The following is a 72,089-nucleotide window of genomic DNA, read 5'->3' on the forward strand; positions in this document are numbered from 1 at the left end:
CTAAACAAGCAATGGAGTTGTGACGAATGCCTATCGGTTAAATCCCAAATGGACCCCAACTTGAATTCTATCCAATATCTTATGCTTCCAACTGAAATTATTGTTTATGATCCTGAAACCGTCCATTTCCTATATGCACAAACTGTTTTAAAAATAAATAAAAAAATTATGTACTCTGAAAGCTCAGCTTTGGCGCAAAAGGTTACTTCAATGGCCTTTACATCTGCTAACACCTGGAAATGTAGTTGGGGGGGGGAGGGGGATTGTGCAGCCAGATTTATTCATTGAAGAATTTCATTTATTTCATTTACAACCTCTGCTTCCCTTTATGCGCTATCTCCAAGGAATCCAGAACGACATCTATGGCAGGGCTCATAGGCGGTGTCTGGCAGCCGGCAGGAGGGTTGGGGGAGGGGGGGCACAGCATCATGAGAGTTTTTTCTTTTCTCTTTTTTTAAATACAGCTTTTGGTACTTCTCAAAATCTGATATGGGAAGTGGAAATGGTTGCTGTAGGAAGCTATGGTAAAACCATAGAGTTTCTGGCAGTCCCTAGAGCTACTGCAGCCATTTCCAGTATCAATACACAAGGCTGCCTTTCTTTTTCTTAATTTTTTATCCCACTGTTACTCTGAGTGGCAGCAGAAAAGAGGTTCCTTGGTTGGGGGGGAGGCATGGCAACCATAATATATGGGGTTAACAATTCATTCATCAATTTATTTTGCCTCGAGTTTCCGTGAACTGAAAGATAACTATGGAAATATAAATTAATACACAGCACAAAATAAAACACAGTTTTAAAGCCATGACAAAACATAATGGCTGCCACATGGGGGAAGATATTTTGTGTTTAGAAGTCTTACTAGGCATGTTCCCAGGAAAGATGAGGGCTTGTGCAGTGATTACCTAAGATGGATGCCTGTATTAGCCCTCAGTGAGAGCCCCGTGGCGCAGAGTGGTAAAGCTGCAGTACTGCAGTCGGAGCCCTCTGCTCACGACCTGAGATCGATCCCAGCGGAAGCTGGTTCAGGTAGCCGGCTCGGGGTTGACTCAGCCTTCCATCCTTCCGAGGTCGATAAAATGAGTACCCAGCCTGCTGGGGGGAAAGTGTAGATGACTGGGGAAGGCAATGGCAAACCACCCCGTAAAAAAGCGGAAGCTGGGTTCAGGTAGCCGGCTCAGGTTAACTCAGCCTTCCATCCTTCTGAGGTCAGTAAAATGAGTACCCAGCCTGCTGGGGGGAAAGTGTAGATGACTGGGGAAGGCAGTGGCAAACCACCCCGTAAAACGCTGTGAAAGCAACGTCACCCCAGAGTCGAAAACGACTGGTGCTTGCACAGGGGACTACCTTTTTTTACCTTTTTTTGGTTAGCCCTTATCTAGAATAGCTCAAGTAAAACCCCGGCTGTCCCCTTGACTTGGCCATGTGGCCTCCCAACATGACACTCAATTTTTTAAATCCTCACTAGGACAACACTCAAATATATGTTTACATTTCATTACTTATCTTCCGGAGACTATAATATAACAAGGACTTCAGTGGTTTTGCTTTCCAGAAGCTATTAAAATAGCACACAAGAAACTTAACCTATCAGCTTGCTGAACTTCTACTTGCTGCCTTACCCAGGAATCCCTGTATGCATTTGCGAAAGACTATACTTGTTAAGAGATTATCAAAGCAGTCCTAAAGGGGGGGCTGAAAGTGCTCAGGGGGCCAACTGACCTCTGCATTTTTGTATGCCCAAGTTATGCCCGCATAAGGGCCGCATACGATGGCACAGGCGCCCAGCACCGCTGTGTCGCTTGCCAGCTCCAGCAGCAGGGCATGGCTGCCTCCCGTTGGTGCAACTGAGGTGTAGGTCCCTGCACTGGCAGGGTGTTGGGGGCATGAGTAGAGTTACTTGGCTCCCTGAGCACATTCAGCCTGGGAATGTCCCCTGCAACCCCTGCGGGAAATTCACAAATACCTACCCACTCACCGTCAGTAACACCTGCTCCACTCCCAGAAGATGTGTGGGGGGGAGAGAGACTTGCCTGGAGTAAAATTGCTGCCTGACCCCAAACTGGTGAACAGCTTTCCCTGAACACGTAAGAAAGGGCCCCCAGAACGAAGCTCTGATGCACCCCTCCCTGCCCTCCTTCTCATGATCTGCTGAAGTTCACAGAATCGGCACTGCCATCAAATGGCCATCTAGCCTCTGTTTAAAAACCTCCAAAGAAGAGCTCACCACTTCCCAAGGAAGACCGTCGCACTGAGGAACTGCTCTAAGGGTCCATTCGCACTATGCTAAATAATGAGCGTTTTCCCACATTGCTTACCTCGGAGCGACGTCCCTCTTCACCGCGCAGCGTCTGCGCAGATTTCGCATCGACTGCTCCACATAACCAGGAAGATCCGCGGCTTTTGTGTCGCAAATGTAAACCGCTAAAAACCAGTTTACATCTGCGACGCAAAAGCCGCGGCTCTTCCTGGTTATGCGGAGCAGTTGGTGCGAAATCCGCACAGACGCTGCGCGGTGAAGAGGGACGTCGCTCCGAGGTAAGCTATGTGGGAAAACGCCCAATGCGTTTACAATTGGAACAGTTCAAAGGTAGGCCTTACACTTTCATGGCCCAAAAATTTGGGTTGAATTGAAGGGTTAAAAAAGGGCCAATTAATAATTGAAGTTGTCTCGCAGGGAACATATTCAGACGTCGGGCTAGTTCCAGACTAAACTTGGCATCTGTGGATCTCTCCCCCACCCCCACACAGCCCACTAGGGTTACCAGGTCCCCCCTGGCCAATGACAGGGGATGGGGAAATATGGCTGCCAGATCCGGGTTGGGAAACTGAGAGACTGGAGGATGGAACCTGGGGGACACCTCAATGGGGTACAATGCCCTACATTCCACCCTCCAAAGCATTCATTTTCTCCAGGGAACTGATCTCTGTAGTCTGGAGATGAGCTTTAATTCTGGAGAAATAGGCCAGGTAAGTGGCTGCCCCCTCCCCATTCCCAATTGCACCTCCCTGGTCGCGTTTGCCATCAGTAGTGCTGAGTCGTTTTCGACTCTGGGGTGATGTTGCTTTCATGGCAGAATGCCTTCGAGGCATTCAAAGCCACTCAGAAGGCCTCAGAGGTGACTTTGAACACCTTGGAGGTGAGTGAGACATTCAGAGTGGCTCTGAATTCATGTGCTTTCTCCAAGGAATCGCCAAGGAATGAGGGGCGAAGAGCAAACAAACCATGATGTTCAACTTGTTTGCTCTTCAGATGTTCAACTTGTTTGCTCTTCAGATGTTCAACTCGTTTGCTCTTCAGCTCTGAGGCGTTCGAAGCAGTTCTGAATGCCTCAGAGCGAAACAGCAAATGCACTCTCTGCCACCCAGCCTTCATGGGTCTGCCCAGACCCAGTAGGGCTGAGGAGGGGCGGGGCATGTAGCATGTCCACTCACCTTCAAGGCATTCCAAACACCCTGGAGGTTGTCAAATGCACTGCCCCCTCCCAGCCCTCCTGGGTCTGTGCAGACCTGGGGAAGGCTGGGCAGGGGGGGTGCAGGGCAACGCCTTGCCCCTTGCCTCGGGCACTGGAAGCCCCCGTGCCACCCCTGCATGCTCCACCTACAGCTCACTGATCTCCACAAAACATTGCTCCTGGGGAGATAGAGGAACTGGAGGAATAACAGGAGAGAGAGAGTCTGGAGTAGGAAACGAGGATCAGTGAGTACTGGCAAGTTAGTCTGCTTTCAACCCCACATCTGTTTCTACAGATCAAGTTTTCACCTGTGCTTACCAAAATGAAGGGGATATTGGCTGAGGGAGAGGGTTGGGAATCAGGAAGTGAGAAGTGAATGAGGAAGGGGCAAGGCTGAAGCAAGGGGGTTAGTTGGGGTAAGAGAAGAAAAGAGGTGATGCTCCCAACACTAGGGTTGCCAAGTCCAATTCAAGAAATTTCTGGGACTTTGGGGGTGGAGCCAGGAGACATTAGGGGTGGAGCCAAGATCAAGGCTGTGACAAGCATAATTGAACTCCAAAGGGAGTTCTGGCCATCACATTTAAAGGGACCGCACACCTTTTCAATGCCTTCCTTCCATAGGAAATAATGAAGGATAGGGGCACCTTCTTTTGGGGCTCATAGAGTTGGTCTCCCTGGTCCAATCTTTTTGAAACTTGGGGGGTATTTTGGGGAGAGGACTAGATGCTATACTGAAACTTTGGTGCCTCTACCTCAAAAAACAGGCCCCCCCATAGCCCCAGATACCCACAGATCAATTCTCTATTATTTTCTATGAGAATAAATCTCCATAGGGAATAACAGAGTTCCCAGCAGACATTTCCCTCCTCTCCCCCCGCTTTCTGATGACCCTGAAGCGGGGGGAGGGCCTCCAAACTGGGGGATCCCCTGCCCCCACCTGGGGATTGGCAACCCTACTCAACACCCATAAACTGCTAGATACTTTTCATGTCTCAACTTCCTAACAATGAAATTGTCACTACTTTCTGTCTGTTCTATGTCATCCCTTTATCATTTCTATATCTCATTATTGTGGTTTCAAAAAAAACAACAACATGTGAATGCGTGATCACTCACAGAGAGACATTTTCATAGTTTCTGAAAGCAATAGAAATTTTTCTGGTTAAATTTTAAAAAGACAATAGACATTAATCTAAACAGACAATAGACATTAAGTCATAACAAGTTTGCTCAAATTTATACTCACATTTCTTTTTCACTATTATTATTTGCTTTCCCAAATCTTCAAAGTGTTGTTTGATATTTTGTCAAAAAAAATTACAGAATACAAAAGAAATCTCACTTTGCATTTGAAAGAAATGCCTGTCGCTTGATGAAAAAAAAAAAGTAGTTTCATGCCTTGACATTTAGACTGGATTAATCATCCCACCTGAAGTGTGGGGAGAAGTTGCATCTCTGGATTTCTGAGGAATCCTGGTAGCATGGCAGAAGGAATCATAAGTCACTCCTACTGGGACTCTGGGATTTCTATACTCGTTTTCTGAGCCCCCAACCCATTTTTGTCACTGCAGCCCCTTTCCTTGTAACTTCTGGGAATGTAACATCCTTTTTCTTAATTTCTTTGAACAAGTTCTGTGAGGCCTTTGTGAAACTTGAGATCTTTCGCAACACCTACTTCATGATCCTATTAAACTAGAGATGTCAGGGACTGAACCTGTAAGATTTGCAAGTAACACTCACACAGACTTCTTTGTGTTAGATGAAACTTCATTCATGACTTGCTACAAGCGATCTAATCCCTTTGGGGCATTTGGCAGAAATGGCTGATGTAAAAAAAGGCATGCTAAAGTACCTAACACCCCTCCCCCCCTTTTACTATCCTATCTTCTAGACAGAGTAATAAATGCTGCTTTCACTTTTAACAAAGCAGAACACATTTCAAACAAACAAAATGTTATCATGAAGGGAGGGGCTGGATGACAGATTGGAGATGGGGAACAGACACAGGAGAGATTCCAGGTTTTCACATTTCACACAGTAATGTGATTCATGTTGTCGCCACCACCTTTCCAAGACTTGAGAGGACTCCAAATGGTCAGGTGATAAAACAAGCAGGAGGGAGGAGAGGGAGGTGAAAGGGAGGAGAAGGGATAAAGAGAAGAAACAAAGGGAGAAACATATGCTTCAAGACAGACAGGGCTTCTCATACAGTTATGCCAGCACACATCTTTAACAGTAGAAACCATAATCAATGGCAGAAACCTGAGAGGGATTCTGACATGCCACCCCCCTAAAATCAGCCTGGCCCAGGATAACGCAAGTAGAACTTATGAACTAAATGAGGGCGGAGACATAAGTCACTTTCACCCATTCGTTGCAAAATGCTTCCATTTAATAAGATAAAACAAAGTTCCATGTTGTCTCTTAGAGTCCAGAATTTGCTACATCTCCTGGTGGGGTTGGTCATGCACCATAACAGATGGTGGGATGGGGTTTTCAAGATGCCATTTATCCCAGCCTGTGTCCTTCTTGAGCAAGCTGAAATGGAAAATGGGATGCATGGCTTTCAGGTTTTTAGGTAGGTCTAGTTCAACAGTCACATTATAAATCAGGTGCTTAACTGGGAATGGTCCCAGGTACTTCCAGCTTAATTTCTTACATTGTTGGGTTCCCTGCAAGTGTTTAGTGAAAATATACACTGAGTCCCCCTTCTTTTATGTCCCACTGTGGGGCTTTCTTGCAATCTGTGAATTTTGTATAGTCCTTTTTGGCCTTATTTAATGCTTCCTTCACCTCAGTCCACTGGGAAGCCAGTTTAGTCCACCATTACTGCAAATCTCCAATGGGTGCTGTCTGCACTTCCCCCACCCAGGGTAGGGGCTTGCCTTCAAAGCCATGTACTACTTTAAAGGGAGATGCCCCTGTGGAGCTAAGGAGGGCATTGTTATAACCGTATTCTGCAAAAGGGCCACCCAGTTATCCTGCTGGTGGTTTATGAAGCGTCTTAAGAATTGCTCCAAAACTTGATTAGTTCTTTCTGTCTGGCCATCTGTTTCTGGGTGATAGGCTCAACTGAGAGACTGTTCTGTGCCCATTAATTTTAAAAACTCCTTCCCGAATTTGGCAACAAATTGTGAAACCCTGTCAGAAATTACTTTATCTGAGAAGGAGTGAAGTCTCACAACATGTTGTTGTAAGGTTTTGCTAAGGTGTCACTCAGGTAGACCTCATGCAGAGGCAGAAAAAAGTATTTCAAGTGAATCAGCAAAGCAAACTTCCTAATGCAGGCTTGTATATGTTAAAAAGACTGAAGCCTTGCCAGAATTAAAGGAAAATGAAAGTTAACCACTTACATATATGTGGGTGTTGGACTGGAGGTCCCTTCCAACCCTATGATTCTATAATTCTATATACTTGTCACTTACTTTTCCGCTCGAGCTGTTCCCGCTAGAACCGTTTGAATTCAGTTCCCAGACTGTGATGTTTCCCTTCAGCCAAGGTCATAGACACATCTTGAGTTCAGGTCACCTCCATTGCCTTGGAGACAAGATTAGAAGTCCAGCAGACATCTTCACTTTTCAGCAAGCTTACACATAATTGTCCATTAACACTATGCTAACACTTTACAATATCCAAGAATATAAAATAAGCTGTTAAACCATCTGGTGGTTAGTGCCAAGTGAAATTAGACCAATAACTGAATACATGAATGAATACATCTCACTTTCTACGGTCTCACATTATCACACCCGCCTGAACAGAGAAGCTATTGAGATTTACAAACACCAGCACAACTTTAACAGAAAGGAAGAAGGCATTTCCATCCACCATTCTTGGTATCCAGCTCTGCAAAACACCCTACAGACTACAAATTGCAGAAGGTCATAGAACAACCAGCACATTCCAGAGAACAATCAGCACAATCAACAACCATCTTCCTTATCTTCACACCCCTTCCAACCCTCCCAGCAATCAACACAGAACAATGGTCACATTCCACAGCCAGTTTCCTTATCACCACCCTTCCAGGAAGCCCCACCAAACAATGGGTACATTCACAAACCAATTGCCCTCTCACCACACCCCCTCCAGCCTAGAAATAGCAGCTCTCCAGCAGCCCTGGCCTCACTCAATGCACAGCAGCCAAGAAGGTCTGAGCACCTGCTCCGGCTGCAACGCCACTGAGGATGTTCTCCGCAGCTGAGAACGAAACGTCTGGAAGGAAAACTTTCTCCAGTAGAACACGGCACTTGAGCCCGAAAGATTCTACAAACCCTAATGATGATGCCAGCCATGAAAACCTGAAATCTTTGAATCCTCACTATCCCTTATTTCTTTGATATGAAAAGAAAAGTAGAGTTTTATGACCATGACTGGGGGAGGGGGGAGTAGTTGAGATCAGGGCTTTTTTTGCAGCAGGAACTCCTTTGCATATTAGGCCACACATCCCTGATATAGCCAATCCTCCTGGAGCTTCTTCTAAACCAGAGAACTTTGCGTGATCAGCCAGTATCATAATGCCCCTGTATAAATCGATGGTGCGGTCTCATTTGGAATACTGTGTGCAATTCTGGTCACCGCACCTCAAAAAGGATATTATAGCATTGGAAAAAGTGCAGAAAAGGGCAACTAGAATGATTAAAGGTTTGGAACACTTTCCCTATGAAGAAAGGCTAAAACGCTTGGGGCTCTTTAGCTTGGAGAAATGTCGACTGCGGGGTGACATGATAGAGGTTTACAAGATTATGCATGGGATGGAGATAGTAGAGAAAGAAGTCCTTTTCTCCCTTTCTCACAATACAAGAACTCGTGGGCATTCAATGAAATTGCTAAGCAGTCAGGTTAAAATGGATAAAAGGAAGTCCTTCACCCAAAGGGTGATTAACATGTGGAATTCACTGCCACAGGAGGTGGTGGTGGCTACAAGCATAGTCAGCTTTAAGAGGGGATTGGATAAAAATATGGAGCAGAGGTCCATCAGTGGCTCTTAGCCACAGTATATATATGTGTGTGTGTGTGTGTATGTGTGTATATGTATGTATGTATGTGTGTGTGTGTGTGTGTGTGTGTGTATACAACAGCCTGATACAAAATGACTTCTCTTATGTTCTTCTGTGACACAGAGTGTTGGACTGGATGGGCCATTGGTCTGATCCAACATGGCTCCTTTTATGTTCTTCTGTGACACAGAGTGTTGGACTGGATGGGCCATTGGCCTGATCCAACATGGCTTCTCTTATGTTCTTATGTGATGCAGAGTGTTGGACTGGATGGGCCATTGGCCTGATCCAACATGGCTTCTCTTATGTTCTTCGGTGACACAGAGTGTTGGACTGGATGGGCCATTGGCCTGATCCAACATGGCTTCTCTTATGTTCTTCGGTGACACAGAGTGTTGGACTGGATGGGCCATTGGCCTGATCCAGCATGGCTTCTCTTATGTTCTTCTGTGACACAGAGTGTTGGACTGGATGGGCCATTGGCCTGATCCAACATGGCTTCTCTTATGTTCTTCGGTGACACAGAGTGTTGGACTGGATGGGCCATTGGCCTGATCCAACATGGCTTCTCTTATGTGATGTAGAGTGTTGGACTGGATGGGCCATTGGCCTGATCCAACATGGCTTCTCTTATGTTCTTATGTGATGCAGAGTGTTGGATTGGATGGGCCATTGGCCTGATCCAACATGGCTTCTCTTATGTTCTTGTGTGACACGGAGTGTTGGACTGGAGGGGTCATTGGCCTGATCCAACATGGCTTCTCTTAAGTTCTTATGTAAGCATTACTTGCAAGTCTCACCAGCTGCTTGTGAGAGAAAGTGGGGAGGCAGGCGCAGCAATGAAGACGAGAAGGAGGAGTGGCTTGCCGTTCTCCACTTACATGATCATAAAACAAAGCTGCTCTCCAGACACTGTTTCTTTTTGAAACAGAAATGCCAGAGCTCTCAGGGATGACTTGTTGCCCATCCAGGACAAACTCTCTAATTAGTCCCACCAGAAGAAATGGACTGAATATCCCAGAGCCATCTAAGTCTTCAGGTGCCTGGCAACCGGTTAGAAAGATTTGTACTTTTAGCCATTTTATAATGAAGAATGGAACCCTGACATGCCCCAGGGAGCTTGAACCATCGCAAAATGGTTCCACATGCAATGCTGAAAGGACAGCACACTGGGACAAGGTGTACCCAGGCTCCTTGTCTGGAGGGAACAGAAAAACAAATGCAAGTTACTTGAGTAGGCTTAATAAACAGGATGATTCATATATACAAAGTACCTCGCCTGCTAATAGAAGCAGCAGAACTGATAAAGAGGTTCTAATATCTTTCAGGGATTGCAACAGATCTTTCTCCCTCTAATTCAGCTCCCTGGTTTTTTTCGCCCTCGTGTTCTGGATGAGGATGAAGCTCGGTAGGGAGCCTCATCAAGGTCTGGTAAAGCACAGTCATCTTTCTGTATTTGTGGAGTGGTCTAAAGACAACATCAAACAATGTTATGTAGGTAGATAATCAGGCAGTATCTCCCTCCACCCGTCTTTGAGAAGATAAAAATAACATAGATGAAAGGAGCATCTCCTTTAGAAGGCAAGGCTCAAGTAATTTCAGGTGGAAGTCCACACACACAAAAAAAATCTGCAAGTATTGTTGAGATGATGAATTGGCCCGGAAGCATAATCTATTTATTTGCATGTTCTTGTGATTCCTTTGAAGCCCCGCATTTTAGGAAATAATGTATATTATAGTCCTTTGAAATAAGATCACTTTTCCGTTGGGATCAGTGTAGTGATTGCGTCTTTCTTTTTCTCTTCCCCGGACATGTTGTTTTCTCCCTCCAATTACATTTGCAGCCCTGCTTTTACTGTGTATAAATTAGATTATGTTCCATCTTCTGTGAGGTACAAACAACCTAGTCCTTTGCGAGATATTGAAGACATAGATTGTGGCCCTTCAGTCTGTAGCTGGACAATTTGTCTGGGACGTGCATTTGGAGACTAACTAATTACGAACAAATCTGACTGAGGAGGGTCAGTAACCCAGATGAATATGACCAGACCTCTGTGCTGCAAAGCTGCAATCTAGTTATTTCAGCTACTGCATACTTGAAGGAGCGGCCCATTTCTCAAGATTTTCGACAGGTAGGATTATCAGTTTCAAGCTGAGAAATTCCTGATTTGGGGCCTGGAGCCTGAGGGAAGCAGGGTTTGGGGATGGGAGGGACTTCGGTGGTGGATGATACCATAAAGTCCACCCTCCAAAGCAGCCAGTTGTAACAGTGGGAGATCACCAGCCACCACATGGAGCCAGTTTGATATAGTGCAGGGGTGGCCAACGGTAGCTCTCCAGATTTTTTTGCCTACAACTCTCATCAGCCTCAGCCATCGGCCATGCTGGCTGGGGCTGATGGGAGTTGTAGTCAAGAAAAATCTGGAGAGCTACCGTTGGCTACCCCTGGTATAGTGGTTAAGTGCACAGACTCTTATTTAGGAGAACTGGGTTTGATTCCCCCACTCCTCCACATGCAACTGTGGGAGTGGCCTTGGGTCAGCTATAACTCTGTCAGAGCTGTTCTCTCAAGAGCAGTTTCTATCAGAGCTCTCTCAGCCCCACCTGTTTGTGGTTGGTGTCTGTTGTGGTGAGAAGAAGAGAAAGGAGATTGTAAACCGCTCTGAGATTACAAGTGAAGGGCAGAGTATAAATCCAATCTCTTCTTCTTCTTCTCTTCTAATGAGAAACAGAGTGGAATAGGGCTTGAAAGCCAGAACAGGCATGTTCAATCAGAGACCAAGAAGATATTCAGGAGTTCATAGCTTTTGAAAGTCAAATTTCCCTTTGTCAGGTATCAGACATTGTCTAGGCACCAAAAAAACCCCACACAAATAATATTTTAAGTCTCCTGAGAGAAAATATTTTCCTCAAAATATATCCTTGGAATTTAATTTTGGGGGAAACATCAAGCTTGGCTAATGGATTGACAGTCTATGGGTAGAAATAAAAGGACTAAGAAATAATAGTGATATTATGATGGGGGTCTGCTATAGACCACCAAGGCAGGCAGAGGGCTTAGATGAGATGCTCCTAGAATAGACTGCACATTTTTCAAAAAAGAAGGGACACAGTGGTCATGGGAGATTTCAGTTATCCAGACATGTTGGAAGTCCAACTCTGCTAAAAACGAAAGGTCAAACAAATTCTTGACTTGTCTCGCTGACTACTTCATTTTCCAGAAAGTGAAGAAGGAAACCAGAGGATCTGCAATCTGGGACTTGATTCTTACCAACAAGGAAGAACTGGTTGATGAAGTGGAAGTAATGGGCACCCTGGGTAGTAGTGATCATGTAATTTTGGAATTTACCATCCTGGGGAAGGGAAAAGCTGTATGCAGTCAGACATATAGTTTGGACTTCAGGAAAACAAATTTTGACAAACTTCGCGCGATGCTGGGCAAAATCCCATGGTCAGAAATACTTAAGGAGAAGGGAGTTCAAGAGGGGTGCGAGTGAAGGTGGCTCCATAAACAGCTCTCTAAAGACTTGCAAAATAAATAAAAAAACTCATTTAGGAAATGGAAGGAGGGCTTTATAACCAATGTTATGTATGTGGATTCACGTGAGTGTTCTTTACCAGTATTCCTGCCTGGCTCATTGGAGCCTTAAGAACTGAGCTTGGGACTCTAGAACAGGGGTGGCCAGCAGTAGCTCTCCAGATGTTTTTTGCCTACAACTCCTATCAGCCCCAGCCATGGGCCATGCTGGCTGGGGCTGATGGGAGTTGTAGGCAAAAAACATCTGGAGAGCTACCGTTGGCCACCCCTGCTCCAGAACAAAGGGCAGTGGGATCCAAATACCTGCTACCCTGGTCCAACCAGAAGCCCCCTGGTGGTTCAAACGATCCAATGGTGTTCTAGCGTGGGAACCCAGGACTGTATATGGTTGGCCTAGTTGAGCCAGTTTAGGCAGTCTTCTTAGCCTCTAGTTACCACACTAACTCAATAAAGAGCTATGATCACAGCAAACTCATCTCTTCTGTGCGTTGAACCTGCTATATTCTAACCAAGGATGACTATAAACACATAACCAGTGCTTGTAGAGAAAGAACTAGGAAAGCTGAAGCTCAGGATGAGCTTAGGCTAGTGAGTGATGCTTTTTAAAAAGATTATTTTCTTATGTACAAAGGAAAGAAAAGGAGTAAAGACATGGTAGGCACATTCAGAGGGCAGGAAAGTGAACTTGTAACAGGTCATGAAAGAGGGCAGAACTGCCCAATTCCTACTTAGTCTTCTCTTGTGAGGGAAATGCTGGTCAACATGGCAAAAACAGAGCATTTGATGAGGGAAAAGAGTTGTAGCCTAGAATCAGCACGGGGTAGTACATTAGCATCTAGTTTCTTTAAATGAAATGAAGTCCTTGGGGCCAGATGAACTGCATCCAAGGGTACTGAAAGAACTTGCAGATGTAATTTCTGAGCCTCTGGCCATAATTTATGAGAATTTTTGGAGGACTGGTGAGGTGCCAGAATATTGGAGGAGGGCAAATGTTGTCCCCATCTTCAAGAAGGGGAAAAAGAAGGATCCGGGTAACTACTTGACAACATGGCATCTATACCTGGAAAAGTTTTAGAAGAAATCATCAAACAGTCAATCCTTTAACATTTGGAAAGGATGTCTCTGACTACTAAGAGCCAGCATAGATTTTTCAAGAACAAGTCACGTCAGACTAGCCTGATCTCTTTTTTCGAGAAAGTGCTATCTTGCTGGATCAGGGGAATGCTGTAGACATAGTTTATATTGATTTTAGTAAGGCTTTTAATAAGGTTCTGCATACTATTTTTGTTATAAAAAGGTAAAGGTAGTCCCCTGTGCAAGCACCAGTCATTTCCGACTCTGGGATAACGTCGCATCATGACGTTTTCAAGGCAGACTTTTTAAGGGGTGGTTTGCCATTGCCTTCCCCAGTCATCTACACTTCCCACCCACCCCCCAGCAAGCTGGGAACTCATTTTACTGACCTCAGAAGGATGGAAGGCTGAGTCAACCTCAAACCAGCTACCTGAACCCAGCTTCTGCTGGGATTGAACTCAGGTCATGAGCAGAGAGTTTGACTACAGTACTGCAGCTTTACCACCCTGCACCATGAGGCTTCTTATTTTTTTTGTGGTTTTTTGTTATTTATTATTATTATTTTGTTGACAAGTTGGTCAAGTGTGGTTTGGATCCTGTTACCATTAGGTGGATCTGTAACTGGTTGACAGATCACACCCAAAGAGTGCTTGTGAATGGTTCCTCATCCTCTCAGAGAGGAGTGACAAATGGAGTGCCTCAAGGATCTGTCCTGGGACCTGTTTTGTTCAACATCTTTATAAACGCTTTGGCTCACAAACTCCTTTTCCTTCCTCACCCACAACAGACACCCTGAGAGGTAGATAAAGATACTGGATTTATATCCTGCCCTCCACTCCAAAGAGTCTCAGAGTGGCTCACCATCTCCTTTCCCTTCCTCCCCCACAACAGACACCCTGTGAGGTAGATGAAGATATTGGATTTATATCCCGCCCTCCACTTCGAAGAGTCTCAAAGCAGCTCACAGTCTCCTTTCGCTTCCTCCCCCACAACAGACATCCTGTGAGGTAGATGAAGATATTGGATTTATATCCCGCCCTCCACTCCAAAGAGTTTCAGAGCGGCTCACCATCTCCTTTCCCTTCCTCCTCCAAAACAGACACCCTGTGAGGTAGAAGAAGATACTGGATTTATATTCCACCCTCCACTCCGAAGAGTTTCAGAGCGGCTCACCATCTCCTTTCGCTTCCTCCCCCACAACAGACATCCTGTGAGGTAGATGAAGATATTGGATTTATATCCCGCCCTCCACTCCAAAGAGTCTCAGAGTGGCTCACAATCTCCTTTATCTTCCTCCCACACAACAGATACCCTGTGAGGTGGGTGGGGCTGAGAGGGTTCTCACAGCAGCTGCCCTTTCAAGGACAACCTCTGCAAGAGCCACGACTGACCCAAGGCCACTCCAGTAGCTACAAGTGGAGGAGTGGGGAATCAAACCCGGTTCTCCCAGATAAGAGTCCGCACACTTCACCACTACACCAAGCTGGCTCCTGACAGAATATAAGAAACAAGGACGTATCTGAAGATGAAGCTTGGGTTCTTTTGGAATACCCCTGAAACAATTTGGTATCTGTGTCTCTCTAAGCAGTCTCAGATTTTCTTCTCACATCAACACATCACAGAATAGTGATGTGTTGGGGGCATTCCTAAGTCTTGAATGTGGAAAATCAGAAACAACCCTAAGAGTGACAGAGCAAAGGCCTTTGCAATGCTATGCTAACACGTCACAGTCTTGTAACATCTGTACTGATGTGCTGGAGGTTATAAGGGAACATGCACTTAGAGCAGTGAGGTTTTTTTAAAAAAAAATAGGTAAGCCTTTCTTTTCAAATATTACTACGTACAAAAAGTCACCAAGATGATAAAGAATTTAAATTCTATTAGGCAAATCATACTCCACTCCCCTTCCCAATAATTTGACATGAAAGTCTCTTTGTTAGCAAATTTCATATCATGTTCACTATTTAAGAGAAAGGGGGGGGGGATGTGGAGAACAGAGAAAGATAGAGGAAGAAAGCTCTGGGTGCTTTCTGGCATGAAAGGCAGCCCATCCTAATGAAAGTCAAGGACAAGCCGCAAAAAGGACTAGAAATTCAAAGAAGTGCCTGACTGTGGATATGAGGATATGAACGTCTGCCATTAACCTTTGATTCATACCAGTAAAACAGAAATTTGCAACTTGAAGAAGAAGAAGAAGATATTGGATTTATATCCCACCCTCCACTCTGAAGAGTCTCAGAGCTGCTCACAATCTCCTTAACCTTCCTCCCCCACCACAGACACACTGTGAGGTAGATGAAGATATTGGATTTATATCCCGCCCTCCACTCTGAAGAATCTCAGAGCAGCTCACCATCTCCTTTCCCTTCCTCCCCCACAACAGACACCCTGTGAGGTGGGTGGGGCTGGAGAGGGCTCTCACAACAGCTGCCCTTTCAAGGACAACCTCTGCCAGAGCTATGGCTGACCCAAGGCCATTCCAGCTGCTGCAAGTGGAGGAGTGGGGAATCAAACCCAGTTCTCACAGGTAAGAAGATGATATTGGATTTATATCCCACCCTCCACTCCGAAGAGTCTCAGAGCGGCTCACAATCTCCTTTACCTCCCCCCCGCAACAACAGACACCCTGTGAGGTGGGTGGGGCTAGAGAGGGCTCTCACAGCAGCTGCCCTTTCAAGGACAACCTCTGCCAGAGCTATGGCTGACCCAAGGCCATTCCAGCAGCTGCAAGTGGAGGAGTGGGGAATCAAACCCAGTTCTCCCAGATAAGAGTCCGCACACTTAACCACTACACCAAACTGGCTCTCCAGTTTGAGAAGCTGAACGCCAACCCGTAGGTAGCTGCTCTTAATCCACTGAACATGCAAGCTCAGACTACCTACATGTGCATGCTCTTTCAAGATTAAGGCGAAAATGAACAACCCTCTGTTATTTCAGTGTGTTTTTTGGATGTATCTTTTAACGTTCAACATTTAACATTGTCAAGACGGCTCACATGTGAATGAGCATCAGGTGAGCTTCCTACTTTCACCCTACCACATGGTCCACCTACTCTGTCCTAAGCCCCTGGATGCTGGCGCAATGGTGCTGCTGGGGTTGCAGGCATAGCCAGTCTAGATCCTATGATGTCTCAGAAGAGAAAAGAAATAGCAAAATAACCCAACTCCAAGGAGCTGAGAGTGTAGCAACTACACTGAAGTCCATAGTGTCACCATCCACACACTCTCCTATCATGGGGCAGCATCACACAGTTTGCTCACATCAGTCATATATAGATACATGTCAGCATCCTTCCCCTGATATAATCCTGGCTCCATCAGTGTGCACACTATAGCAAGGGAGGGGACATAATAACTACAGCACTGTCAAGTAGCAGTCAATTTATGGTGATCCCATAGGGTTTTCAATCCAAGAGATCTTCAGAGGTGGTTTGCCATTGACTGCCTCTGTGTAGTGTCCCTGGATTTCCTTGGTGGTCTCCCATCCAAGGTCTAACCAGAGCCAACCCTGCTTAGCTTCTGAGATCCAATGAGATCTCTGAAACTAAGATCTCGAGGTGAGGTCAGACATTCACAGGTGAAGATGGGTAGTTGTGTTAGTCTGTGTGTAGCAGCAGAAAAGAGCAAGAGTCCAGTAGCACCTTAAAGACTTTAAAAAGACTATGAGCTTTCATGAGTGAAGTGAGCAGTGACTCATGAGAGCCAGTTTGGTGTAGTGGTTAAGAGCATGGACTCTTATCTGGCAGAACCAGGTGTGATTCCCCACTCCTCCATGCGCAGCTGCTGTATGACTTTGGGCCAGCGACGGTTCTCTCAAGAGCAGTTCTCTCAAGGGCTCTCTCAACATCACCTACCTCACAGGGTGTCTGTTGTGGGAAGAGGATGGGAAAGGATATTATAGTCTGCTCTGAGACTCCTTCAGGTTGTGAAGGACAGGGTATAAATCCAGTCTCTTCTTTCTCTTCTTGAAAGTTCATACCTTGCCACACATTTTGTTAGTCTTTAAGGTGCTACTGGTCTCTTGCTCCTTTCTACATTCACAGGTGGTTTGCCATTGTCTGCCTCTGCATAACTACGCATGAAACTGCATAGTTTCAGAGACCTAAGGAGATCAGACTAACATGGGCCATGCAGCTCAGGGCATGCCAAGTATCAACCCTATCACTTCCACATGCCACTCAGAAGGTTACCAGTAGAATCATTTGAGAGGTGGAAATAGGGTTGCCAAGTCCTCTTCATCCTCCAGCAGGGGACAGTCGTGCGTGCGCTGTGCGCCGCGCGATGAAATGATGTCACCCAAAACTGACATCATCAAAATGGTGGCACCCATGCAGGGCCGCTCTAGGTGTTTCCAAGAAAACTCTATGGTTTTCTCGGACGCTCTAGCCATTTGGGAGGTTAAAACTCTATGGTACATCCGGGAAAACCATAGAGTTTAACCGGAAACGTCTAGAGCGGCCTTCATGGGTGCCACCATTTTGATGATGTCTGTGACGGAATCAAAGGGTTAATGGAGAAGCTGAGGACTCAGAGAGCCCTGAGTCATGTGACCCGAAGGTGGGGGCCAGGGGTGCTCAGAACTCTCAAGTCCTAAGTGACAGCTAACGGCTCAGAGGTTAACTGTCAGGAGGGAAAAAACGGTCAGAAAGGGGGAGTTGGACTCAGAGTGTGGTGAGAGAGGCTTGGTGTGAAGTGAAGCTCTATATACACTCTGTGAAAACAGCCAGGTGGTTGAGCATGAGGCATATCTCTAGGTCACGAGTGCCCTCTAAGGAAGAGGAAGGTGACAGAGAGTGTCTAAGTGGAAGACCTTAGTGGCCACAGACATATGATACACTGCTCCTAGGCGTTTATAAGGAGGCTGAGGGAGAGCCGTGGGTCTGAGGGAGTCAGGAGAGCTGGGGCTTGTCAAACCAGACGACTCGAGGGACCAGGCACTCAAAGCCCAAGAGGCCAGCCTGATTAAAGTTTAGGAGAGTGGATTACTAGAAGAACTGTGTACCCTGAAATACCTCAGAATCTTGCTGGAGGGTCTAGCTGACATACTGTATAGACCATGTTATTCCAACAAGATACAAACTAGCCTCTGTACATACATCCCATCCCCAAGTTAAAGCCTATTTTGTAAATAAAGAACTATAGTTTGCTGTTACGTTCTCTGGTGCCTGTGTGATTGGGAAGGACTTCAAATCTGCAGTGGTCCCCTGCTCATCTACCGTATCAGACCCTGAAGAGACTAACGTATATTTAGCTGCCCTCGCTGAGGCAGGAGGCGATAGGCTGGCGTCGCCATAGCAGTGTGTGATAACATCACTTCTGGGTGATGGCATCGCGTCAGTGGGCTGGTGGGTTGAGAACCTCCGGGGTGGGAGATTCCCCGCCTGGACTGGGGGGGGGGGAGGGTCACAGCCCTAGGTGGAAACAGAAGGAAGTGAGAATGTCTCCAGCACTTTTATCATTTGCATAGCAGAGGAAATCCTGTGGCCTTGCCCAGGGTTTGGATGCTGTGGGAAGAATTATGCTCCACAGAGCATCTTTTGGTACAGCAAGTAGAACGGATAGCATTAATATGGCAAGAATATGCAATTGCCCAGGCCAAGGAGGCATTTCTATCACAAATTCTAGCTGAATCTGGACTACACATTTACATTCATGAACATGTAAGTAGTCCCTGGGCTTTGCAGTACATTGAATGGCACAGAGAGCCAGTTCGGTGTAGTGGTTAAGTGTGCGGACTCTTATCTGGGAGAACCGGGTTTGATTCCCCACTCCTCCGCTTGCACCTGCTGAGATGGCCTTGGGTCAGCCATGGCTCTGGCAGAGGTTGTCCTTGAAAGGGCAGCTGCTGTGAGAGCCCTCTCCAGCCCCGCCCACCTCACAGGGTGTCTGTTGTGGGGGAGGAAGGGAAAGGAGATTGTGAGCCGCTCTGAGCCTTTGTCCTTGAAAGGGCAGCTACTGTGAGAGCCCTCTCCAGCCCCACCCACCTCACAGGGTGTCTGTTGTGGGGGAGGAAGAGAAAGGAGATTGTGAGCCGCTCTGAGTCTCTGTCCTTGAAAGGGCAGCTGCTGTGAGAACCCTCTCCAGCCCCACCCACCTCACAGGGTGTCTGTTGTGGGGGAGGAAGGGAAAGGAGATTGTGAGCCGCTCTGAGCCTTTGTCCTTGAAAGGGCAGCTGCTGTGAGAGCCCTCTCCAGCCCCACCCACCTCACAGGGTGTCTGTTGTGGGGGAGGAAGGGAAAGGAGATTGTGAGCCGCTCTGAGATTCTTCGGAGTGGAGGGCGGGATAGAAATCCAATATCTTCTTCTTCTTCTTCCAATATGTGTGTATGAAGCAGTACGTAATCTGCTTGCTACAGCTTGGAAGTGAAGCTTCAGGAAATGTTTAGGTAGTACATAATATTCTCTTAGGATTGTGGCTTATCTTTGCAAACTTTAAGGTAAGTTTGCAGTGGAGCTCCAAAAACATTACTGTCTATATAAGGAGGTTCCCACAGAAATCTTCCTTGGTCCTCACCATGTGTTTTAAGAATGTGCATGCAGGGCTTTTTTTGTAGCAGGAACTCCTTTGCATATTAGGCCCCTCCCCCTTGATGCAGCCAATCCTCCAAGAGCTTACAGGGCTGTTAGTACAGGACCTACTGTAAGCTTCAGGAGGACTGGCTACATCGGGGGTGCGGTCTAATAAGCAAAGGAGTTCCTGCTACAAAAAAAGCCATGTGGATGGATCCAGGTGGGGCAGTTGCCCAGCAGTGCTTCTGATTATCCAATGAAGATCCGACTAAGATACTATTATTTCAGAAATAGCTTCCTCGGAATGTTGATTTTATTCCCCCTAATTCATTTTTCATGGTGTATTTTTTTTTAATTGCCATTCTTCTCTCATGCATTCTGCACACTTGGAGAACCAGTTTGGTGTAGTGGTTAAGTGTGCGGACTCTTATCTGGGAGAACCGAGTTTGATTCCCCACTCCTCCGCTTGCACCTGCTAGCATGGCCTTGGGTCAGCCATAGCTCTGGCAGAGGTTGTCCTTGAAAGGGCAGCTGCTGTGAGAGCCTCTCCAACCCCACCAACCTCACAGGATGTCTGTTGCGGGGGAGGAAGGTAAAGGAGATTGTAGGCCACTCTGAGACTCTGTCCTTGAAAGGACAGCTGCTGTGAGAGCCCTCTCCAGCCCCACCTACCTCACAGGGTGTCTGTTGTGGGGGAGGAAGAGAAAGGAGATTGTAGGCCGCTCTGAGACTCTGTCCTTGAAAGGGCAGCTGCTGTGAGAGCCCTCTCCAGCCCCGCCCACCTCACAGGGTGTCTGTTGTGGGGGAAGAAGGGAAAGGAGATTGTGAGCCGCTCTGAGACTCTTCGGAGTGGAGGGCGGGATATAAATCCAATATCTTCATCTACCTCACAGGGTGTCTGTTGTGGGGGAGGAAGGGAAAGGAGATTGTGAGGCACTCTGAAGTCGTTTTCGCACTTAGCGTTTGCTCCCCTTATTCCGCGGCGCAATTATGTCCGGATCATTTTTCTCGTTTTCGCACATTGCCTCTTTAGTGGAGTCGCTTTCCATGAAGCCCCGGCTCAAATCGTTTTCGCACTAGCATCGACTTGAGTTCGATGCCCTGTCAATCATTTTTTTTTAAGCGCAAGTCTGGTTGCGTAACTACGTAACAACGTAACAAGAGCGTCACGTGTGCCGCTTCTGCTTATGGATTGGCTGCAGCTGTAGCATCCTCCACAGCCCTTTATGTGTTAACAGAAACATTCACAGTGGAGAATCTGGATGTCAACTTCCCGCCACTGATGGTGATTGGCGGGTGCTCAGTGCGCTCCGCGGAGTCGTCTGGGTGTCCCCAGTCGCCTCCGCTGGCTGCGTGGACTAACGCTATTTCGTTATAACGAAATGGTTGCGCCATAATGAAATGGTTATGGCGACACACTACACGTTGTTCAAACTGGAGAAAGCTTTTACATTTAAGCCTCCCAGCACTAGTGTGTGTGTGTGTGGCAGGTTCTTCCCTTCCCAGCCTCGCTCCCTCCCGGGTGGCGAAGCTGGGATTTCCTCCGCGCTCTGCCCTTTCCCCGGCTGGTGCTTGCAGCTGCAACGGCAACCTAACGAACTAACGAAATGGTTGCGCCATAATGAAATGGTTGCGTTATAACGAAATGGTTATGGCGATACACTACACGTTGTTCAAACTGGAGAAAGCTTTTACATTTAAGCCTCCCAGCACTAGTGTGTGTGTGTGTGGCAGGTTCTTCCCTTCCCAGCCTCGCTCCCTCCCGGGTGGCGAAGCTGGGATTTCCTCCGCACTCTTCCCCCTCCCCGGCTGGCGCTTGCAGCTGCAATGGGGACCTAACGAACTAACGAAATAACGCAACAGCGGAAAACCAATAATATCGCTATTACGCAAGAAATATGAAGTTAAAAAAAATGGCCGTGCGGGCACTTTTGGGAAGCGCCGCGAAGGGCTGATGATTGGCCAAGGGGGTGGATGGGGTGGGAGGATGGAAAGGGAGAGGGTGACGCCCACAAAGCAGTCGATCCGGCGTGGATGGATTTCCCACAGCAAACTCCGCGGAGTGGATCCGGAGTGGATCCGGAGGTTTTCAAAAACTCCGGAAGCAGGTGGATCAAGATACTCCGGCGTGAAACCCCTGCAGCACCGGAGCAAACCACAGCGCTGGAGCAACAGGTGCGAAAACCAGGAAAAGATCCGGAGGTAAATGGGGTGCTATGCCGGAGTAAACGCTAGTGCGAAAACGGCCTGAGACTTTTTGGAGTGGAGGGTGGGATATAAATCCAATATCTTCTTCTTGGCTCTGCCTCCTGCAACAGTCTTTTCGTGAATGGCTGAACTTCCTACAGCAGACGTTTTGTGATGTCACCCACCCCCTTGTGTCAAAAGTCCAAAGGTGCCCACAGGCTCAAAAAGATTGAGGACCCCTTATCTACATGACCAGGGTCAAATGTGGCAATTAGAAAACTGGGACGATGGAAAGAAATCTTTCATCCTGGTATGCAAGTTTTTCAGAGGAAATTTAAAAAAAAAATGGGAACCCACCTGTATTTCCTCTTCCGGCTAGCCTATACCTAGCCTACATCTAGCTAGGATAACAACTTGAGGTAACTGGCCAGCCATCTGTTTACAGGAAACTGAATTACTCTGTTTTAATGTTTTTAACTGTTTAACTATTTAACTGTTTTATATTTGAAATTGTTTAATTTTAAGTTTGATTAATTGTTGGAAGCCGCCCTGAGCCATTCGTGGGAAGGGCGGGATATAAATCCCAAATAAATAAATAAATAAATAAATAAAAATTTTGGAGTATTACAATCCCAAGAAGACATTATCACATGTTTTTTATGGAATGTCTTTACTTAGAGATTCTGGATTTGCGGATGAAAGGAACAGTAAGAGTTGCACAAACTAATGTTTAAACAATGGATTATCTCAAGCGCAAAAAGTAAATCAGAAATGCTTTGAATTGCCGGCATGTTTGAATTATTAAAAACTTTGATCCTAAGAGCACTGCCTTGAGAAACTTCATAGCAAAACAGATTTCATTCCACACCACTGTTCTCACATTCACTGACAAGTATCAACAGGGGACACAATTGTATTCCTGCTGAAGTCAATGGCAAATCTGCGATTGACCATAGAGTTTTATTACCATATAGTCAACAGTTTCAGTAGAATTTCTCCAGGAAAGAGGACTAAGTAAATGTCAAAAGGTAAGTATTTCAGAGCTCTGGAGGTTTTGTAACTCCAACACTGTGCAGGGAAGCTGATCTCCTGCTGTGTGCACTGAAAAGCAGTGTCAACTGTAAAAATGTTGACGCTAAAACAGTGGTAGAGGTAACTACAGCCTTTCTGCCCAGCTCGCTCCGCTTTTAATCTTATGTGTTTTGGTGGAGATTTCTTAATAGCACCATGATGGGCTCTAAATGAAATTACTATATTATAGAGATGAGTACCTGTAATAGGAAGGTCGATCCTACTGTGCATTATGATTAGGCTGCATAATGGTAAACATTCCTCTACTGGCAATAAAAGGCGGGGCTCTGGCAAATTGTTTCACTCATAGGCTTCTAATCTGATCACAGCTTCATGGCACGAAAGACAATTACGGTTCTATAACTTGTACAGCTGAGGGAAAGAGAGAGCGAGAGATTGTTTCAGCCAAAGTTCTAATGCAGTGGATTGTCCGTGCTTGAAGGATTTTTCATATTTCCAGAAATCTAAGTTGCCATTTATAGCCCACTGAAAGAGACACTTGGAAGTGAATGCTGAGGCTCCTGATGAAGAAGAAGAAGAAGATATTGGATTTATATCCCGCCCTCCACTCCGAAGAGTCTCAGAGCGGCTCACAATCTCCTTTACCTTCCTCCCCCACAACAGACACCCTGTGAGGTGGGTGGGGCTGGAGAGGGCTCTCACAGCAGCTGCCCTTTCAAGGACAACCTCTGCCAGAGCTATGGCTGACGCAAGGCCATGCTAGCAGGTGCAAGTGGAGGAGTGGGGAATCAAACCTGGTTCTCCCAGATAAGAGTCCGCACACTTAACCACTACACCAAACCGGCTCTCCTTCCCAAATTCCTTTGAAGAAAACCATCAACGGAATTTGGGAAGACGCCAATGCTTTCAGGTTTGTACACGGAAGCTTTGTATGCATATTACAGAGAACAGATACACAAGTTATCTACAGCAGGGGTCTATGGCACTGTGCACATGAGCACCATGATACCCACCAACACCTTTCCTGGTGCCTGCTAAGTGTTTTTACAAAGTGGGTGGAGTCAGCTGGGGCCAGCAAGGCCGTTTGAAGATTTGATTGGCTCTGCAAACTTTTAAAAGTTTGGGAGCAGCTGTCACCACAGCACAGGGAAGATAAGCTGTGGCAGCCATTTTGAGCAGGCTCAGCCTCCTCCAGCAGCTATTTTGTGTATGCACCAATCATGCTGTGTCAGAATTCCAAAAGTGCCTAAGAACTTCAGAAGGGCCCTGCTGGATCAGACTGTCAGGATAGGCATGATATGCTGCTTATGTAAGGTGTCATTCTATATGTCTTTTGTGACATGGTATTCTATAGGCATCCTGATTCGTGGTATTTGTTGATTATGCTTTGGAACTTTGACTTACGGCCTGGTTAAAGAGAAAACTATTTATCCCCTAAGAAATGTGCAGGTGGACTAGGGAGGAAACTGAAATGAGACTGAGCTGGTACTACTTATCACATTGCTATTAAGGAGGACTTGGCAGTTGACCTTGATCCTCCAAATAGCTCTATGTGGTGCCATCCATGGGAACTAGCCCTAGGTTGGCAGAAGATTTTTTTGCACACTTTGTTCCTACTTTCATTATTCCTGGCTTTGCTTGCTCGCAGCACAAGGCACACGCTCTGTATCTGAACTCAATAAACGTTTTATTCTTTTAATATGAGAACTGATAAGTTGGGTCAATAACTGGCAGAACCTTACAGACCAATGAAGATCCATCTAGTCCAGCTTCCTTTCTCACACAGCGGCCAGCCAGTACCTCTGGAGGTCCAAAACAGGACATAGAGGCTGAGGCCTTCCCCTCATGTTGCCTCCTGGCTCTGGGGTCCAGAAGATTACACTCAAAAAGATTAGGAACCTTTAGTCTATAGCGTACGCCAATTTCATGTCTGTACATTGATTTTTTTTATGTTACATTCAGTCAGTTTGGTGTAGTGGTTAAGTGTGCGGATTCTTATCTGGGAGAACCGGGTTTGATTCCCCACTCCTCCACTTGCACCTGCTAGCATGGCCTTGGGTCAGCCATAGCTCTGGCAGAGGTTGTCCTTGAAAGGGCAGCTGCTGTGAGAGCCCTCTCCAGCCCCACCCACCTCACAGGGTGTCTGTTGTGGGGGAGGAATGTAAAGGAGATTGTGAGCCGCTCTGAGACTCTTCGGAGTGGAGGGCGGGATATAAATCCAATATCTTCTTCTTCTTCTTCTTCTTCTTCTTCTTCTTCTTCTTCTTCTTCTTCTTCTTCTTCTTCTTCTTCTTCTTCTTCTTCTTCTTCTTCTTCTTCTTCCATGCATGGATTGATTTAAATACCAGGTACCATGTTTGATTTAAATACCAGGTACCATGTTTGATTTAAATACCAGGTACCAAACCCTGATTCTGTTTTTAAAATAAACACATAATAGCTCTTTCTTATGCATATATGTATACAGGTTGTATATCCTGTATATGTATGCAGGTTGTATAGCTGCTATTTCTAGGCTGGAGGGGGTGTGGTGAAAGGCAGCTCTCCAGCAGCCCTGGCCCCACTCAATGCACAGCAGCCAAGAAGGTCAGAGCGCCTGCTCCGGCTGCAACGCCACTGAGGATGTTCTCCGCAGCTGAGAACGAAACGTCTGGAAGAAAAACTTTCTCCAGTAGAACACGGCACTCGAGCCCGAAAGATTCTACAAACCCTAACTATATTATACGTTCTACATTATCCATTTTAAGAAGGAAAAAAAAGTCTAGATATAATAAAAGTTTCTTTCCCTTTGAAACTTCAGATGTAAATTATAATGTGAGATTGCTGAAGCAGAATTCGTTAAAAGTTCAGGACAATAGTTCCCCCACCCACCCATTGCAAGACTCAATAAGAACACAGGAATCTTATTGTGTTACAGAGGCTAATATCCTTCACCTCTATGCATATCTCCTTATTCTAACCAAGCTGATTAAATTTGTATCTCTGCCTCCTGACTCCAACTGGTCCTTTCTAAAATATGTTTGAAGCTTCAGCTTTCTGCCTCAGATATAAAGGCTGGAGGATATTCATGGTCTAAGAGGGAAAAGGATCTTGGGTTTTAGCCTGATGAAAATGTCAGTTCAGTGTGCATCTGCAGTGAAATTCCATACTGGGAGCCAGTTTGGTGAAGTGGTTAAGAGCAGCGGACTCTAATCCGGACAACCGGGTTTGATTCTCCACTCCTCCACGTGCAGCCAGCTTCATGACCTTGGGTCAGTCACAGTTTTCTTAGAGTTCTCTCAGCCTCACCTACCTCACAGGCAGTGTTCCCTCAAAGCTGAGTTATTGTGAGCTAGCTCATAGTTTTTTTCTCTTCTGACTCACACATTTTTGTTAGCTCAAGAAAGATGGCTCCAGAGCAAACTAATTTATGCACTAGCTTTAATGCCAGAAGCTCACAAAGTAGAATTTTTGCTTACAAGACTCCACAGCTTAGAGGGACTACTGCTCACAGGGTGTCTGTTGTGGAGAAAGGAAGGGAAGGAGACTCTGAGTGAAGGGCAGAGTATAAATCCAATCTTCTCCTCCTCCTCTTCTTCAAATTATAGAATCATAGAGTTGGAAGGGACCTCCAGAATCATCTAGTCCAATCCCCTGAACAATGAAGGAACTTCTTCTTTGGAAACAAAATGACCAGACAGACAGGCCAATGTTGTAGTGTCTGGAATAGATCTTGGGCATGGTCTCATTTGGATTATTGTGTACAGTTATGATTATGATATTGGATTTATATCCCGCCCTCCACTCTGAATTTTAGAGCGGCTCACAATCTCCTTTGTCTTCCACCCCCACAACAGACACCCTGTGAGGTGGGTGGGGCTGAGAGATCTCTTACAACAGCTGCCCTTTCAAGGACAACCTCTGCCAGAGCTTTGGCTGACCCAAGGCCGTTCCAGCAGCTGCGAGTGGGGAATCAAACCCGGTTCCCCCAGATAAGAGTCCGCACACTTCACCACTATACCGAACGGGTTGCCATATCTCAAAAGGATATTGAAGAGATGGAAAAAGTGCAGAAGAGGATAACTATCAAGTTTAAGGAGTTGGAACACCTTTCTTATAAGAAACGTCCGAAGAAACTACCAGCCTACAGTTGGTGTCTGGAGATCTCTAGGTTTACAACTGATCTGCCAGTGAGAGAGATAAGTCTATACAGATAATATGGCAGTTTGGGAAGGTGGGGTCTTTGACATTATATCCCCTTGAAATCACTCCCCTCCCCAAACCCTACCCTCCTCAAGGTCCACCTCCACCCCAAATTCGAGTCTGGGACTTCTTGGTTTACAAAAAGGGGCAAAAAGAGATTCATGATAGAAGTTAATAACATTCACATGGACTGGATTCTGGTTGGGGTGCATGGGAGGCATCCCATGCCTGGCATCCCATGCCAGGAGAGCCAGTTTGGTGTAGTGGTTAAGTGTGCAGACTCTTATCTGGAAGAACCGGGTTTGATTCCCCACTCCTCCACTTGCACCTGGAGGTGCTAATGCTATTTGTTCTTTTATGATGGCGGTAATCATTAGCAATTTCTTTTTTCGTCAGCGAAAGCCAGTCGGAAGAGGAAGGTCTTGCAGGCCCTGCGGAATTGTTCAAGGTCCCGCAGGGCCCGCATTTCCTCTGGAAGTTGGTTCCATAGGTTCGGGGCTACAGAGGAGAAGGCCCGATTGCGGGTGCATTGCAGCTTCACCTCTCTTGGTCCGGGGGTGGTCAACAAGTTTTTTCCAGCTGACCTCAGTGCTCTCTGGGGTTCATATGGGGAGAGACGGTCCCTAAGGTAGACAGGTCCTCGACCATATAGGGCTTTAAAGGTAATGACCAGCACTTTGTAACGAACCCGGTATATAACTGGCAGCCAGTGCAGCTCGCGCAGTCCAGGCTGTATGTGCTCCCATTTAGGGAGCCCCAGCAACAGTCTGGCTGCTGCGTTCTGCACCAGCTGCAGCTTCCGGGTTCGGTACAGAGGCAGCCCCATGTAGAGGGCATTACAGTAATCCAGTCTCAAGGTGACCGTTGCGTGAAGTACCGTTGCCAGATCTTGGCGCTCTAGGAAGGGAGCCAACTGCTTTGCCCGCCTCAGGTGGAAAAAGGCTGACTTGGCAGTGGCTGCAATCTGGGCCTCCATTGATAATGGAGGCTCCAGTAAAACTCCCAGACTCCTAACTCGGTGCGCCGCTTTCAGCGGCGCCCCGTCGAAGACCGGGAGAGGTATTTCCCCTTCCCGGGCGCCCCGACCCAGACAAAGGACTTCTGTCTTCGCTGGATTCAGTTTCAGCCCGCTCCCCCTCAACCACATTGCCATATCCTGCAAGGCCCGGTCTAAATTTTCAGGGACGCAGTCAGGCCGGCCGTCCATCAGCAGATAGAGTTGGGTGTCATCTGCATATTGATGGCACCCAAGTCCATATCTCCTGGCAATCTGGGCAAGAGGGTGCATATAGATATTGAATAACATTGGTGAGAGAACTGCCCCTTGAGGCACTCCACAATCCAGTGTGCGCCTCCGGGACCGCTCGCCACCAATTGCCACCCTTTGTCCCCGATCCTCAAGGAAGGAGGAGAGCCATTGTAAGGCAGACCCCCTCACCCCTATATCGGCGAGGCGGCGGGTCAGTAGCCGATGGTCGACCGTGTCGAACGCGGCCGACAGATCTAACAACATCAGCACCGCCACACCACCCCGATCCAGGTGCCGTTGGAGATCATCTACCAGGGCGACCAGTACTGTCTCTGTCCCATAACCCGGGCGAAAGCCGGACTGGCAAGGGTCTAGGATGGTCACCAAACCACTCCCTCTCCCTCATCACCTGATTTCTGCAAGCATTTTTGTGCCTTCAGTTTCCCCAGCACCTGCACACCATTTTGGAGACCACTTTTATCCCCGTCTTTTTTCTGGATACTGATTATGAGTTGCCTTTTTCCTCGTGCATAATACTTTCATCAGTTTCCTTTGTTCCACCCACTCCCACCCTCCTCCCACCCACTTTTCAATGGTTGGACTGCCATCTTCACCAAACCACTCCCTCTCCCTCTGAACCCCGAAAATGTGGAGGTTCATTTTCATTTTAAAAAAAAATACAACACTTATATTGATATATTGATGTAAGTTTGCACAAAAACTAAAGGGGGTGCTGTGACACTGCTGATGGCATTGATGACGACAACACCCTCCCGAAGAAGTTCTGACGATTTGAGGCACATGCAGAAGAAAATAACCTGACTCCGTGTTCACAAAATGCAGAGGAAAGGCAGACGTGCTCAAGAATTGTGCCCAAACTGATTCCAGGGCTTGTGGATCAACAGCCAAGAAAATCAGGAGTCAGTCAACTGTGCAGAAAAGCCCACTGTCAAAGGGAGCGTCGGAGCTTTGAGTTTGTGCGGTTTCCCGTCGACTTACAATGTTCTCACCTTCAGTTCTCGTGTCCCAGCCCAGAGCAGCAGCCCTTTGGAATAGGGCGGCAAGCGCAGAAAGACAAGGATGTCGTGTTTACCGTTGCATTGGAGAAAGGAAGAGAATAGGAATTAGTTATCACTCAGTGCCTCTAAAGACTAGATGCAGAATTGGAACAATTGCTTTACAACGCAAGACGTTATGTTCCTCATGCAAGTTTAAATTCTGTAGGAACCGATAGGCCCACCAGAGAAGAGAAATGTGGCATGCTGCCATGCCAGCAGCTTAGTCCGAATTCTGATAACAGGTAAATTTGCAATGTCCTAACAGATGTCTGTTTAAAATGCAAAGGCCCTCGCTTGTGAATCTTATGTAAAGTTCAGCTTCTCTTGTTCTCACAGTGGATTGTGAACAGCCGCTGGCACCCGGCCCAGGGCTCTTGCACACTGATACACCTAAGGCTACACAGTCCCATCTGCCACTGTTTCAGGTGAGGGAACAGGCATTATGAGGTGATGCAGGCGAAAGAGTTTCCACTGTAAGCATGCTGGTGGGGGAGACGGCTGGCTGGTCCAGGCTTTTGATTTAATGGGACCTCAGCAGGCTACATTGCCATAGAGTCCACCCTCCAATAGGGTTGCCAATCCCCAGGTGGGGGCAGGGGATTCCCTGGTTTGGAGCCCCCCCCCCCGCTTCAGGGTCCTCGGAAAGCAGGGGGAGGGGAGGGAAATGTCTGCTGGGAACTCTGTTATTCTCTATAGAGATTTATTCCCATAGAAGAAGAAGATGAAGAAGATATTGGATTTATATCCCGCCCTCCACTCCGAAGAGTCTCAGAGCGGCTCACAATCTCCTTTACCTTCCTCCCCCACAACAGACACCCTGTGAGGTGGGTGGGGCTGGAGAGGGCTCTCCCAGCAGCTGCCCTTTCAAGGACAACCTCTGCCAGAGCTATGGCTGACCCAAGGCCATGCTAGCAGGTGCAAGTGGAGGAGTGGGGAATCAAACCCGGTTCTCCCAGATAAGAGTCCACACACTTAACCACTGCACCAAACTGGCTCTCCATGGAGAATTGATCCGTGGGTATTTGGAGCTCTGGGGGCTGTTTTTTGAGGTAGAGGCACCAAATTTTCAGTATAGCATCTTAGTGCCTCTCCCCAAAGTACCCCCCAAGTTTCAAAACGATTGGACCAGGGGGTCCAATTCTATGAGCCCCAAAAGAAGGTGCCCCTATCCTTCATTATTTCCTAAGGAACGAAGGCATTGAAAAGGTGTGCTGTCCCTTTAAATGTGATGGCCAGAACTCCCTTTGGAGTTCAATGATGCTTGTCACAGCCTCGATCTTGGCTCCACACCTAATGTCTCCTGGCTCCACCCCCAAAGTCCCCAGATATTTCTTAAATTGGACTTGGCAACCCTACCCTCCAAGGAAGCCATTTTCTCCAGGAGAACTGATCCTGGTCGTCTGGGGATCAATTGTAATAGTGGGAGATCTCCAGGGAGCACCTAGAGGTTGGCAACCCTAGCTGGACTTCCCTCAGCCATGCAGACATTTTGTTTCAAAAAGTAAAACCCTCATCCACTTTCAGCTTTGGAAGTGAAGAAGATGATGATATTGGATTTATATCCTGCCCTCCACTCTGAATAAGTGGCCCCGTGGTGCAGAGTGGTAAAGCAGCAGTACTACAGTACTGTGATCCGAACTCTCTACTCACGACCTGAGTTCTATCCCAGTGAAAGCTGGTTCAGGTAGCCAGCCCAAGGTTGACTCAGCCTTCCATCCTTCCAAGGTCGGTAAAATGAGTACTCAGCTTGCTGGGGGGAAAGTATAAAAGACTGGGGAAGGCAATGGCAAATCATCCCGTAAAAAGTCTGCAGTGAAAACGTTGTGAAAGCAACGTTACCCCAGAGTCGGAAACAACTGGTGCTTGCACAGGGGACCTTTCCTTTCCTCCACTCTGAATCTCAGAGTCTCAGAGTGGCTCACAATCTCCTTTATCTTCCTCCCCCACAACAGACACCCTGTGAGGTGGGTGGTGCCGAGAGGGCTCTCACAGCAGCTGCCCTTTCAAGGACAACCTCTGCCAGAGCTATGGCTGACCCAAGGCCATGCCAACAGGTGCAAGTGGAGGAATGGGGAATCAAACCCAGTTCTCCCAGATAAGAGTCCACACACTTAACCACTATACCAAACTGGGAGACACATTTATAATGAAATGAGTGTGCTTATTTATTTATTATTTATTGATTTTATGGGATTTATATCCGGCCCTCACCGCCGAAGCAGGCTCAGGCGTCTGACCTTTCTTGTGGTCCTCAGAAGAAATCTCAAACCACACTTTCAGCAACTATCCATTCAGATCAGGGAGATGCTACTTTGAGCTGAATCAACAAACATGGCTGCTCCAGCTTTATCCTGAGGGGAAAGATGCATATTTGTAGAAGAAGAAGAAGACGACATTGGATTTATATTCTGCCCTCCACTCAAGAGTCTCAAGCAGCTCACAATCTCCTTTATCTCCCTCCCCCACAACAGACACCCTGTGAGGTTGGTGGGGCTGGAGAGGGCTCTCACAGCAGCTGCCCTTTCAAGGACAACCTCTGCCAGAGCTATGGCTGACCCAAGGCCATGCCAGCAGGTGAAAGTGGAGGAGTGGGGAATCAAACCCGGTTCTCCCAGAGAAGAGTCCGCACACTTAACCACTACACCAAACTGGCTCTCCACTACACTTTATAAATCTGTTCATTTATAAAGGTAGCTGAAAGTGAACAAGCAGCCACTTAAGTTTCCCCCCCCCCCCTTCTCAGCAAGCCTTAATTTCTCCATCTGGAGTTCCTGTCGAGTCCTTCTAAAATAGTACAAAAACTTTTTGGGTAGTTGTAGCTTCCTTGTAATCAAGCTAAACAAAGCATCCGCAGTTATTAAAGGAAAAAGCTTCCCTGTGCCTGTGAGGGCATAAAGTGGACTGGAACTCACAAGCCTTTTTACAGAAATGCTCATAGAAGGGGTGCAGTTTCATTCTGTGAAAACCTCAGGCTTCTGGGAAACAATGGCTGCTACATTTGGGGTCTTTTTCACGGTCCAGTCAACAGCACAGTAAACCATGGGCAGAGGACATTGAGAGACGGACTCACTTTTCCCAATGCTAATTATATAACAGATGAAGAGAAAGCAATTCTACTCAGCAGAATCAGGGCTCCTGCCCACTGGTCCCTGCAAGGCCGTCTGCCTCTGTAAAGCTCAGACTTTAGACATCATAATAGGATTGCCGGCCTTCAAGTGGGGAAAAGAGATCTCCAGAGAAAATGGTGGAGTATATGGCATTACACTTTGTCAAGGTACCTCCCCTCCCTAAATCACCACTCTCCCATGCTCCACCCTCAGAGGCTTCCATGCCTAGTTGGCAACTGTATTTGAAGAAGTTAGCAAGTGTGTTGAGGAATTAGTTTGACCCAATATTCAATGAAATGATTGAATACTTTAAATGTAACTCCGAATCAATGAAGGCTGGCAAGAGAGTACAAGAACTTTTCCCTCAGAATTATATCCAGGGCTGGCTACAGGGGGTGTAGCCTAATATGCAAATGAATTCCAGCTGGGCTTTTTTTCTACAAAAAGCCCTATGTGAAACAGGGGTGACGTCAGGGGTGTGTGGCCTAATATGCAAATGAGTTCATGCTGAGCTTTTTTTCTACCCCAAAAGCCCTGTTTATATTTATGATGCAGCTCCGGTTATGGTGGCCAACTCCAAGTTGGGTAGTTCCTGGAGATTTAGGAGTGGAGACTAAGAAAGGAGACCTCAGTGGCGTATAATGCAACAGAGTCCAACCTATGATGCTGTCATTTCCTCCAGGGAAACTGGTCTGTTGTAATTCTGGGAGATATCCAGGTAGCACCTGGAGGTTTCTCACACTGGCACCTGGTTCTTTCTCAGATGCTATATCTAGGGCTGGATCTAACTGGGTTAAAGTTCCTCTGGTGCAAGAAAATTCTTCCACGTAGCTTACAATTTGATTTTGATTTTGATTTTTTTTAAATATCCATTGTTCTTGTTCATATTTTTTCCTTTCATGTTGCATTTTTGTTTGCCAAAGACTCCCATCGAGAAACACATTCTGCCAGCCATGTCTTGGTGTTCAGTTTAGTTGAGAAGAAATGGCCAAGGTTTTTACTTGTCCTCCAAAGGATTCTCACTGACAATATTTAGGCAGCTAGGAGAAAATTCCCCAAGTGTCTTTGCTATGATATTTCTCCCAAACAGGCAATGGCAGACACATTTGGGGATGGGGGTGGGGTGAAATTTGTCCTGGATCTCAAACTCAAAGAGGCATCAGACTTAAACCCTTTTTTATTTCAGTTTTTATGCACATTATCATACGTTGTCCCTTTTTAAATTTTTGCTATGGTCAGGAGTCTCAAAAGCTTAAAGCAGCTTGGGAAGGACTGCCAACGTCCAGACAGAGATCCTTTCTGCACTCACAACTTACTGCAGAGTGTCTGAACAGGCAAGCCTTTAAACCTGACTTTAGATTTCTGTGCCTGCCATCCACACCAATCTTACACCATCTAGGGCAGGGTTGTCGAACTCATTTCTTATGAGGGCCGGAGCTGACCTAAATGAGACCTTGTTGGGTCAGGCCGAACCATGTGTGTACCTATTTAAGATCAGGTAGCAGAGATATAAATTTTATAAAGAACACAGACAAACACAAATATATATATATTTTAAAAAACTTAAAGCATGCTTAAAACGTTAGAACTCATTGGTCTTAAAGGTGCTTTCTTTGTATCTCTCCCATGGGATCCAAGGAACTGGGCAAAGAAAGCCCTGGCTCTTTCCTTCCTTCCCGCAGGGGACTGGGGGGGAGGAGCCTCAGCCAATAGAAGGAAGAGAGGCTTGGCTCTGCTGTGCGATTGAGAGCCTAGCAAAGCAAGCTATTCCTCTCTCCTTCCTCCCCAAGAGAGGAGCCTCAGCCATTAGAAGGAAGAGAGGCTTGGCTCAGTAACTCTGCTGTGTGATTGAGCAAGCCTTGCAAAGCAAGCAGTGATGCAGAAAGAAGCAAGAGAGAGGGAGAAGGAAGCAGAGGACAGCCAGTTGCTCGGGGGCCTGATAGGAGCCCTCCAGGGGCCAGATTCAGCCCCTGAAATGCATGTTTGACACCCCTGAGCTAGTGTATTTATTCTGCAGCTGCAATCTAAAAATAGCACTTTTAAAAATCACTTGTGACATGTGGGGGAAGGGGGTTTTGACCAATTTTTTTATTATTATTATTTACAAAATTGCCATATTGCAGTTGTGCAACCAAAGGCTCCCTGCAAGCGGATGCCTGGGTGGGTTGTGCTGAGGTGTTTGTTCCATTTCCTGTAAACAGCTATTTTTGTGTGTCGTCAGGAGACCACGACCGTGGACAGACCTTTATCAGAGAGGTTGCAGCTGCAAGCAAAACCTGCATTTCCCCCCTAATTGGGGTAGAAAAGTCACCACTGCTAGACCCCCTCTCCCCTTTAGACCAACGGATTCTTGACTTCCTCACCTCTGGGGACTTCCCCTCTGGGCATAACATCATCATCTGTCTGTGCTGAGTTTGACCCTGGTCTTGGTTCCCCCCCACCACCACCCCTGCACTAGACATCCCTGCTTTTGCACTTTAGATCTACGGAACCTCAGCTTCCTCACCTCTGGGGACCCCCCTCCAGGTTTAACATCACAGTCACAGAGAAAATGTTGGTCACAGAGCACAAACTTTGCACTTCTCCTTGGGTGCCAGTGGAAAGTGCTCACCTGTGGTGCTAAGAACCTTGTGGTGTGCTTCTGCCATAGAATCATAGAGTTGGAAGGGACCTCTAGGGTCATCTAGTCCAACCCCCTGCACAATGCAGGAAACTCACAAACACCTCCCCTAAATTCTCAGGATCTTCATTGCTGTCAGATGGCCATCTAGCTTCTGTTGAAAAACCTCCAAGGAAGGAGAGATCACCACCCCCTAAAGAATCATAGAGTTGGAAGGGACCTCCAGGGTCATCTAGTCCAAACCCCTGCACCATGCAGGAAACTCACAAACACCACCCCCTAAATTCACAGGATCTTCATTCCTGTCAGATGGCCATCTAGCCTCTGTTTAAAAACCTCCAAGTAACCACAAACCTCCTATGAACTTCTCCACTGGACAACCTGGTTCAGGGCTGGTGGTGGGCTCCAACAACATTTAAATGATTTCAGAGCTTACTTCTGGTCAGCTCCAAAGGTATTTAAATGTCTTTGGAGCCCTAATGAATCCTCCGCAAACCTCACAAACTGCCATGGTAGTTCATGGGGATTTGGGGAGGTTTCGTGTGAGACAAGCCCACCACTTCCCAAGGAAGCCTGTTCCACTGAGGAATCACTCTAACGGTCAGGAAGTTCTTCCTATTGTTGAGCCGGAAACTCTTTCGATTTAATTTCAACCCATTGGTTCTGGTCCTACCTTCCGGGGCCACAGAAAACAATTCCACACCATCCTCTAGATGACAGCCCTTCAAGTCCTTGAAGATGGTGATCATATCACCTCTCAGCCGCCTCCTCTCCAGGCTAAACATCCCCGGCTCCTTCAACCTTTCCTCATAGGACTTGGTCTCCAGACCACTCACCAGCTTGGTCACCCTCCTCTGGACCCGTTCCAGCTTGTCTATATCCTTCTTAAAATGTGGTGCCCAAGACTGAACACAATACTCCAGGTGTGGTCTTACCAGAGCAGAGTAAAGCGATACCATCACCTCACGTGATCTGGACACTATACTTCTGTTGATACAGCCCAAAATTGCATTTGCCTTTTAGCCACCGCATCACACTGTTGACTCATGTTCAGCATATGATCCACTAAGACCCCTAGATCCTTTTCACACATACTACTGCTAAGACAAATCTCCTCCATCCTATAACCATGCATTGCCACCACAACAGTACCCTGGCACCGGCTCTCAGAGATTTCTCTCTCTCTCTGTCCCAAGGCTGCTTGTCTCTCCCAGGGGGTCCACACAGCAGAGAGCTTCAAGGCAGAGCCCCATGCTGCATGTGCCAACTACTGAGATATGAGAACTTCTGGTGAAGTCCTGGTGAAAGTGCTGTGGAAAGATCTTGGCCACCCTGGGGAGGGAGGGGATTGGCCAAGCCAGTAGTTGGTGCCCTTCATTCCTCCAAGGCAGCAGCACGGAAAGATTTGATTTCCACATCCCATGGGCACTGTGGGCTACACCATGTTTTTCTTGGTGTAACTTTCCACTTCTGATGGGGGACATTTCCAGGCTGAAAGGGCTTAGAGAGCCACTAATTATGGCCATGTCCCCAACACCACTGGTGCAGGGGCATGGTTTGATGTAGTGGTTAAGAGTGGTGGGTTCTAATCTAGAGAACCCAGTTTGATTCCTCACTCCTCCACATGTAGCCAGCTGGGTGACCTTGGGCAAGCCACAGGTCTCTCAAGAGCAGTTCTTGAATGAGTTTTCTCAGCCCCACATACCTCACAGGATGTCTATTGAGGGAAGGGGAAGGGAAGGAAAGCACCTTGAAATGAATCCAGTACTCGATTGGTAGCCAGTGCAATTGGCTATCAAAACATCACATCCGATAATTCTTCTCTGCCCTTTCTGTACATCTTCCTGACACACTTTCTATAATGCTCATGGACCGGCACAGCTGAGGATCTTGAGATCCGCTTTGACTGCTCTTAACTGTTTTTATTTTGGGCATTAAAGAAAAATAGAACAACCACACTTTTCAAATAATTGCCAGCTCCCTCTTCTGGGCTTTTCTGTAAGTTTGGTAGATATCATCAACCTTTGAGCTTGAAAACTCCCTGGCTTGTCATGGAGATCTCTCTACAAGGCTGCTTATCTCTCCCAGATGATACAAGCAAAATATCTGCATGTACTCTGGAATCTAGCTGCCTCTTAGATCTCCTAGTTGCCATCTCTGCATGTTCCACTTTGAGGGGAATATATGCCTTCCAGAAATGCAGCAAACAACATGCCATTTTTTTTATTCCTATTACAGAATGACAATTATTTGGTATTCCTGCACTTTGCTCTTTAAACGCTCAGCAGAGAGCACAAAAACAATTTCATTTGGGGAGGGGGAAGATTGGCTGGAGGAGAATGCATCAATAATCTAAAAATATCAGCTCTTTTGAAAGACATGAGGAAAAATCCGAGATTTGTGAAGGTTCGGTTTAAACTATGAACTATAACTCCTTTCTAACATATAGATTGAAGTAACTAGACTCTGTTCAGTAAGAGAGCTATAAATATTGGTCTGTTTGCAAAGACTGGTAAACATTATTTAGATAAATAGCAGGCTGTTTCCTCTTAAATGCTAGTTTGGCTTAATAGCAACGATGTCACAGGGGTTACAGCATGCGTTGTAAAGCTTTAGTTCTGCCATCAAAAGCATAGAATGAAAAGTTTGCACACCTATTTGCATGAATTTTGCAATAATAACTTTTGGCATGAAACAGTGGGAACATCTTTTAACGTTAAATATAGAGAGAGGGAAATGTACCCAAGTCCCCGCTGCTTTGCGACCCGCTGCTTTGCAATCGGCTAGTTGAATTTAGAAAGCTCTGCAGAGCTCAGCAGCGCTCCCATTCCATGAGCATCCTTATTTGGCTTGGAAATTAAGGCCTGGTCCTCACTGAGGTTGGCTGTACAGCTTCATACCGCAGGCAGGAATTTATATGACTGAATCTCGCCTGCACATAATAAAATCCCTCCACCTAGACAACTATCTAGAATCCCCTCCGCTTACATGTAGCTTTCTGTGTGGAGGGAGTCTGCAATATAAAGGGAGCGTTCAGTTTCCAATGCTACAACCAAGAAAGACACTTTTACCACCTCAGTGAGGGCAAAACCAAGCAAGATAAAGTTTGGGCTTCTCTGTCCATCTATCAAGTTCAAATTACAGGCTCTTGCAGCCTTGAGGCCATGGCAGGAAAAAAGGAGAGGGGGCTTAATCTTTAACCACTTGGTTTCATTAATGGAAACTAGACTCCCTGGCACTGCAGAGACATGTTTTCAAAGGACACTTCTCTTTTTCCCTTTTAATATGATAATAGCGAAGTAGAGGAGGCAGCTTTGATTCCTAAAACTTAGCCAGGTTGAAAGGTTAAGCCCCCCCCCCCCCCCCGCATAGCTCCAAAGCAAACAGGCTGAACAAATTGGTGGTATATTTTTTTATATATTTTTATCACCTTACAGTTTCAGGAATCCAAACTGGCTCTTGCATTCCGTTACTAGCATTTTAAAGAGAGAGAAAAGCAGGGCACCCTTTAAAACCATGATTTATAGTGCATGACTTTCATCACAACTGTTCGAGCCCTGGGAACGAAAGGAAGTCCCCGCTGCTTGCGGCATGTCTGCAGAAGGCCAGGAAACACTGCTGTTTGTGACACTCTTCAGAACGCTCAGTGTCACTTTCTAGGGCTCACAGGGTAGGCGTGAGTTTTTCATTACCGCTTGCCGAAGCAGTGGAGGGAGATTAGAAGGTGCCTGGGATAAATGACAAATTATGTTAATAAGTCGACCTGGGGGAGGAACAGTGGCTCAGGGGGAGGGACAGTGGCTCAGTGGTTGAGCATCTGCTTGGGAAGCAGAAGGTCCCAGGTTCAATCCCTGGCATCTCCAAAAAATTGTACAGGCAAATTGGTGTGAAAAACCTCAGCTTGAGACCCTGGAGAGCCGCTGCCAGTCTGAGAAGACAATACTGACTTTGATGGACCAAAGGGTCTGATTCAGTAGAAGGCACCTTCATATGACCTTGTTCTGTTGCTTCAGACCGAGGTTCTCAAACCTTGTTGCTTCAGACCAACACGGCTACCCGCCTGAATCTGTGTTAAAAAGGGTTAGATATCGGGGCTAGCAGCCTGATCTTCTCAGATCTTGGCAGCTAAGCAGGATTGGCCCTCGTTAGTACATAGATGGGAGACCTTGGTTTGCCATTGCCCAGCTCTGCATCACAATGTTAGACTTCTTTGGTGGTCTCCCATACAAATGCTGACCAGGGATGACCCTGGTTAGCTTCTGAGATGAGATCGGGCTAGTCTGGACTATCCAGGTCAGTTACAATCGCTAGTAAACAAAATACATTTTAGAAAGACAGTAAGCCCAGATTGATCCAAGGATCCCACATCCACAGCTGTCCCCTTCTCTTCTTGACCCTGCTATCCTAGATAAGAACGCTGCGGTTCTGAAATGTGAGTACAGGCAGCAAGCATTCACCTTTAAGAAATGTCATCAGTCGAACATCTACGCTATTCAGACAACAAAGATATTATATATCTCTGCTGTGCTAGCTAGACTTCTGTTAGTTGCTTCTCTGTGTCACTGTTTAAATTGGTTGCTACAAAAAAAAAAAATTACATTCCAAGAAGAGAGTTACAGGAATTCCTCCCCTCAGCTACACTGCAAATTTTGTACATTTTTTTGATTGCAAAACATTTGCAGATCTTTATGATGGGCAAGTCAAATTTTCAAAACTCAATGCTAGTCAGGTGAAGCTCTTGTTTCACTGCTTGGGAAGCAGAAGGTCCCGAGTTCAATCCCTGGCATCTCCACTAAAAAAGGGTCCAGGCAAATAGGGGTGAAAAACCTCAGCTTGAGACCCGGAGAGCCATGAATGGGGCTGTGGCTCAGTGGTAGAGCATCTGCTTGGTAAGCAGAAGATCCCAGGTTCAATCCCCGGCATCTCCAACTAAAAAGGGTCCAGGCAAATAGGCATGGAAAAACCTCAGCTTGAGACCCTGGAGAGCCGCTGCCAGTCTGAGAAGACAATACTGACTTTGATGGACCAAGGGTCTGATTCAGTATAAGGCAGCTTCATAGGTTCATATGTCTAAGGGGAGGGATGGTGGCTCAGTGGTAAAGCATCTGCTTGGTAAGCAGAAGGTCCCAGGTTCAATCCCTGGCATCACCAACTAAAAAGGGTCCAGGCAAGTAGGCGTGAAAAAGCTCAGCTTGAGACCCTGGACAGCCGCTGCCAGTCTGAGTAGACAATACTGAGTTTGATGGACTGAGGGTCTGATTCAGTAGAAGGCAGCTTCATATGTTCATATGTTCCATACTTGTAGGCTGCATTAGGCTGATTAGATCTGCCAGCAGCCATGTCCCTAACTCCTTCCCATCAGCTTCAACAGGAGCCATTTTGATTGCAGTTGGTTTGGACAACCCTGTCCGAGGCCAGTCAATGACAGGGGCCATCAGAAGAGTCAGACGTTTACAGCATATAATAACTATGGAGCTAAAGTCAAGCCTGCCGTCCGCTTTTGGGCTGAGCAGAACTCTGAGTGCGCTGTGATTTGTAGGCTCCATTACATCCCAAATGTTCTTTGTATCTGGCCCTTGGCAGGGCGTCAAGGACGAAGCATAATCATTCTTCGGAGATCACTCTTGAAATGCCATGCCCTCTGCTCCCTTCAGGTGACTCATTTTTCCCCCCTGTGTTGTCAGGGGCTGTTGATGAAAACTGATGACTTTCAAGGCCCTGTGACAAGTGAAGCATCCCCAATACATGGGGAGAAAAATGATTTTGTGCAGTCAGTACTCAATGAACTCTCCAAGAGTGATGGATGATCCCAATGCTCAGCAAAACAAATTTTCTTCCATATTCCACAAGAGGTAACTCCCAAGACTGAAAGACATTTTCAATCCTGAAAGGAAACAGTTAGGCCAACAATTAGGCACACATATTAATTTGGGACAAATGGTTGCAGGTTATTTTTTTTCTTTGATCCACCCCCATCCCAATTCATGTATATTTGCAACAACTAGTTGGGAGCCATTCTCCATTTGTGTTGCTACTTTGGCAGCTGTTTTTTCAAGGTTTCATTTGTAAACCGCCCTGTTTCAGTGGTTTACCATTTGTGCTCGCTTGTAATTCATTCAGTGTTACTTCATCAACAGTTTACAGCTTTGTTGATTATGAATACAATGTACAGGTGGGCATGAATAGAACAATGATGGTTTGAGCATGAACCAGGCCAGTACATGTTTCCCGAACCAGGGGTTTGGGAGAACTTGTCTCATACGAAACCTCCCCAAATCCCCATGAACTACCATGGCAGTTTGTGAGGTTTGCGGAGGGTTCATTAGGGCTCCAAAGACATTTAAATACCTTTGGAGCTGACCAGAAGTAAGCTCTGAAATCATCTAAATGTTGTTGGAGCCCACCACCGGCCCTGAACCAGGTTGTCCAGTGGAGAAGTTCATTGGAGGTTTGTGGTTCCTTGGAGGTTTTTAAACAGAGGCTAGATGGCCATCTGACAGGAATGAAGATCCTGTGAATTTAGGGGGTGGTGTTTGTGAGTTTCCTGCATGGTGCAGGGGTTTGGACTAGATGACCTTGGAGGTCCCTTCCAACTCTCTGATTCTTTGTGGGGGGTGGGCTCTCCTTCCTTGGAGGTCTTTCAACAGAGGCTAGATGGCCATCTGACAGCAATGAAGATCCTGTGAATTTAGGGGAGGTGTTTGTGAATTTCCTGCATGGTGCAGGGGGTTGGACTAGATGACCCTAGAGGTCCCTTCCAACTCTGTGATTCTAGGATTCTAACATCGGGAAGAACTTCCTGACCATTAGAGCAATTCCTCAGTGGAACAGGCTTCCTCCTTGGGAGGTGGTGGGCTCTCCTTCCTTGGAGGTTTTTAAACAGAGACTAGATGGTCAACTGACAGCAATGAAGATCCTGTGAATTTAGGGGGTGGTGTTTGTGAGTTTCCTGCATGGTGCAGGGGTTTGGACTAGATGACCCTGGAGGTCCCTTCTGACTCTATGATTCTATGAACCTCCATTTTCCTGGTTTGTGCCCATCTCGAATACAATGTTATATAACTTAATAATGATGATAAATAAACAGTTTAAAAAAAAAAAAAAAGCTCATGCAGTCATCAGTCATGAGCACTGGCTCGTCCAGTGTTCAGTAAACCTCATATTTTGCTTGCTTGGCTAGGATTCTGGAAATTGTAATGGGGGTTCTATTTCTGGTGGGCCATCATAGCTGGCTAGCTTGTTAGCTGTTGGGCTTGATGGGTCTCTAGAGAGATGCTGGAACATCTCTACTATGTGCAGTGGCTCTGTTACGTAGTTTCATGGAATGACATTGGAAGGCTTTAAAACGGGAGTGGACAAATTAATGAAGGAAGAGACTATTCATTGCTACTAATCATAATGGATATCTGCTCTCACTAGTACCAGAGGTTGTGTGCCTCTTTGTATTATTGAGAGGGCATCGGCGCTGCAACTACAGGGTTTTCTGGATGACGCTTCCGTCCTAGACCCTTGCCAGTCCGGCTTTCGCCCGGGCCACGGGACGGAGACAGTGCTGGTCGCCTTGGCAGATGACCTCCAGCGGCAACTGGATCGAGGTGGCGTGGCGGTGCTGATGTTGTTAGACCTGTCGGCAGCATTCGACACGGTCGACCATCGGCTACTGACCCGCCGCCTCGCCGACATAGGGGTCAGGGGGCTGGCCTTACAATGGCTTTTCTCCTTCCTCAAAGGTCGGGGACAAAGGGTGGCAATCGGGGGTGAGCTTTCCCGGAGGCGCACACTAGATTGTGGGGTGCCTCAGGGAGCAGTTCTCTCCCCGATGTTATTTAACATCTACATGCGCCCCTTTGCCCAGATTGCCCGGAGTTTTGGACTGGGTTGTCATCAATATGCGGATGACACCCAGCTCTATCTGCTAATGGATGGCCGGCCTGACTGCGTCCCAGTGAATTTAGACCGGGCACTGCAGGCTGTGGCAACTTGGCTTAGGCTGAGTGGGTTGAAGCTGAACCCGATGAAGACAGAGGTCCTTTGCATGGGGCGCGGCGCTCTGGGAAGGGAAATACCTCTCCTGGTTTTTGACGGTGCGCCACTGAAAGCGGCGGGCCGGGTCAAGAGCCTGGGAGTCCTACTGGAGCCTTCACTATCAATGGAGGCCCAGGTAGCGGCCACTGCCAAGTCGGCATTTTTCCACCTGAAGCGGGCAAGGCAGCTGGCTCCTTTCCTGGAGCGCCGGGACCTGGCAACAGTGATCCATGCGACGGTCACCTCAAGACTAGATTACTGCAATGCCCTCTACATGGGGCTGCCTCTGTGTCGAACCCGGAAGCTGCAGCTAGTGCAGAACGCAGCGGCCAGGCTGTTATTAGGACTCCCAAAATGGGAGCATATACAGCCGGGGCTGCGTGAACTGCACTGGCTGCCAGTTACATACCGGGTCTGATACAAAGTGCTGGTTATTACCTTTAAAGCCCTATATGGCCGGAGACCTGCCTACCTGAGGGACCATCTCTCCCCATATGAGCCCCAAAGAGCACTGAGGTCAGCAGGGAAGGACATGCTGACTATCCCTGGGCCAAAGGAGGCAAAATTACAGAGTACACGGGCACGGGCCTTCTCTGTTATAGCCCCGTGCCTTTGGAATCAACTTCCGGAGGAAGTACGGGCCCTGCGGAATTTGGACCAATTCCGCAGGGCCTGTAAGACCGTTCTTTTCAAGCAGGCTTTTGTAGACGTTGATAGGATGGCTATTTAATCCACCAACGATTTATCTAGTGACCCCTGCCATAATATAAGTACAGAATAACATCAGGAAGATCACCGCTGTTTAAACTATGGAACGACCCAGACAGTTGGAACTGGTTTTTAGATCGTTGTTTTAAATTAATGTATAATTTAAATGTTGTTTTAAATCACCTTATATCGTATATTGTATATTGTATAATTTTATTGAACTGTTGTTAGCCGCCCTGAGCCTGCCTAGGCGGGGAGGGCGGGATATAAATAAAATTTATTATTATTATCCATTGCTGGGTGCATGGGTGGGAGGATGCTGTTGCAGAAATCCTGCTCACGGGCTTCCTAGCAGTAGCTGGTCAGACACTATGGGAACCAAATGCTGGAGTGAATAGGCCTTTTGTCTGATCCAGCAGGGCTCTTCTTCTGTTCTTATAACTTGAAGGTTACCATGTTCTTTACATTGTAAAGGAAAACAACTTATCAAGGAAACCACTTCATACAAGAATGTGCTAGTTATCTCGAGCATACAGACCCCTCCTATACATACACAAATATTTTGAAACTTGACTGAGTTCAAGCCATCTTAATTTGCACTCCGTGTGTCAAGCATCGGTATTTCGAATAACCATGCAGTTGTTTAATACAAAGTCTCATTTATTGATAATCTGGTACTTGCCCAAGGTGCGATACCTTGGAAGTGATACAAAGTTTCACACGGTATAGATTCTTAAAGGCTACATCAAAGGCACTAGGATAGATAGCTTCAAACCATAACACACAGATGTAAATTGCAACAGATGTTCAAAGGGTACTACCAACGTAACTTGGTGGGAAATGTTTCCATCTGATAAAAAAATACCCATTAAAACAATTTTCATTTAGTAACATATGGTAACAATATCTTATTCCTGCATCATTCATAACTTCTTTTTATCTCTCCCATATATTACTTTCTAACCACTCCTCCCCCCGTTACTTGACCCCCGCCGGTGTTATTTACTTATAATACTAATATTAAAAGGTACCCTTTACTTAATAAAAACAAAAATTTACATTCTTCTTCCTTCTAAGACTTAATCATTATCAAAAATTGTCCAATGTCCTTTTATTTTCCACTCTTTTTCTACATATTTTCTGAACTTTTCCCACTCCATCTTAAAAAATTCTGTCATAGTCTCTTAAAATTCTTGTTAATTTGTCCATTTCACTCCATGTCATAACTTTTACAATCCAATCCCATTTCTCTGGTATTTTTTCTTGCTTCCACAACTGCACATATAATGTCCTAGCAGCTGAAAGAAAGTACCAAATCATAGTTCTATCTTTTGGAAATTTTTCCATTTGTAATTCCAACAGAAAAGTCTCTGCAACTTTCATTACTTCATATCCCAATATCTTAGAAATTTCTTGTTGAATCATCTGCCAATACTTTTTTGCTCTTTCACAAGTCCACCACATATGCTAGAAAGAACCTTCATGTTTTTTACATTTCCAACATCTGTCTGGCATCTTATTGTTCATCTTTGCCAACTTTTTAGGAGTCATATACCATCTATACATCATTTTAAAACAGTTCTCTTTAATACTATGACACGTCAAAAGCTTCATAGAGTTCTTCCACAAATATTCCCAAGATTCCATCTGTATTTCTTTATTTACATTTATTGCCCACTTAATTGTTTGAGATTTCACTACTTCATCTTCCGTAGACCATTTTAAAAAGTAATTTATATAGTTTTGAAATTAATTTTTCATTGTCTCCAAGCAGAACTCTTTCCATTTCTGTTTGCTCTTTTCTTATTCCTTCCATTTTAATATCATTACCCACCAAGCTCTTTATTTGTTGCATGGAACCAATCATATTTATTATTCAGCTCTTCAGCAGTTTTCAATTCTATTTTGTTACTTTGTATTTTTAATAGTTGATTATATGACAACCACTTTTCTTTCTCCGTCTCAGCTGTTATTTTTATTACTTCTGCTGGCACTATTCATAACGGTTTTCTCTCATCTCCATATTTCTTATATTTCATCCATGTATTTAGCAAATTATTTCTTATATAATGGTGAGAGAAAAAACCATCCATCTTTTTCCCCATAATACATATAAGCGTGCCAGCCAAATTTATTTACATGACCTTCCAATGCTAAGAGTTTTTTGTTTAACAGCATCATCCATTCTTTTATCCACACTAAACAAAGTGCTTCATGATATAATTTTAAATCTGGTAATTGGAATCCGCCTCTCTCTTTTGCATCTGTTAAAATTTTCATTTTAATCCTTGGTTTCTTCCCAGCCCACACAAACTCTGAAATTTTTCTTTGCCATCTATTAAATTGTTCACTGTCTTTTACAATCAGGACAGTTTGAAACAAATACATTATTCTTGGTAGAATATTCATTTTAATTGCAGCTATTCTGCCCACAATGACAAATTAAGTTTATTCCATTTTAACATATCTTTTACACCATAGCTTCTCATAAGTATTTTTGAACAAATTAATATTCTTCATTGTTATCTCCACACCCAAATATTTTACCTTAGAGGTAACTTCACAACCCGTTAGCCTCTGCAATTCCTTTTGCTTATTTACTTGCATATTTTTACATAGAAGTTTTGATTTTTATTAATACAAAGTCCCACCAATTCCCCATATTTTTGTATTTTAGCTAACAACAAAGATGTGACTTGTATAGGATTTTTATTTATAAACATTATATCATCTGCAAATGCTCTATATTTGTAAATAAATCCTTTTACTTTTAATCCTTCTATTTCTTTATCTTCTTGGATTTGAATCAGTAAAATTTCAAGAGTCATAAACAACAGTGGGAAAAGCGGACAGCCTTATCTTGTACCTTTGCTAATTATCATGTCTTCTGTAAGATCTGCATTTATACATAGCCTTGCACGTTGTTTAGCATATATTGCTTTTATCATCCTTAAAAAGTTTTCCACCAACTCCATTTTCTCCATTACTGCAAACATAAAGTTCCAATTTAAATTATCAAATGCTTTCTCTGCATCCACAAAGAATAATGCTGCTTCCTTTTCTGGATGTCTTTCATAATATTCTACAATATTTACAACAGTTCTAATATTGTCTCTTATTTGCCTTTTGAGGAAAACCCCCGCTTGATCTTCCTTTATAAAATTTGTCAAATGTTTAAGCCATTCTGCCAAGATTCTTGTGTATATTTTATAGTCATTATTTAATAGTGAGATTGGTCTATAATTTTTTACATTCGTGACATCTCTATCTTCCTTTGGAATCAATGAAATAACAGCTTCCTTCCATGTATTTGGTATTTTCCCTTTTCTTCTTATCATGTTAATCGATTCCTGAAGTTTCGGTATTAACTCCTCTTTGAAGGTTTTAAAAAATTTAGCTGTATATCCATCTGGTCCAGGTGCTTTTCCATTTTTCATTGCATTAATTGCTGCTTCAATTTCTATTTTTTCAATTGGATCATTCAACACTTACCCCATATTTTCTGTTAAGGGTGCTATTTTAATCTTTTGTAAATATACTTCCATCTTTTCTTTCTTTATTTTAACACCCTTGAATAATTTGGCATAATACTTAAAGAATTCTCTTTTTGTTCCTTCTTGATCTACCACCTCTCTTCCCTCCACCACAATTTTATTAATAATTTTACTTTCTCTCTTTTTCTTCAGTTGCCAGATCAAATATTTCCCAGGTTTATTTGCTCCCTCAAAAGATTTCTGCTGCAATCTTTTCATTCCATTCCAGTTCTTTATTTAACAAATGTCTCATTTGTGTTTGTAATACTGTAATCTCCCTCAAAATTTTCTTTTTCCCTGGCCTTTTTCTCAGTTCCCCTTCTTTTTTCTTTATTTCATTTTGAATGTCCAGCATCTGTTTTTCTTTTGCCCTCTTGTCTTTATTATTCAATGTAATCAGTATTCCTCTCATTACTGCTTTATAAGTATCCCACACCATCTGAAATTCTATATCTTCTTTATCGTTTATTCGGAAGAAAGCTTTAGTTTCATTTTCTAGAGATGTCACTATTTCTTTATTCTGTAGTAAATCTTCATTCAATCTCCATCTTCTCAACTTTTTAGACAATTTTGTAATCCACATTATTGGGTTATGATCAGCCCCTATTTTAGGTAAAATATCTATTTTCTTTACTCTAAGGCCTAAATCTTTAGTATCCCACAACATGTCAATTCTGGAAAAAGTTTTATGTCTTGCTGAAAAAAAGGTATAGTCTTACACTGCAGGATTACATTTCCTCCATATATCCTCCAAATTTTCTTGTTTGACCAATTCAAAAAAATACTTTGGCAATTTTTCTTCCTTATTATTTTTTCCCCCCAGAGCTATCCAGTGTGTTCTTAATTGTTCCGTTAAAGTCCCCCATTATCAAAACTTGATCATATGTTACTTCATCAAATTGTTGTATAATGTCTTTTTAAAAAGCATCCTTTGCTCCATTTGGTGCATACAGTCCCAGTAGCAACGTGTTGTTGTTGTTTTTTTTGCATTTTATATTATTTCTACCACTACAAATCTTTCATCTTTATCTTTAAACACTAATTTTGGGTCCAATTCTTGTTTAATATAAAAAATCACTCCCCTTTTCTTCTGTTCAGCCAATGAATGAAATTCTAGTCCCAATTGCTTATTCCATAAAATTTGTAATCCTTTTGTTTGATATGTACTTCTTGTAAACAAACTATATTACAATTTTGCTTTTTAATCCAATGAAATGTTGCCTTTCTTTTTTGTAGTGCATTTAGTCCATTTACATTCCAAGATAATAATTTGTAATCCATCATGGTGCAAATTCTTTATGTTCATCATAAAATCCACACAGTTCCTGTGTGCTTGTAATTGTAATCCTTTTTCCTTGTAGCTCAGAGCTCAAACCTTCAAGTATTATCGATCTATACCTCATTTCATTGTCCCGTAATTTTTCTGTCAATTTCTTATATGCTCTTCTGTCATTTATCACTTGTCTTGGCAACTCCTTCATAATTCTTACTCTGCTGCCTCCCACTATCAATGTCTTTTCAAAGTTTTTATTCATGATTTTTCCCACCATTTCTTTTGTCATATATCTTATAACCACATCTCTTGGTAGATTTTTTTTTTTTGGGGGGGGGGGCATATAGTGACTTCACTCTATACATATAGTCATACATGTTTCTAGTCCCTTCAGGATCTTACTCTAAAAATTCTGCAATTATTTTTATTATATATTCTTTCAAATCAGTTTCTTCATCCTCAGGTACTCCTTTCAGACATATCTGGGTCTCCATCAATTTGCAGTCATGAATTGCCACTTTTTCTTGTATTTTTAACAAGATGGAATCATGTACTTTCACTCTCCCTTCCACTGTGGTGACTTTTTTTTGATGTCACCACAGTCTCATTTCTGAGATCCTCTATATCTTTTTTTAGCTCTTCAATATCTTTTCTAATTTCTTTTTTGGAAGCAGTTATCATGTCTTTCATCCCTTTCATTATCCTGGCTTCTATTGCATCTAATTGGTCCTGCATTTTCTCCAGTGAAGCAGTCCTTGCACAAGTTTGCTTGACCTCACCAAATTAAATTTCAACTATCAGATTCAAAAGAGTGAGACTTGCTCTTTCCAATAAGCCTAATTTTGCTGTCCTTGGAGCCTACTGGGCTCAGATATTAATTTTTAAAGTTTTTATTTTTTCCAAAATGGCGGTCGCAACTTCCTGCTTCACTGGTCTTGTATAGCTTTAGATGTTTAGCAATATCAAAGAAGATTAGGATCCTGTCGAGCTTATGTCAAATAAATGACTCTGGAAACTTCTGCAGATGATGAAAATGCAACTCATCTCCGGAGACCCCTCAAAGGAGCCCCCCCCCCCCCCCCCGGGACTCCCTTTTAGCTAAGGTAAATCTCCTCAAAGTTTCCTGTACATATCTTGGACTGATCTCTGATTCAGAAAAGTAGGCAGTGGGCATTAGATTGCCTTCCACTACCCTGAACAGAAGTTCCAGCCTGCTCCCCTTCTGAGAAGCAGTTCAGGATCCCGGCATAATAGATTGCAATGAAAGACAGGGTGGATTTTACTCAACAATTTTGGTAACTCTAGCTCCACTGTAACTTTATTGATGACTAGAATTGACGCCCTAGAAACTGAGGAGTTCCTTGAAAAAAAAAGAGAGAGACTGAGCCTTATGTCCCCTTATGTCTATCTGCTGTCTCATGCTTGGAGCCAATGCTCTGTCCTTTCCACAGATCTCTGTATTTCATGTATGGAAGCCCTACTGCAGGTGCATAAAAGTGATGTGGAAATCGATTGCAGTAATGCAGGGCAGTGTCCAAGAAGCAACAGCTATTAAAGCAGGTGTTTCAATTTTAATGCATTTTTAAATCCTTCATATCAATAATATATGCAGTGTAATTTAGAAAAAACAAACAAAGGGATTTAAGGTGTGTGTGTATTCTTTAGAAAGAAATATATTGAAACTTTGGTCCTTGCCATCAGAGTTTAGTTTAGCAAATGGTGCTAGCGTGATACATTAACTTGTTTGCCAGTGCAGAGGACATTCAGCCCTTCAGAACAGAAAGGTGATTTTATTGTAAGACTCCATCCTTCATGCTTCCTGTGTACTCTGAACGTCCATGTCTTACTGTTTCCTGGGCACAGTCTGCTTTTTCACATGTCTAAAAGGCACTGAATAGGAGAAAGGGAGGCGGGATTGCATTCAAATCCAGAAATGACAAACACTCGAAGAATCCCCCTGAAATCTCTATAGTCTTTACCACAGAGATTTGGGGAATTCATAGAGTGCCACCCAGAAGTGACATCACTTCTGGACTCTGATACAATTCACCACACACCGACTTGCAGACACCATGATGATCAGCAAGCATGGCAACACCAGGTTTTGCTTTTTCTCAGTTCTTGTGATTGTCGTACTATATGCTGGGACATACCTGCATGGGACAAAAATGACTGCAGGAGTGACTGCAGTGCAGCACCCTGGTCCAATGCTTGCCAGCTTTTTTGGGTACTTGCCTTAGTGTTGTTCTGATACCAGCTGAACATCCAAGCATTGGGGGTTTTTTGCATAAAGAACTCATAAATCAATTTGAGAATAGACAACTTCCAACACAGCATCATCATTTGATGGTCAATTGGTAGTACAAAGGCACTTTAGTCAAGCTCAGGGGTAGGGAACAGTGGTTCTCCAAATGTTTGTGTTTTTTTGCCTACAACTCCCATCAGCCCCAGCCATTGGCCATGCTGGCTGGGGCTGATGGGAGTTGTAGGCAAAAAACATCTGGAGAGCCACTGTTCCCTACCCCTGGCCTAGCTGCCTGGTCCAAGGGCTATCTGGATGGCCAGACTCACCTCCATCAGCTTTGGTAACTCATAGCTCTTAGGGGAGGAACTCATGCTTCATCATTCACTATGTGTAAAAAAAAAGGGGGGGGAATCTGTCTCTCTCCACACAATATAAACGGAGAGAAAGTTAAAATGAGCTAACATACACACCATACGGAGGTAAGGATCGGTCAGACAAGATAAATATACATTCTCCCATCTACAGTGTTATATGGGAGATTTAAGAAAGTTCCATATTTAGATAGGCTGTGCCCATGTGGGATGAATGAGATAGAGCAGGGGTGGCCAACGGTAGCTCTCCAGATGTTTTTGCCTACAACTCCCATCAGCCCCAGCCATTGGCCATGCTGCCTTGAGCTAATGGGAGTAGTAGGCCAGGGGTGGCCAGTGGTAGCTCTCCAGATGTTTTTTTGCCTACAACTCCCATCAGCCTCAGCCACCATGTTCTTCTGTACTGTAAATTCTATGGCAATCTTCGTGCTGTATTTTTAAAGCCCTTTTTGCAACCTTTGGAGGGTCAATCTGAGGACAGTAAGTTTTTTTTTTCACTATTAGCCTTGAACAAGAGTGAAACCTGAAAGATTAGAGAAAGTGAAAGCCAATTCTGATCACAGTGATAGCACATGAAACTGGAAATGCCTCCTTTCCCTCCAAACCTGTGTCAGTCAGATCAAAATCTTCCTTGGGTGTCATTTCTTGTTATCAAAGAAGCCAAGACTAACCTCGTGGGTTCCCAGAGCAGGTGTACACAAGAACCAGACTGTTGTTTAAAAATAATCATAAAGTTTACTTATGAGGAGGGGCATTTAGCTCACCTATGTATAGGCGAAACCACTCATTCAAGTGCAAGGCTTTTAATATTTTTATCAAAACACTCTCCAAACTTGTCACAAGTGACAGGTATGTATATCTTGCCAACAAAGCTACCCCACTTTGGGTTTAACGGTGATAAAAGTATCTCTGTGTGATGCCTTTTGTATGTACACCCAATTGCAAGTGTTCAGAGTGCCATTATTGTCCCCACAGGGTGCAGTCAGACGTACCATTAGTGGCGACACAGCTCCGTCTGGCTGACGGATTAAATGTATTCGTTCAGGCATCCACATCTGGCAATCGAGCGTCATCCAGGGTCATCCTGGCTTGCTACGCCTGAATGGCGCATTAATTTGACAGCACAGAAAGTCCGGCCCTTTTTCAAAACAGTGGCACAAGATCAGCTTTTTCATGTTTGGACAGCTCACGTGCGATACTGCCTCCCACCTTTTTTAAAAAAAAAAGCCCCAGCAGACATGCGCATTGCCAGATCATCCGGGAATCTGAGGTGACGCTTCTGCTTCTCCAATCAGCACAGGATCGAAGGGGGGGAAACGTTACCCACTATTCAGAACAGGAAAAAAAAATCTTTTTTTTTTCAATGTGGAGGATTTCCAGATATCATTGTCAGTGCCAATTTCTAAAAAAGTAATTCCTGGCAGTTCCTTGGTTTGAATCGGCAACGTTAATTCCAGAAACTTTCCCCCTTCACCCCTACCTCTGAAGCAACATTTGATTTCCCAGCTCCAAACAGTTGGGCGCATGTTCAATGGACCCCCCCCCCTCTCCCAGAAATCACCACCTCATCACGCATGCTCCAAGAAAAGAGCGTGATAGTATTGAATGTCTGATCGCGCAACAACAGAATGAATCGCATTCTTGGATGCTCGTCTGAACTGCCCTGCATCGAATCAATATTCAGTGGTTCAGATTTGAGCGCTACACACTCGCTTTTAATGGTACATGTGACCGCACCCACAGTGTCCTTAAGAAGAAGAAGAATTGCAGATTTATACCCCACCCTTCTCTCGGAATCAGAGACTCAGAGAGGCTTACAATCTCCTTTATCTTCCTCCCCCACAACAGACACCCTGTGAGGTAGGTGGGGCTGAGAGAACTCTTCCAGAAGCTGCCCTTTCAAGGACAACCTCTGCGAGAGCTATGGCTGAACCAAGGCCATTCCAGCAGCTGCACGTGGGGGAGTGGGGAATCAAACCCGGTTCTCCCAGATAAGAGTCCGCACACTTAACCACTACACCAAACTGGCTTCCATTTACCCACATGTCCTCTGTGTGTGTGGGGGGGGGATTGTGTCCTAACCACAAGGAATTGAGGATAGGGGGGGGGATGGCCTCCACATGATATCATGTTATCTCTAAACTCCACTGTCCCAAGATGCCACTTCCAAAGTCTCCAGCATTTGCCAAGGCAGTGTTGGGAACTCTGGTTGCACTCCAGGGGAAATGAAATGTAACTCAGTCTTATTTGGTTCCCAAAAAAGTAAGTCCCCCTCTGATCAAAGCGAATTCCATGGGTGCAGAGGGTGGCAGTGTTAGCTGACCTCCTGTACAAGTCGGGATGCCAGCTCCAGGCTGGGAGATTTGGTGGAGTGCACCCTGAGAAGGGCAGGGTTTGGGGAAGGGAGGGACTTCAGCAGGGTATATTGCCTTAGAGTTGACTTTCCAAAATGGCCGTTTTCTCCAGGGGAACTAATCTCTGTCTCCTGGAAGATCAACAGCCTCCACCGGGATGTTGGTCACCCTATATACAAGCTTCCTTGACTAAGAGGCCATGTTTCAAAGCTGTCTTACAAAGGAAGAATTCTGTCTGTCTGTCTGTCTGTCTGTCTGTCTGTCTGTCTGTCTGTCTGTCTGTCTATCTATCTATCTATCTATCTATCTATCTATCTATCTATCTATCTAGGGGTGGAATTCTAGCAGGAACTCCTTCTGGCAGAAACTCCACACACCTCTGATGTAGCCAATCCTCCAAGAGCTTACAGAAAGGAGCCTTGTAAGCTCTTGGAGGATTGGCTACATCAGGGGTGCGTGGCCTAATATGCAAAGGATCTCCTTGCTAGAATTCCACCCCTGTATCTATCTATCACTGCTCGCTTATATGGCCATTACCTTAAGCAGAAGGAAAGGAAGAATTTGTTTTCCCAGTTTTGCCTTTCCTTTCCTCTCGTCATTTAAAATTTGAACAGAGGGGTTTTTTTTCCTTGTAATTGACTAAGCTGGTCCTCGAAAACCAGCTGCGGGGTTTATATCAAACTCTCTCTCTTTTTGCCAGCTACCAATGCAAATCAAAAAAATTCTTCCGAAATTCCATTAATATCGGCATCCGAAAGAAAATGGGCGTTGGTGTAAATCTGGACGTGTAAGGTTATCATACATCATGCTATCTCATAAAACTGACAATGAAGTCTACTGTGCAACAAATCCCTGGTCAAAATTATAAGCTTTTTCATATTATGTGAACACTTCTTCTTTTTTTAGCAAATATAGAACAGGGGCTGCTCCAACATGCAGAGCCTTCATCTTGCTCCTTTTCTACCAACTCCCAGATAGGCAGCTATGACCAGGCTCTAGTGCGTTCACCTCCTCCATGCTCAGCTTGTACCATGTGAATAGTACCATATATCAGAGTCCATTGTCTTCCAGATACAGCCTGGGCTCAGATGCCTACAACCTTCATTGTTCCTCTTTTGATCAAAACATGTCCGTCCTCTGCAATGACGTACCCAAATCCAACCGTGAGAAAGTGGAGGAAGGTAACCCGCACAGCCAGGATGAGAGTGATTTCCAGCTATATCCATGGATGGGGTCAGAGAGGAAGTGAGGGCATCAGACATACACCTATTTCCAGACCCTGGAGCTGGAGGAGTTTCACTTCAGCCACTCTCTGATCCACTGGCAGAAGGTAGGGATCGCCCATGCTCAGTGTCTGAACATATGAACATATGAAGCTGCCTCATACTGAATCAGACACTTGGTCCATCAAAGTCAATATTGTCTTCTCAGACTGGCAGCAGCTCTCCAGGGTCTCAAGCTGAGGTTTTTCACACCTATTTGCCTGGACCCTTTTTTGGAGATGCTGGGGACTGAACCTGGGACCTTCTGCTTCCCAAGCAGATGCTCTGCCCCTGAGCCACCCTCCCTCCCCAAAACTTCACCATCTTCAAGTACTTGAAGGGCTGTCATATAGAGGATGAACATATGAATCTGCCTTCTACTGAATCAGACCCTGGGTCCATCAAAGTCAGTATTGTCTTCTCAGGCTGGCAGCGGCTCTCCAGGGTCTCAAGCTGAGGTTTTTCACACCTATTTGCCTGGACCCTTTTTTGGAGATGCCAGGGATTGAACCTGGGACCTTCTGTTTCCCAAGCAGATGCTCTACCACTGATCCACCTTCCCTCCCCTTTAGTGGCTCTCCAGGGTCTCCAGCTGAGGTTTTTCACTCCTACTTGTCTGGACCCTTTTTAGTTGGAGATGCCAGGGATTGAACCTGGGACCTTCTGCTTCCCAAGCAGATGCTCTGCCACTGAGCCACCGTCCCTCCCCGAATCAAGAGGCCAATTAAAATCTGGTTTTGTAACAGACATGGAAGAAATGGAAGGAGGAGCATAAAAAAGGAGAGCAGCAGGTCTGGGACTGGTACCACCAGCAGCAATGAGAGCACCTCAGCCATGGCTTTGGTGGAGAAACTGGAGGAAGAAAAGGAAGACAAGGAATAATTTGCCCGGCTTCTTAGTGGGCAGATTCTGTCTGCACATGGCAGATGTAAGCATTCTCTTTTGTTAGTTTTCCAACAAACAAAAATTATAATCATCATAAAGGAAGACTCTTGCAATTGCAATTCATAGTTCAAATATCTTCAACTTCCCCAGAATGCCCTAGATTATGTCCTGTGTAAATTAAGAGTAACTACTCACTACACAACCTGGACCACTTTGTCCTGGGTTGTCCAGGCTTCTATGTAAAATGTTGTATTCTTAAAACAAGTGTTACCAGTATTGCTGACTGGAAAAAAAAGGAACTGGTGAGTGGTGGGGGAACCCTCAACCTCCACACATTCAGTTAAGGCTTCCAAATAAAACTATCTGGCTATATTGGTCCCAATCCATTCCTAAGGGGCAGGTGTGTATTAGGATCAGTTCCAAACTACCTATTTTTAGGCAGAAGGTTGATTTCCATTTTAATGCGGAGATAGAGCTTTTGTTTGGATTAAAATAACCTGGGAGTAGGAATCAAGAGAAGTGAGAGGAGGAACAATCCTTGAAAAACATGACTAGGCTCAACAGCAGAAATTCATATTACCTATTTTCATAACTACTGAAACCTATTTTCAAAGCCCTACTGTATTTTATTAATAAGGGAAGGAAAGAGATTCATGCTAGTGTTACTTGCCTATAGGGCTGCCAAGTCCAATTCAAGAAATATCTGGGGACTTTGGGGGTGGAGCCAGGAGACATTGGGGTGGATCCAGGAACAAGGGTGTGACAAGCATCATTGAACTCCAAGGGAGTTCTGGCCATCACATTTAAAGGGACAGCACACCTTTTTAAATGTCTTACTTCCATAGGAAATAATGAAGGGTAGGGGCACCTTCTTTTGGGGCTCATAGAATTGGACCCCCTGGTCCAATCATTTTGAAACTTGGGAAATACTTTGGGGAGAGGCACTAGATACTATACTGAAAATTTGGTGCCTCTACCTCAAAAAGCAGTTCCCCCAGAGCCCCCGAAACCTCCAGATCAATTCCCCATTATACCCTACAAGAATCGATCTCAGCAGACTTTCCTCCCCTCTCCCCCTCCCCCCATTTTCTGGCGACTCTGAAGTGAGGGATTGGTCTCTCTACTCACGAGTTGCAGCCAACTTCTTCCAAGTAACACAGACACCCCATCTCAAGAGGAAGCCTTTCCAATCGGAGACTGGAGCCTCCTGAGGGTGAAAAAAATCACATGGTGGCTTTGGGGGCAGGGCTTTCCCCCGCCAACCAGCTGACTGGGAGCAGGAAGGAGACTGGGAAAGCAGAAGAACCCCCGCTGGGACCTGGGAATTGGCAAGCCTACTTGCCTACAGGACCTGAAACGCAGAGAAGAAGGAATCAAAAGGGGGCAGGGAAAGAAATGTGGGGTCTTCATAGCTCTGATACAGAATTTGGGGAAAGTATTGCTGAGTATAATTTAAAAATAAGTTTTTAAAAAATAATATATTTATTCCAAGTCTGTTATATGCTGCTACATAAAACTTTCTGCTCATGTCTTCTCTAGTCTGAATGTATGGAAATTCTTGTAAAGATTGTATCAAGAGGTTTCATCTCTGGTATTTCATTTTGTATTGCACTCTGGATGTTTGGTTTTAAATAATTCATTCTGCTTGATACATCTGAGACGGGAGGGAACCCGCTTGTGAATCTAGGCAGCGGCCATATACCTGTTTCCCAATTCATATTGACTCATGGGATTAATGAGTTTCATTATTTGCTATATTATTGTTGCATTACTGAAACAGAAAGCAGCATGTCAATCTGTTCTGAACAACAGGAAAGAATGGTGTCATTAAACAGGCTTCCGTTGATAGGCCTAAGAAAGGGAGGGGAGCTGGGCACTTGTTTTTCTAAAGCCTTTGATCATTTTCTGGTAACTAATTATTATTATTATTACCTCAGGTACAATACCACAAAATCAAACCCAACGATATTAATGGAGTACAATATGGTGGATATTATTGTCTTGATTGGTGGCTCGTGTCATGTTTTTGTTCGACAAAACAAGAGTGCCAATCCAGAGTACATTTTCTGTTTTCCACTTAACGGCTTTTTTGAATTGATCAATTAAAAACAAGTTTCCTGTGAAACATTATATTTGGAACATACATTCTCACTTCAGTGAAAAGCGTAGCCAAAGCCAATTTTTTAATCCCATAAAACAAAGCTGCCAGTTTGAATATTCTGGTTTCGTGTGGCTTTATTTGCTGGGTAGACAGTAAAGAAACATGGAGGACAGTCTTGGAAGGATAGATGCTGGCTCAGATCCAATGAAGAAGTTCTGTGTGAGCTACATCGTTGCTGCAGTGCAGCACACTTTCTCTTTCACTAATGCTATCGTGTGCACAAAGTTCATTGGAAGCCATGGATCATGGTTTAGATTTATTGGATTTATATCCTGCCCTCCCCACCAGAGCAGGCGCAGGGTGGCTCATGGAGGCTTCCCCACCGGAGCAGACTCTTGGACAAGCAGAAGTGCTACCACAAGAGGCACTCCATTCCACAGAAGAGATTATCTAGCAGTCATATAATAGGATTCAAGTCTACTGTATTTGTTTGGATTGTGTTGCTTTATTAGTGTCTCCATGACAAGCTCCATTACTAAGAGGGCACTCCTCAACACTGAACACACCTAAATCCATAGGGCTTTTTTTCCTGGAGGATCATGGCAGAACTGAGTTCCAGAACCTCTTAGTGTAAACAAAATTCTCAAAAAAACGTTTAAAAGTTCATGAGGGGCACCCATATGTTTCTTCTTAATTTCCCTCTTGAGAATTCTGGTACCTCTTTTTCCAGGGGGAAAAAGAAAGCCCTACCTGATTTTGAATCCCTTGGTCCATCAAGGTCAGCAGCTCTCCAGGGTCTCAGGCAGAGGTCTTTCACTTCCCCTACTGCTTGGTCCTTTTAAAATAGAGATGCCACATTCCTTCACCCATTGCCATTTCCTGACTCAGGTGCTTCAAGGAAGAATACAGTTTAGCTGGCCTTCCATCTATCTCCAAACTGCCATGATTCATGTGACACTTCCTGCTGTGAACAATCTGGACATCTCTTCTTCTGTGATCCATGTGGAATGGACCAGATATTAACTCTGAGTGTCATCTGATATTTCCTGTTACTTCTTCTCTGTTGGGGTGTTGAGAGAAGCTGCAACAAGTCTGCTGAAGGTAAGTAACCCTTCATTTGTACAATAAGTGTATTGGTTTCAAGAAGTTTATAGTTTAATTCTTCAATGAATAATAGTAACTTCTGAATGAGGTGTCACTGTTTCACTTCCCACACTCCTCACTCACAAATCTGCCTTAAGAACATAAGAGAAGCCATGTTGGATCAGGCCAAGGGCCCATCCAGTCCAACACTCTGCGTCACATAAGAACATAAGAAAAGCCATGTTGGATCAGGCCAATGGCCCATCCAGTCCAACACTCTGTGACACATAAGAACATAAGAGACACCATGTTGGATCAGGCCAATGGCCCATCCAGTCCAACACTCTGTGTCACATAAGAACATAAGAGACGCCATGTTGGATCAGGCCAAGGACCCATCCAGTCCAACACTCTGTGTCACATAAGAACATAAGAAACACCATGTTGGATGAGGCCGATGGCCCATCCAGTACAACACTCTGTGTCTCATAAGAACAAAAGAGAAACCATGTTGGATCAGGCCAATGGCCCATCCAGTCCAACACTCTGCGTCACATAAGAACATAAGAGATGCCATGTTGGATCAGGCCAATGGCCCATCCAGTCCAATACTCTGTGTCCCATAAGAACATAAGAAAAGCCATGTTGGATCAGGCCAAGGGCCCATCCAGTCCAACACTCTGCGTCACATAAGAACATAAGAGACGCCATGTTGGATCAGGCCAATGGCCCATCCAGTCCAACACTCTGCATCACATAAGAACATAAGAAAAGCCATGTTGGATCAGGCCAATGGCCCATCCAGTCCAACACTCTGCGTCACATAAACACATAAGAGAAGCCATGTTGGATCAGGCCAAGGGCCCATCCAGTCCAACACTCTGCGTCACATAAGAACATAAGAAAAGCCATGTTGGATCAGGCCAAGGGCCCATCCAGTCCAACACTCTGCGTCACATAAACACATAAGAGGAGCCATGTTGGATCAGGCCAAGGGCCCATCCAGTCCAACACTCTTTGTCACATAAGAGAAGCCATGTTGGATCAGGCCAAGGGCCCATCCAGTCCAACACTCTGCGTCACATAAGAACATAAGAAAAGCCATGTTGGATCAGGCCAAGGGCCCATCCAGTCCAACACTCTGCGTCACATAAACACATAAGAGAAGCCATGTTGGATCAGGCCAAGGGCCCATCCAGTCCAACACTCTGTGTCACATAAGAGAAACCATGCTGGATCAGGCCAATGGCCCATCCAGTCCAACACTCTGCGTCACATAAGAAAAGCCATGTTGGATCAGGCCAATGGCCCATCCAGTCCAACACTCTGCGTCACATAAGAACATAAGAATAGCCATGTTGGATCAGGCCAAGGGCCCATCCAGTCCAACACTCTGTGTCACATAAGAACATAAGAGAAACCATGTTGGATCAGGCCAATGGCCCATCCAGTCCAATACTCTGTGTCACATAAGAACATAAGAGAAGCCATGTTGGATCAGGCCAGTGGCCCATCCAGTCCAACACTCTGAGTCACATAAGAACATAAGAGAAGCCATGTTGGATCAGGCCAATGGCCCATCCAGTCCAACAGTCTGTGTCACATAAGAACATAAGAGAAGCCATGTTGGATCAGGCCAGTTGCCCATCCAGTCCAACACTCTGAGTCACATAAGAGAAGCCATGTTGGATCAGGCCAATGGCCCATCCAGTCCAACACTCTGAGTCACATAAGAACATAAGAGAAGCCATGTTGGATCAGGCCAATGGCCCATCCAGTCCAACACTCTGTGTCACACAGTGGCAAAAAAAAAAAAAACCAGGCAACATCAGGAGGTCCATCAGTGGGGCCAGGACACTAGAAGCCCTCCCACTGTGGCCCCTCCTTTATCTTCTTAACTATCTGACAGCTTCTGCCTCTTACACTCCTATAATACTCTGACAATGTTAGGTTTTGGCTTTCTGTTTAGCCCCTAATATGCCCTCTAAAAGAGCCCTGTGGCACAGAGTGGTAAAGCTGCAGTACTGCAGTCAGAGCCCTCTGCTCACTCTGTTCAATCCCAGTGGAAGCTGGTTCAGGTAGCCAGCTCCAGGTTGACTCAGCCTTCCATCCTTCCGAGGTCAGTAAAATGAGTACCTAGCTGCTGGGTGGAAAGTGTAGATGACTGGAGAAGGCAATGGCAAACCACCCCGTAAAAAGTCTGCCGTGAAAACGTGAAAGCAATGTCACCCCAGAGTCGAAAACGACTGGTGCTTGCACAGGGGACTACCTTTACCTTTTTATGCCCTCTAAAGCATTCTACTTTTCTTCTCTGGAATCTTAATGACTTTCACAGCACTAGTATGGAATTCTAATTAGAAGATTGCTCTGTAGGCTGCTGACTGACTATAACTGACTGTTAACTACTGTCACTCTGCTGAGAGTTAACTGCTGACTTCTCTCTCCACACATACTTCTTAGCTCCACTCACACTCTCTCAGTCACCGACCAATCGCCTCACTCACTCATTCCCCCTCTTTCACCCCCTTTCTCTACTGCAATTTACCAATAATTTAAGGAACACCCATATATAAATTCAAATCATTTCAGTTATACTCTGGAAAATTTTGTTGGACTCAAATTTTGACTTGGCACACATGTACTGTACAGAGAGACATCTCTGTTTCATGGTGAATGAAAGGAGTGGGTGGGTCTATTTGTAGACAAAGAAGGGAGACATGATGACAGAGATTAAACTCTTTCCTCTGCCTTAACTTATTTGAGTACTTGGAACATTTGCCTCCCAAGCCAAGTTCTGACAGCAGAAGTCGGGTGATACGGGTGAAAATATTTCAGCTACCTTAGTGTTGGAGGGTTTGATATGGGAGGCAGAGGGCTGAGTTCTCTTTGCATGTGGCCTCCACCATCAATGAAGAATAGCTGGGAAAAGTACAGAAGAGGGCAACCAAGATGATTGCGGGGTTGGAGCACTTTCTCTATGAGGAAAGACTGAAGAGTCTGGGACTTTTCAGTTAAGAGAGCCAGTTTGGTGTAGTGGTTCAGTGTGTGGACTCTCATCTGGGAGAACCAGGTTTGATTCCCCACTCCTCCACTTGCAGCTGCAGGAATGGCCTTGGGTCAGCCATAGTTCTCATAGGAGTTGTCCTTGAAAGAGCAGCTGCTATGAAAGCTCTCTCGGCCCCACCTACCTTACAAGGTGTCCGTTGGGAGGGGGAGATTGTGACCACTCTGTGACTGAGATTCAGAGTATAGTCAGCATTAAAAGGTGACTTGAGAGATTCATGGAGAATAAGTCTATGAATAGCTACTAGCCATGGAGACTGAGTGAACCCTCCACATTCAGAGGCACTGATCGTCTGCATCCCAGAGCCAGAAGGTAACATCAGGGGAAGGGGACAGTGGCTCAGTGGTAGAGCATCTGCTTGGGAAGCAGAAGGTCCCAGGTTCAATCCCCGGCATCTCCAAAAAAGGGTCCAGGCAAATAGGTGTGAAAAACCTTAGCTTGAGACCCTGGAGAGCCGCTGCCAGTCTGAGAAGACAATACTGACTTTGATGGACCGAGAGTCTGATTCAGTATGGCAGCTTCATATGTTCATATGTTCATATGAAGGCCTCCACCTCTGTGCAAGGGGGAGAGAACCATTCAATGGAGGCTGATGTGTGGAAATAACTTAATTTGTCCAAGCTTCCATCTAAGGAGAAAAGGAATTGATTTGACAGTTTTTGATGCTTGTCTAAAAAGCAAAGCTCACCTATTCAGGAAGCCTATTCTTATGTTGTATTGACTGCCCTCGGTGGCAGGGTCCCACATGCACATCCAATTGGCTTTATAGTTTTATGATGTCATTCTGTTCCCCGTGTGAATCTTGACTGAATAAAACGACTTGCATGTGTGTTCCCGGAAATCCCCCCCCTTATATTCCATTGCTGTCATTGACCTTCTGGGTTGTCACCATTTAACCAAATCTGGCCTCCTGTGTTGCATCACTCTGACACTATGCAAGTCATTGAGTCCGAAGCACAATGTCACATGCCGCTGTGCCAGTCCTCAAGGGCCACCTTCTCTTATATAAACCGATCCAACCACTCCAGTCAACTTCAGAGACCCTGCTTCAGTTATCCTTGCCAGTTATGGAGAGCCAGTTTGGTGTAGTGGTTAAGTGTGCGGACTCTTATCTGGGAGAACCGGGTTTGATTCCCCACTCCTCCACTTGCACCTGCTAGCATGGCCTTGGGTCAGCCATAGCTCTGGCAGAGGTTGTCCTTGAAAGGGCAGCTGCTGTGAGAGCCCTCTCCAGCCCCACTTGCCTCACAGGGTGTCTGTTGTGGGGGAGGAAGGGAAAGGAGATTGTGAGCCGCTCTGAGACTCTGTCCTTGAAAGGGCAGCTGCTGTGAGAGCCCTCTCAGCCCCACCCACCTCACAGGGTGTCTGTTGTGGGGGAGGAAGGTAAAGGAGATTGTAGGCCGCTCTGAGACTCTGTCCTTGAAAGGGCAGCTGCTGTGAGAGCCCTCTCCAGCCCCACCCACCTCACAGGGCGTCTGTTGTGGGGGAGGAAGGGAAAGGAGATTGTGAGCCGCTCTGAGACTTTGTCCTTGAAAGGGTAGCTGCTGGGAGAGCCCTCTCAAGCCCCACCCACCTCACAGAGCGTCTGTTGTGGGGGAGGAAGGGAAAGGAGATTGTGAGATGCTGTGAGACTCTGTCCTTGAAAGGGCAGCTGCTGTGAGAGCCCTCTCAGCCCCACCCACCTCACAGGGTGTCTGTTGTGGGGGAGGAAGGGAAAGGAGATTATAGGCCACTCTGAGACTCTGTCCTTGAAAGGGCAGCTGTTATGAGAGCCCTCTCAGCCCCACCCACCTCACAGGGTGTCTGTTGTGGGGGAGGAAGGTAAAGGAGATTGTAGGCCGCTCTGAGACTCTGTCCTTGAAAGGGCAGCTGCTGTGAGAGCCCTCTCCAGCCCCACCCTCCTCACAGGGTGTCTGTTGTGGGGGAGGAAGGGAAAGGAGATTGTGAGATGCTGTGAGACTCTGTCCTTGAAAGGGCAGCTGCTGTGAGAGCCCTCTCAGCCCCACACACCTCACAGGGCGTCTGTTGTGGGGGAGGAAGGTAAAGGAGATTGTGAAATGCTGTGAGACTCTGCCCTTGAAAGGGCAGCTGCTGTGAGAGCCCTCTCAGCCCCACCCACCTCACAGGGTGTCTGTTGTGGGGGAGGAAAGTAAAGGAGATTGTAGGCCGCTCTGAGACTCTGTCCTTGAAAGGGCAGCTGCTGTGAGAGCCCTCTCCAGCCCCACCCTCCTCACAGGGTGTCTGTTGTGGGGGAGGAAGGGAAAGGAGATTGTGAGATGCTGTGAAACTCTGTCCTTGAAAGGACAGCTGCTGTGAGAGCCCTCTCAGCCCCACCCACCTCACATGGTGTCTGTTATGGGGGAGGAAGGGAAAGGAGATTGTGAGCTGCTCTGTGACTCTGTCCTTGAAAGGACAGCTGCTGTGAGAGCCCTCTCCAGCACCACCCACCTCACAGAGTGTCTGTTGTGGGGGAGGAAGGGAAAGGAGATTGTAGGCTGTCTGAGACTCTGTCCTTGGAAGGGCAGCTGCTGTGAGAGCCCTCTCCAGCCCCACCCACCTCACAGGGTGTCTGTTGTGGGGGAGGAAGGCAAAGGAGATTGTGAGCCACTCTGAGACTCTTCGTAGTGGAGGGCGGGATATAAATCCAATATCATCTTCTTCATCACCATCATCATCTGAGGCTTGACAGGTGGAACTCCCTCCCTAGGGAAGTTCGTCTGTCTCCCTCTGTCCGTGTCTTCCCCCAGTGGGCAAAGCCTTTTTTCATTTCATTTGTCATACCCTCAATAATCAGTATTGGCCCTCCCCCCGGTTCTGGCACTGTTGCTTTGTTTCAAAATTTTGACTTGTTTCAAAATTCAAATGCTGTTTCTTGTTGTAGTAAATGGTTTCATGTTTTTATGTGCAGCTTGGGGGACCCTGATTGGCTGGAAAGGTGGCATAAAACATGTTAAAGAACCAAAGCTGTTGACCTTCTTGGTAATGGGTTACTGCAGTAACATCTGCTCTTTTAGCGCTGTCTGCGTTTTGACAGTCACAAAGTACTGGGACGTGGAGCGATGCACCTTATTTACAGATAAGAAGTACCTCCTTGCTTTTAATCAATATTGTTCATCTACTGATACAAGCCACTCTGTACAAACTGGAGCAGGGCAGGTTTATTACTAGTAAATCAATATAATGTTTTTCTTTGCCATGCGACTCTTGGGAATGGGGGGGGAATCTATCCAGCATAATGATTATCGTTATATAATTAAGTCTACTTTCTCTTTTGCTATCTGCTGCTTCTGATCTTGTAAAGCCGAGAATCGATTTCCCTGAAAGTCCATGTTGCCTTGCCATTGTTGCGGCTGCGGTACCACTTAGTAATGGCTCCCAACGCTGGTTCTGGAGCACGGTTTGTGAACACAAAACAAGCTGCAGTGAGAACCTGCTGGAAAAGCTTCAAAATCAGCCCCTGAAGTCTAAAAAGCTATTTAGGTTGTGTCTCGTGGATGCAGCCCAGCAGTTTTCAGCGATGATGCACATTTTCTTATTGATTTCTTCCCCCCCCCCCCCTTTTGGAGGAATTGACTGTCAGCTACAAAAGTCTGTGCTTCTAACGACTGGCTTTCCCACAAGGAGAATGAGGAGCGAAAAAGTACTCGGTGGCAAGAACCCTGCCATTAAGTCTCGTTAAACCACCTTCCAGGTTGCGACTAATGTCACCCAAAATGTGACGCTTCTAGGTTGTGGGGCAGCTGCGTTGGAGGGGATGTTGCTCAAATCCAAGCGTGTTTATCCAAAGTATTTATTTTAAGCCTAGTGAATATTTGCAAACAATCAACAGATTGCAGACCCTGGTGTCAAGTCGGCAGATTCAATAACGAGTCGTTGTTGACACAAAGAAACTACTTTATTGATACTGATACTTGAGGCTAAGCCAGCATTGAAGGACTAAAGAGTATATCATGATACATTGCATATAAGGGATACTTCAGAGGAATTCCTAAGGGGGCGGGGGATTATGCAGGGAACATTCACACATTGATGTTACCAATTCGTTCTCAGGCTTGCATGGCCTTGATCGTCTTGGGCTCTTGACTCCCTCCTGAGATCCATGCCTGAGAAGGCACAGATAAGACTTTCACATCTTTCCATTTCAAAGCAAAGTTACCCACTACAGGAAAGGAGGGGGGTAGGGAAGGTTTGAACTAGCAGCATTTGGTTATACTTTGGTTCTACCCAGAATGCTCTTTGACTGAGCCAGAGTTTACAGACAGACTTGACACCTGGATCCTTCCTGTTGGTGTTCAGAATGAGACATGAGGTACTGAAGCGCAAGAATGCTGGGCTCCATGCTGCATGAGTCATCTTGCAAATGATGGTGACATGGTCTGTGTCATATGCCCAATTAGTAGGATTCAAGCTTGTACCAATTTTGTTATTGGTCTTTTGTTTTATACAAAGTTTCTTCCCATCCGTTAGTTGTATTTGGACAAATCTGTTGGCTAACTAACACTGCCGTCCATCTTGGTGGGTAAGCAAAGGCAGTAAGTGTGTGGGTGTTTCCAAATAGCATGGAGCCTGATCTTAAGCATAGTTACATGCACCTCAGTCACTTGACTTCAAGTTTACAGCTGGCTTTGCAGTTTCAGGATGCAATTCTGCTAAAGCTTCTCAAGAAGAATATTTGTAGAGGTATTAACCATTTCCATTAAATAATTTAAGTATGCAATTATGTTTTATATGTTTTATTGGGAGTGCATACGAGATGGGAGCGCATACGGCCAGGGCTGCGTGGACTGCACTGGCTGCCAATTACATACCGGGTCCAGTACAAAGTGTTGGTTATTACCTTTAAAGCCCTATATGGCCTAGGACCGGCCTACCTGAGGGACCGTCTCTCCCCATATGAACCCCAGAGGGCACTGAGGTCAGCCGGAAAAAAATAAAATGACTATCCCTGAGCCGAAAGAGTTCAAGCTTCAGAATACCCGAGCACGGGCCTTTTCAATCACGGCCCCCGCCCTATGGAATCAGCTTCCTGAGGAGGTGCGGGCCCTGCGGAACCTTGATCAGTTCCGCAGGGCCTGCAAGACTACCCTCTTTAAACAAGCATATATCGACTGCTGAATTGTTGTTAATTAAGGATCCGCCAACACGGTCCTGTCCAAGGACCTAGGTCAACATGGAACTAATCAAATTGGCAGAAACTAGCGTCAGAACGCCACCATTGCTGCCAGATTAATTTAAAGTATGACTTTTAAATACATTAACTGGTTTTTATACGATGTTAAATTTAAGTTTTATCGTTAAATTTAAAGTTTTTATATTGATTATTGTATATGTATGAGATGTTGTTAGCCGCCCTGAGCCTGCCTAGGCGGGGTACAAATAAAATTTTACTTTACTTACTTTAATGGTAGCAATGTAATGTTGTGAGTCTGCTTGCGGAGAGGGCGGGATATAAGCTTAATGTAATAATTAATAAATAAATTTGATTTTGATCAGGGACTCAGGCTAGATGGGACCCCCCCCCCCCCGAGCTTTCAGGAAGTAGATGGAGCCACTGGAAGGCAGAGTGGGTCGATTTTTGAACTATCCTGACCCTCTAAGATCTCATCAGGACCTCCATCTGTCATATAACATAGAATAACGAGTGCAACAAAACAATATTCTTTTGCATTTGACCGACATTAGAAGCTTTGCCCTAAACACTGATCACGTGAGATTTTCTAACACTGCTATCTCCGTTCTCACTCAAAAGCTATTCTTGGCAATCCCAGTTTTGTGGGGTTATGTTTTAATCATGGGCTCCCATCACATGCTAACTATTTGATCTGAGAATTATCAGAACGCTTGCTGCTTCTCCCTTTATTGTAATGATCACTTGGTATTCTGCTGCGCAGGGCAGTGCTGAAGGATAAGAAAGAAGATGAAAGTAGGGGGAGGGACGGTGGTTCAGTGGTAGAGCATCTGCTTGGGAAGCAGAAGGTCCCAGGTTCAATCTCCAGCATCTCCAACTAAAAAGGGTCCAGGCAAGTAGGCATAAAAAAACCTCAGCTCGAGACCCTGGAGAGCCGCTGCCAGTCTGAGAAGACAATACTGACTTTGATGGACCCAGGGTCTGATTCAGTATAAGGCAGCTTCATATGTTCATATATGAAAAGGAAAATGGAAATCCCAAATGAGTCAAGACTTTTTCAGTAAATATTGGCCTATTAAGCACTGGTCTTTCCCCTTGCTTTCATCATGCATCACTGTTGTGTGGGGGGATGGTGGTGGTGGTGGTGGTGTCATTCTGCATTTCCACTGGCTATCACAGTACATGTCCGTTAAGCTTTCTTTTTCGTCTGCACTGCCCTCCCCTTCAGAGCTCACAGAATCACATAGTTGGAAGGGACCTCTGGGGTCATCTAGTTCAACCCCCTGCACAATGCAGGAAAATCACAAACACCTCCTCACTACACCGATCTCCAGCGATCCTGATCCAAACCCAGAAGATGGCAAAAAAAGAAAAGAAAAATCCCTGGCAAAATTGCTGACTGACCCTAAAGTGCTGAACACTTTCCTGAGCACGTAAGAAAGAACTACAAGAATTAAGCACTTCCTGCCCTCCTTTTCATGATCTGCCTAATTCACAAATGGCCATCTAGACTCTTTTTTAAAAAACCCAAGAAAGGAGAGCCCACGACCTCCCAAGGAAGCCTGTTCCACTGAGAAACCCCTCTAATGGTCAGGAAGTTCTTCCTAATGTTGAGCCAAAACTTCTTTTGATTTAACTTCAACTTGTTGGTTCTGCTCCTTCCTTCTGGGGCGAAAGAAAACAATTCTGCACCATCCTCTAGAAGACAGCCCTTCAAGTACTTGAAGATGGTGATCCTATCACCTCTCAGCCGCCTCCTCTCCAGGCTAAACATATCCAGCTCCTTCAGCCTTTCTTCATAGGACTTGGTCTTCAGACCATCTTTGTTGCCTTCCTCTGGGCACATTCCAGCTTGTCTATACCCTTTTTAAATAGTGGTGCCCCAAACTGAACACCATACGCTAGGTGAGGCCTAACTAGAGCACAGTAAAGGAATACCATCACTTTGCATGATCTGGACACCATACTGGACAAGATAATGCATGGGATGGAGACAGTAGAGAAAGAAGTACTTTTCTCCCTTTCTCACAATACAAGAACTCGTGGGCATTCGATGAAATTGCTGAGCAGTCAGGTTAAAACGGATAAAAGAAAGTACTTCTTCACCCAAAGGGTGATTAACATGTGGAATTCACTGCCACAGGAGGTGGTGGTGGCTACAAGAGGGGATTGGATAAAAATATGAAGCAGAGGTCCATCAGTGGCTATTAGCCACAGTGTGTGGATAGATGATAGATAGATAGATAGATAGATAGATAGATAGATAGATAGATAGATAGATAGATAGATAGATAGATAGATAGATAGATAGATAGATAATTTTTTAGCCACTTTGTGACACAGAGTGTTGGACTGGATGGGCCATTGGCCTGATCCAACATGGCTTCCCTTATGTTCTTATATTCTATACATACAGCCCACAATCACATTTGCCTTTTTAGCTACCACATCACACTACTGACTTATGTTCCGTATAATGTCCACTGAGTCCCCTAGATCCTTTTTGCACATACTACTACTAAGACAAGTCTCCACCATCCTATAATTACGCAGCTGATTTTCCTAACCAAAGGTGATTACAGACAAGCACTTTGGGTCAACTCAGAGACAGCTCTGGAATCAACCCAAAAAATCCTTCCACACACAAACATCGGTGACTGGAAGCAGCAGGGCAGATGAAAGGCAACTTGACTGTGTCATGGGTACTGGGGACCCCGCAGAAGAAGCTGAGCCTGCAGAAGAAACTGAGGCTGATGGGAGCTGTAGGCAAAAAACATCTGGAGAGCCAACATTCCCTACCCCTGGTTTAGGAGCATTACAGTGTGTGCTCTTTGCCGGGGCTGTGTTGGGCAGCCGGGTTTAGACTGTTCTTCCCTAACCGAGTCTGCCCAGGAGCTGATCCTGTGCGGAGAGTTCCCCACAGTTCTCCGCACAGGTTTGGCTGCAGCTCTCCTAGGATCAGCTCCTAGGCAGGCGCTGTTGGACAGTTTAAACCAGACTGTCTAGCAGAGCCCCAGCCAAGCTTGCAGGGAGCATTCCCTCCACAGGATTTGGCTCCGGGGGGGGGGGGGGGGGCTCTGTTGAGCAGTCCAGTTTCAACCAGGCAGCCAAGCCTGTGGGGCTCTAAACCCAGATGCCCAGTAGAGCCACAGCTAAGCACACATACATCTCACAGTTCTGTAAAAAAAAATTTTTTTTACCAAGATGCTTTGCTGTTGTTCAGTCGCACCGATAAACTCCTATCGTTAAAGCTCAACCCTGAGTTAAAATTAAAAAGATAATATTTTAATGTTTGAAAGGAGCTGTGGAGCTTTGGCTCCCTGCAGTTTTAAAGGAGGATTATAGAGCAGGAAAACCACAGCATCACCAGTACAGAAAACAAAAATAGATTTCAGTGCAACGTGCAAACGAAATAAAAGGGAGGGGAGAGGAAGTGTGCTGCAAAGTACCAAGCTTTGCAAAAGCTCTGAAAAACACAGGTTCTGTTACATAAATAAAGTCCTATCTTTTTAAACACCATGGAGGACAGGGAATGTTGGGTTATTTTTACGGGGGGGGGGGGAACTGCTGCCCTGTGTGAGGCTCAAACTCACAACCTTTAGATCATGAGACTGATGCACTGCCTATGGGACTAAAGAGGCTGCTGCTGAACATGAAACCAAGGCTGTGTAAGACTTGCAAGTAACAATAAGATAGACTTCACTTTCTCAAAGTTAGATGAAACTTTATTTATGATATGTTTCAGGCATAATAATAATAATAATAATAATAATAATAATAATAATAATAATAATAATAATAATAATAATAATAATAATAATAATAATAATAATAATAATAATAATAATAATAATAATAATAATGTTTGTAAAATCTTTTGGGCTCAAGTGCCGTGTTCTACTGGAGAAAGTTTTCCTTCCAGACATTTCGTTCTCAGCTGCGGAGAACATCTTCAGTGGCACTGCAGCCGGAGCAGGTGCTCTGACCTTCTTGGCTGCTGTGCATTGAGTGGGGCCAGGGCTGCTGGAGAGCTGCCTTTCACCACACCCCCTCCAGCCTAGAAATAGCAGCTCTCCAGCAGCCCTGGCCTCACTCAATGCACAGCAGCCAAGAAGGTCAGAGCGCCTGCTCCGGCTGCAACGCCACTGAGGATGTTCTCCGCAGCTGAGAACAAAATGTCTGGAAGGAAAACTTTCTCCAGTAGAACACGGCACTTGAGCCCGAAAGATTCTACAAACCCTAATGATGTTACCAGCCGTGAAAACCTGAAATCTTTGATAATAATAATACTTTTTATTTATATCCTGCCCTCCCCGCCCGGGCAGGCTCAGGGCAGCATTCTGTTCCCCATTGGGGCCTGGCCAGGAATAACCAGTGTCAAAGAAATCATTCTAAAATAGTCTTGGGCCGCGGTCACACTCACCATTCAATCCATCCCTAACCAGTCGCTATTATACCCCGCAGCTTTTTTACAACGAATTTCCTGATCAGACATCCCTCCATCCTTCAGTTCTAAGCAGCGTTTGTCCCATCGTTGGTTGATCAGAGGTCTCAACCGGACCTCATTTTTTGAGATGGCATTCCACACTCATACCAGTGCAGTACCGTGGGATATTGTGCTTGGCTTTTTTTTTTTAAAGGTGCCAGAAAAGGTGGGCAATCTGCCCCCCCCTCTTTAAACACCCGGAAAGGAAGGGGAAGCCCAGGAGTTCTCTTTGCTGTCTCTCCGCCTGGCGGGGAGACAGCAAAGGTGGGGATCTTCCTCCCCCCCCCCCATTTAAACACACTGCTGTGGTGTTTAAATGGGGGGGAGCACGACAACTCTCTTTGCTGTCTCTCCGCCTGGTGGGAAGACGGCAAAGGTGGGTCATCTTCCTCCCCTGGCAGGGAGATAGCAAAGGTGGGCAATCTGCCTCCCACCCCATTTAGGAAAGGTCCCCTGTGCAAGCACCAGTCGTTTTTGACTCTGGGGTGATGCTGCTTTCACAAAGTTTTCACGGCAGACCTTTTACGGGGTGGTTTGCCATTGCCTTCCCCGGTCATTAC

The 72,089-nt window shown here is 45.5% G+C and overlaps 1 pseudogene; it reads left to right on the plus strand.

The window, feature by feature from the left end:
* Window positions 1-2,940: 2,940 nt before the first annotated feature.
* LOC132569041 (homeobox protein Hox-A7-like) lies at window positions 2,941-54,886 on the plus strand (annotated as a pseudogene).
* Window positions 54,887-72,089: the final 17,203 nt, after the last annotated feature.

Source organism: Heteronotia binoei, chromosome 3 (assembly GCF_032191835.1).
Source record: "Heteronotia binoei isolate CCM8104 ecotype False Entrance Well chromosome 3, APGP_CSIRO_Hbin_v1, whole genome shotgun sequence".
In the NCBI taxonomy this organism is placed as follows: Eukaryota; Metazoa; Chordata; class Lepidosauria; order Squamata; family Gekkonidae; genus Heteronotia; species Heteronotia binoei.